At 39.6% G+C, this 69,999-nt stretch overlaps 3 protein-coding genes and 1 long non-coding RNA gene across 4 annotated transcripts; all 4 read left to right on the top strand.

Moving 5' to 3' along the window:
• The first annotated feature begins 11,315 nt into the window (after positions 1–11,315).
• LOC148152414 (uncharacterized) lies at positions 11,316–14,309 on the top strand. The gene is made up of 2 exons (XR_015762268.1): positions 11,316–12,125; positions 12,769–14,309. It is a non-coding gene; the product is annotated as an uncharacterized LOC148152414 (long non-coding RNA).
• Positions 14,310–14,801: 492 nt separating this feature from the next.
• LOC106911172 (uncharacterized) lies at positions 14,802–24,820 on the top strand. Its single transcript, XM_088003606.1, has 5 exons — positions 14,802–15,006; positions 15,275–15,367; positions 21,762–21,921; positions 22,070–22,193; positions 23,858–24,820. Exons 2-5 carry the CDS (start codon positions 15,275–15,277, stop codon positions 24,552–24,554), a joined length of 1,074 nt encoding a protein of 357 aa, XP_087859732.1. The 5' UTR covers positions 14,802–15,006; the 3' UTR covers positions 24,555–24,820.
• A 2,496-nt stretch (positions 24,821–27,316) lies between these two features.
• Positions 27,317–42,611, top strand: LOC148152413 (ras-related protein R-Ras2-like). Its single transcript, XM_088003607.1, has 6 exons — positions 27,317–27,968; positions 29,972–30,059; positions 31,675–31,777; positions 35,248–35,356; positions 37,624–37,742; positions 40,504–42,611. Exons 1-6 carry the CDS (start codon positions 27,882–27,884, stop codon positions 40,589–40,591), a joined length of 594 nt encoding a protein of 197 aa, XP_087859733.1. The 5' UTR covers positions 27,317–27,881; the 3' UTR covers positions 40,592–42,611.
• A 5,906-nt stretch (positions 42,612–48,517) lies between these two features.
• Positions 48,518–53,215, top strand: LOC148152412 (transmembrane gamma-carboxyglutamic acid protein 4-like). Its single transcript, XM_088003608.1, has 4 exons — positions 48,518–48,676; positions 48,772–48,862; positions 51,408–51,580; positions 53,110–53,215. Exons 1-4 carry the CDS (start codon positions 48,635–48,637, stop codon positions 53,146–53,148), a joined length of 345 nt encoding a protein of 114 aa, XP_087859734.1. The 5' UTR covers positions 48,518–48,634; the 3' UTR covers positions 53,149–53,215.
• The last annotated feature ends 16,784 nt before the right edge of the window (positions 53,216–69,999 follow it).

The following is a 69,999-nucleotide window of genomic DNA, read 5'->3' as shown; positions in this document are numbered from 1 at the left end:
GTGCAGTGTGAAGGCGAACAACAACAGGAACAGCTGAAAATGTAACAAATTGTTGCAATTTTGGTCCCCAATCGAACTGTCTAGCGGACTACATGGCGTGAAAACATCCTTAACTTCCTGAGTTTGGATTGAAATTCAGAACCAGATAAAACCAAATATGAAATAATTAAATAAGGTAAGTTGAAATAGTAAAACTGAAAAAGGATGGAGGAGAGTAGGAGGCATCCCCTACGTAGGTTGTAATCGGTCAGTGGGATTTTGTCACAATGAAAAACCTTCTTGTTTGAACAAGTCTTGCACTTCCTTTTAAATCTCGTCATAACCGGGAAGTTTGTAGTTGTAACAAGATATTGCTCTTGAATTTATCTATTTGATCTAGGAGTTAAAAACTTTTTTAAGGTTATTTATGTATTATTTAAGCTTGGCATTACAGGAGTTAATGTAGTGAGCCATATTTTTTTTGCTTTGTTTGATTGCAATGCAGCAGGAACCCCCAACCATCCCCTATATTAGTATTTTAGTCTTAAATTTTTTTTCATGGTGGCTTTGAAAATTCTTAAATTTGTCTTGCTGAAACCTGCAGATACCTGAGACAGTAGTACCAGAGGGATCCCAGATGGGATCATGTGACCTGTTCCATTTTCTTCAGCTTGGTCACTGTATTCACCTGTGTCTTTACAGATGTATCGCCTGACTCTGCGCTGCAGCAAAGACTCCGTGTCCAAGCGTCTCTGTGAACTGCTGGCCCAGCAGTTCTAGAGTCCAGGTCCTGACCAGTACTCCCACCATCCCCCACCCCACCAGCGACCTCTCTCTACAGCACCCCTCCCACACCTGTCCTCCTGCCTCCAGCAAAGAGTCTTTAAGTTGGGGGGATAAAAAAATGGTGTAACCTACATAAGGGAAAGTGCTGTCGCTGCCTGCAGCAATATTATTGTCATTATCCTTGTCCCAGATTCTGATTCCAGTTCATCTTTTACTTGTTTATTAACATGATGCTACCATCTAGTTTTTGTTGGTTTACCTGTGTAGCTGGTGTGTGTATGGCCAGGAGTGTGAAAGACAGTGTTTGTGTGTCCTGTGGCTGGGGTCTCATTCTGCTCATCCTGACCGCTTTGGAAAAGATATGTGCAACATTCCTTGAAGACAAGAAGGAGAAGCTATTAATGGCACACCCATACACTACTACTCCCAACCCGCACACACTATTCCCTGTGGTCAAAGCTGCGAAAGAAAAATCGAGCATTCCTGCCAAAAGAAAAAAATACACTTGACGTGTTGGGATCCTCCTGTTCATTCCTTTCACCCAGCCCTGCTTGGAGTTGACCCTTCATTTCTGTCAGCTTGTGCACTTGTTGTTATCGTGTATGTAAATATGTGCCAGTGAATCACTTTATTTTAAGACACATTCCCTTTGTTTGCTGAAGGTTAACAGAACGGACACTAGAGTGCAAAGATGAGACAGTCCTATTCACCGTACAGTTCAAGGAGGCAGAGAGGAAGTTTATTGCCCCCATCTCATCACTGCTGTCTTAAATCTTGTAGAAGTGGAAATTTATTTTAGAGAGAGAAATAAAATCTCCCGTTTGTATTTTTGCTTTTGCAGGAGAGATGTGTGCAGACGAGGGAGAGGTGAGGTCCCATTTTACTCCTCTGCTTGCAGATGTGACACCTTGTTGATGGAAATATGGATTACTACTCAAACATTTACATGGAGGATATGTTTTTGTTTTGAAACGAAGCCCTGTATCGGCAGCCCAGTGTAGTTAGAAAGATGGGGCTCATCTACATTTCCACAAGTCCATATTTCTGCTCATCAGCAAATCCTGCTCAGATGGATTTCTGCTGTTTAATGGGATGTGGATCCAACCACTACAATACATATTTGTGAAGTTTAGATTGCTTTATCAGCTCTGCTCCGGGATTCCTGTCACTTTGAAGCACTGATGGTTGTGGAGAGGACAGGATGTGAGACACCCCAAAGTCCTTTCCAGCTACAAGGGAGTTGGTGTGTGAGTGTGAATGATTGTATGTGATAGTAAACAGGTGGGGGGGGCTTGAAGACATTTCTAACACATGGTCACATTACATTCTGTGACTGCACAGCAGTTGCGGGACATTGAACTTTGTAGTGGAAAATTTAGTCATTTTTGTGAGTGTGTAAGTGAGTTTGTGTGTCTATGCAGTATCCACTAGCTAATGCAGCCTCATGTATCGATGTTAAGAAGCTGTCCAATACCTGTGTTTAGACTTAAGAGTTACTCTGTAATGGAAAAATGTGAAGTAAAACTATGCCATATATCCGACTACCTGTCTCCCGTCTTTCATTACAGTCATAACTACACTGTTTGACTTCAAAGTTTTCAAACTAATGTCTTTCAAAATAGTATAAACTGATACAAGAAGAAAATATGCAAGCAGTTTTAAGCCTATTCCACTTGTGTAAAAATGAATACTTCACCACCCTATCAAAAACTACAGTGTACAAAATATAAAGATTTTTTTTTTTTTTGCCAAAATATCTTGAAATTTTTAGGAGTTTGGACAAATGGCTCACTCTGCAAAATGAAGTGATAGTATTACTTGGACACTGTTCAAGCCAAATTAAAATGTAATCTAATGCAAACAAGGTGTCTCACAGCCTGTCACAAACTCCACATAATCTTCATATAGAGATTTATTCAACAGTTTTTGAAACAATGGCAGTTAATCTACCCTGTGATATTTCTACTGCTGTTCCAACAAAAGAACCAGCTCCCCTCTGAGGAAGATATCATTTCTTGTGGTGCTTCTGCCCATTTCTTAAATTTCTGCAAGTCTTACAGTTGGCTTCAAACGCCAACTGCAGCATTCACACTTGAATTTTCACAGGAAATGCAACATTTCTAGTTTCCTTTGTTTTTGATAGGTCTGCTTTTAAGCCATTAGTAAACACATGTCCAACTTGGTTCAGTCTGAACTTCAGGGTTGAGTCTTAGGTTTACCTCTCTGGCTCAGTTGAGTACTTTTCTTAGGTTGGCAATCATGATTCTCAATGTCCTTGCCACCAATGAGTATGTTGTCCACAATAATGGCACTGGGATATCCAGCAAAAATTTGTTCCATGATGTCCTGGAACACCTCACTCGCAGAGCTCATCCCAAATGGCATCCATAGAAACCTGTAACAACCAAAATGGATGCTTAAAGTGGTGAGCAGGGATGAATGGCGGTCCAGTGAAATCTGCCAGAAGAAGTTCTTGGCATCTAAAACTCAAAATACACCATTAGACATCCTACCCTACCCAATATAAACATATACTGTTTGCATTGGGTGATGTGGTCTTTTGAGAATAGTTGAGGTCTGAAACTCAACATATTCTGATGCATATTCTGATCTCTTGTCTTTTTCATTGGCGGCAACCATGGATGATTCTTGTATCCTATCTATGTGACACGGGGCAAAGAACCCAGATTGTGACTGAGGACGTGGCCATAAGCCAACTGAAATAATATCAATTGGCCCAGGGTCTCCCAATTAACAATACCCAGGTAGGTCTGGCTTAGAATGATGAAATGGAAATAGTATACAAAATAGAGATAGAAGTACTTTATTTATGTAGAAACACAAATTAATGATGCAAAATAATGTTAGACAAAAACAAATCCCACATTGCCTCAACCCAGTCCTATAAGGCTGTGCCCCATATGCTAATTCACAAAAAAGGAGATATAAACTGTTGTTCTGGTTCTGCATCGTCTGTGCTACAACTCCAGCTCTAGAAGATGACCTATTAATTGATTAGCTGAGAGCATCTAAACTACCAAACAAATACACTTTGGTGAGAGCATAACACAACAGCAGCAATCTTAATCAGCCACACAACAGGTACATTCAGACGCTGCAGTGAGAAGCCACTGAAATGCATCCAGCAGCACAAATAGCAACGATCCAGATCGTCTTGCAGCAACCTGATGAGCACGGCGCCAGCGCTCATCTGACCAAGATCCAACTGCACACAACGGATCTGACAGACACTCTTAGATTGGCGTGCACACCCGGTGCCTATATACACTAATGAGCCCGACAAGGCTGTGAAACGGAAGTGAAGGTGGGGAAACGGGGCCTAGATGTATTCAAGGGCTCAAAACGGGTGGGAATTTACAGTCACTTTATGTAAACCATGTTTTCCAAGTAAGCATCTTTTAAAGTCAACCAGTGGTTGCGGAGCTCTCAAATAGTCCGGGAGAGAGTTCCAGAGACGGGGGGCAGCCACAGCGAATTTTGTTTGCCAAGTGTCACAAGTCCCATTTCCAGTGAGGCACTTAGTCCAAGTAGTGGTAATGCAGTCTCATGGATAATGTAGAAAGGTACAGTACATTGTTTGGCCCATAGATATGGTAGCATAGGCTAACATATCCAGCAATTTCAATCTTACTACCACCACATCCTATAAGATTGGTGGGTTTGCTGCAGGACTTTAGTTCTTCGTTTTGTCTTACATGTTCAAAAGTCTCTGCTGAGAGAACATTGCATTTGGCACTTGTGTCTAACTTCATTTCAACTGCAGTGTCATTAATTCGTATCATAACAAGGACCTCATCTTTCCATGACTTTGTGTGATGGTTGAATCAACAGGTATATCCAGTGTAATACCATTGACAGAAAATCTCATTGTCACTTGCTTCTGTGTTTTCAGTGTCCACCTGGTGGACAGAGACTTCCTTTGTCTTTGCCTGTCAAGCTGTGGCGTGGACCTGCAACACTTTCTAAAGTGGTTCATCTTCCTACATCCATTACACTGTTGACCAAAAATAGGACTTTTGTGCTTTTTTTGTCACAAGACTACCACCACAATTACTGCAGTCAGTAATAAACTGTGTGGTTTTATTATTCAGTTTGCTGTCAAATCTGATCTTGTCAGCACCTCCTCTCATTCACTTGTGATTTTAACTGCCTCAACAGTTGTGATAGTAGGGTAGGTGGTGATGTTAATGTTCTATTATGCTCCTCATCTCATGGATCTGACATATTGAAATGACCTTGGTGAATGTCGGATCAAGGTCACGTAAAAGCACTTTCCTGAGATGGTCGTTATCAATGCCACAAACCAGTCTGTCTCTGATGAGTTCCTCACAAAGCCCTCCAAAATTACAACTCTTGGCTTTTATTCTCAAATCACTGAATAGTCTCACCACCCCTTTGGTTACGTGTGCTGAATTTGTGTCTCTCCATACTGATATTCGTCTGGGGGTTGCACATTTCCCAAAACTTTCTTTTAAGGGAAAAGGGGTCTTCCCTGGATTCCACGGGAACCAGGACACATACTTCTTCCCCGTCTCCACTGGGCTTCCATATCTCAGCTGCATACACAAATGATCGTTCGAGTTCAATAGCTTCAGGCCTGGCCAGATTCAGAAGAATGTAAGCTTGAGACTGAGCCAGCATGATCGAGTGCACTGCTGCGATGAAAATGTATTCCTGCTCAAATACGTGCCATTTCTCCACTATATTGCCATCTGTTACGACTGGCTCAAGGTCATAACAAAACAGGAGACCATGCAGGGGTTAAAGTGCATTTAAATTAATATTTATTAACAAAAACAACAATGGATTGTGGATATCAGTATCAGTGGTGTAATGCAAATGCTTGGATGTGTTGTATGAGTGCATATGGAAGTGTTGAAGTGCAAAAACAAAGACAAACTCAAATGTGCAAAAAGGAGGGGAGCTGAGGCCTGGCAACAAACACCACAAGTGTCAATCGGCAGAGTGGACGCTGAAGGCGACACAGAAGATGGAGACAGCCAGGCCCAAGTACTCTGCGCTCCCAATCAATGGACCAGAGACACCTGCAAAGGGGAGGAGTACAAAGACAGACAAAAGCAACACCTGCAGCCCGGCCTACAAGGCCCAGGGCCGTAACACCATCAAATACTAGATGATCAGGCTGGCTGAAGCCGTCCACCATGTTGCGAATAAGCACAATGGTTCTACACAAACATACTCACAACATCAGACAATCCACAAAACCACTGAAGTCCAAAGCTTCAGTGGTTGTATGTTGTGGTAATAAAGTGATTGCAGGTTTAATAATAATTGTTAGCTGTCAGCATACACAGCAGTAATCTGTGGAAGAAACCCAAGCACCAGAATGAATAACAAAACTTAATCTGCGCGCATGTGCAGAACCAGAACTAAGGCATCTGTAAAACCCCAATATGTGCACAGTCAATATTCTGCACCCATGAAGGAGGCCTCTAGGAGCATTTTTTTGTTCCACTTCGGGGCCCCTTAGTGACCCTTGGCCCTAAGCAGCTGCTTAGATGGCTTATGCCTTTGGCCAGCTGTGGTGACCCCTCACATAGAAAAAAATTCAAAATGGTATAAATTCTGTTGTGTTGAAAATGGACTATTGTAACTATGTGTATATCACCACGGCAATATGTAGACTCGCTTAATAACTCGACTGATGACATCACTCGAGGAAAATCTCTGGAGTCCCTTAACTCGAACAGGTGGAGTCAGGGCCCAGCTTTCCTCTTGCTTTCACCAGACCACTGGCCTAGTCCTCCTGAATTGAGGGATGTGGATGAGGGTGAACTGAAGGCTGCAGCCTTCTGTGGAGCCACAATGCAGATTGCAAATTCCATATCTGATGCAGATAAAGTATGTTCCTTTCAAGAACTCATCGAAGGCACAGTGTTATCTGCTCACGGGGCGGCTCCTTTCCAACATCACCTCTCAGTGGACGACTACAAGGATGCAGAGTTGACGATTTTACAGCAGACTCAAATGGACTGTTTTCCAGACGATTATCAGCTGCTGCAAGCAGGAAAAACTGTGCCACCTTCAAGCAGACTTGTTAAACTGGCTCCAGAGTATGACACAGAGATTAAACTAATCAGAGTTGGTGGACGTCTGCGACATAGTGAATACCTGGACACAGAAGAAAAGCATCCCATTTTGTTAGATGGCAACCATCCTGTCACTAAACTTATCATTAAACAGTTTGATGATAAGCTCTATCACCCAGGGCAGGAAAGAGTGTTTTCTGAACTACATTAACACCTCTGGGTCATCAAAGGAAGGGAAGCAGTCAAACGAATTCAACGAGAATGTCCACTCTGTCAAAGGTGGCGTGCAACACCAGTGCTGATCTCCCAGCAGCAAGGTTGCGCCTGTTAAAACCACCCTTTTACTCAGTGGAGTTGATTGCTTCCGACCATTCCTTGTGAAGATTGGCAGGAGAAACGAAAAGAGATGGAGTATTCTTTTTAAGTGTCTCACAACACGAGCAGTTCACATTGACATCCTCACAAACATGACCTCTGATTCATTCTTAATGGCTCTCAGGCGTTTTGTATCAAGGCGAGGAAAACCATCAGGATTGCTCTCCGATTATGGGACAAATTTCAAAGGAGGTGAGCGAGAGCTACATGAAGCCTTTCAGGAGATGTGTCCTACAATTCAAGACCATCTCTCCAAACAACAGATAAGGTTCAGCTTCAACCCACCTGGTGCGCCTCATTTTGGGGGAGTTTGGGAGCGTGAAGTACGATCAATTAAGTCAGCGCTAAGAGTATCCCTTGGAGCTCAGACTGTCACTGAAGAAGTTCTCAGAACTGTGCTCATTGAGGTCGAGGGGGTACTAAACTCCAAGCCACTGGGCTATGTGTCGTCAGATATCGCAGACTTGGATCCCATAACTCCAAATTACCTACTGATGGGGCGGCGAGATGCTTCATTACCACAGGTAATTTATCCTGAATCAGATCTGTTAACCAGGAAACACTGGAAGCGCAGTCAGATGATTGCAGAACAGTTTTGGCATCATTTCATAAGAAGTTACTTACCCACCTTACAGTCACATCAGAAATGGTCAACTAAGACAGAAAACCTTCAACTTGGAACAGTGGTAATGATACTTGACAAACAACTACCCAGAGCACTATGGCCTGTGGGAAAGGTGGTAAAAGTTCTACCAGGACCAGATGGAACTGTTCGAACAGCCGAAGTATAAATTAAAGACAAGACTTACATCAGACCAGTGGCACGACTTGTGCGTCTTCCAGCCATTCCAGATACTGACGATAAGAATGAGAAGTCATAACTTGGATTTCTCCATTTTCTGTTATTATTTGGAGGAGGCTGTTGAAAATGGACTATTGTAACTTTGTGTATATCACTTTAAGAGCTCAGCAAGCTGTCTGAGTAATGTCTGCTGTGATTGGCTCATTGGAATTTCAGGCTACCAATAGCTGTTACTGTTGTTAGAGCACATGTTCAGTGTTGGATAATTAGAACGTTCACGGGAGTAATCGACGGAGATCGTTAAAGCTGTTTGTTTAAGAGATTGTTCAAGAACCTGGAAGCGTGTCAATGAATAAAAGTAAGTTCCATTAGTATCCAGGTAGGATTTAAATGTCTGTACAACTTAAATATATATACATATGGCAATTTAAAGAGTTAATATTATGACAATGTGTTTTGTGAATTATTTGTAGTCTCTTGTTGCCATCTGCTGGACAAATTAGGAATAACCATTTAGAGCGAGTAAAATAATAGCTTCCCAGATAGCACATGATGTTAAATCAACGTTGAAAAATAGTTAGAATAGTTGATTTTTGGTTGAAGTCGACAAATGACGGTGGATCAACCATCAAACAACCATCCAATCAAACCGTTGAAACTGTGACATTGAATCAACGTTGTTTTGTGGTTGAAATCTGATCACTGAAATGCCGAAGTCTGATTAATGGTTGATTTTTGGTTGAAGACGACAAATGACGGTTGATCAACCATCAAACAACCATCCACCTCTAGCCAAGTAACCAATGTTGAAACTGTGTCATTGAATCAATGTTGTTTTGTGGTTGAAATCTAATGACTGAAATGCCGATGTCTGATTAACATCTGATCAATATTGAATCAATGTCAGATGTATTCCCTCACCCCTCCTCCTCCTCTCCTCCTCATCAGCGCTCTGGGTCAGAGTATTTTATTACTGAGCGGGGGTTATCACATTTAAATTAAGCACTGTAGAGGATAGTGGGTGCTGATTCCTTTCTGTACATTTTCTTACTTGTTCATAACAATTCTCACTGACTGTGTGAGTGTGATATATTGACACAAAAACATCTATAACTTACTACAAGGAGTGGAGGGGTCCACCCCCACCATTTACATGAGTGGGATGTCCCAAACACACAGCCACTTCGCTGTTGGCTTGTTGGAAAATATGTTAATTCAATGTTGAATTGCCATCACAAAGGTTGCATGTTTGGTTGAGGTCGACAACTGATGGTGGATCAACTATAAAACAACCATTCAATTCTAGCCAATTAACTAATGTTGAAACTGTGTCATTGAATCAATGTTGTTTTGTGGTTGACATCAAATAAATGAAATGCCAACGTCGAATCCAGTGTGTTTCAGCACTGGTCCTCCAGGCCCTACAAGTTTTAGGCATTTCCCTAATTCAACACACATGCTATTAATTGACGTCTGATTAACGGGGTTTTGCTGAACTGAAAAAACGCAGGTCAGTTTGATTGACGTCAAGGTTTGGGGAAGAACTACCCAGATAGCACACGATGTTAATTCAATGTTGAATTATGATCACAAAGGCTGCATGTATGGTTCAGGTCAACGAAAGAAGCTGGATCAACCATCAAACAACCATTCAATTCTAGCCAATTAACATTCATTGATTGAAATGCCACATCGAATCCAGTGTTTTTCAGCACCGGCACCAGGCACACTGCCCTGCAAGTTTTAGGCATTTCCCTAATTCAGCACACATGATTTTAATTAACATTTGATTAACAAGGTTTTGCTGAACTGAAAGCATGCAGGTCAGTTTGCCTTGAGGATAAGGTTTGGGGAAAAACTAGTAATCAAAGTGTTCAATCAATGTAAGGTGTTTTTTGCACCCCTCACCACCGCCTGCCATTCAAACGCCCAACCCCCTTCCCTCCACCCGCCAAAAACACACACACACCTCTTTTCCCCCCACCTGGGCCCATCTACCCCTCAATCGGGTGAAACTTTAATTTTAAGTGAGGGTTTTTCATTTTTCACATTTTATTTTTTAAAAGATTGTTTTGGCTAGTGGCCTTTATTTGTTAGTTAATTGACAGGAAAGTGGGTAATGAGAGAAGGGGGGTAATGCAGCAAGGGTTGCCAAGGTCAGGAATTGAACCTGTGACAGCTGTGTTGAGGACTGAGGCCTTGATTGTGGTTTGTGCTTAACCCCTGCGCCACCACAGCACAACCCCTTTTAGGTGAGGGTTAATCACGTTTTAACTTAAGCACTATGTGTTGACAACACAGTTGTGATTCCGTTCTGTACCCAGATTCACTAGCGGAACAAGTCAGCGTTGGGCCAGGGGGCGGCGCTAATTACCGGACCCCTAACGAATCACCAGGCCCCTGATGTTTATCGCCTGCGCTACCAGAAACTGTTGAGCGAGGGGCGGGGAGGTTGGTCTGCGTTTTTTGTTTGATCTTTACCCAGGAAACACATCGGCTAAACCGTGAGTGAAACGGTCACTGGAACTGACTAGTATATATTCCATTGAGGGAAAGTAACTTTAACATTAAATAGACCTTTCTCAACAGGCGGTAGACTTTCTCAGTCTATAATCAGATATTTAAGCCCCCCCACCCCCCATAGCTCTGCGCCTGCCCAGATTGCACATGATGGCAATTCAACATTGAATTAACATCTTTTGCCAACAAGCCAACAGCGAAGTGGCTGTGTGTTTGGGACATCCCACTCATGTAAATGGTGGGGGTGGACCGCTCCACTCCTTGTAGTAAGTTGTAGATGTTTTTGTGTCAATATATCACACACAAATGGTCAGTAGGACTTTTTTATGAAAAAGAAAGAAAATGTACAGAAATGAATCTTCACCCACTATCCTTTACAGAGGTTAATTTAGAATGTAATACCCCCCACTCACTAATAAAATGCTCTGACCCAGAGCTCTGATGAGGAGGAGAGGAGGGGAAGGGGTGTGGCAAAAGAGCTGACATTGATTCAACATTGATCAGTCGTTGATCAGACATTAGCATTTCATTCATTAGATTTCAACCACAAAACAACATTGATTCAATGACACAGTTTCAACATTGGTTACTTGGCTGGAGGTGGATGGTTGTTTGATGGTTGATCAACCGTCAGTTGTTGACCTCAACCAAAAATCAACCATTCTAACTATAATTCAACGTTTATTTACCATTGTGTGCAATCTGGGCAGTTTGTTGCAGCCCTCATCACCTCCTCATCTCCCCCTACTCCCTCCCAAACCTCCCCCACCCAGCCGCTCCTCCCAACCTTCTCCTCTTTACCCCCACTCATCCCTTCTTCCCTCCCCCTCCTTGAGCTCTGGGTCAGAACATTTTATTACTAGGTGGGGGTTAATCATGTTTCAAATTAAGCACTACATGTTGAGAACAGTGGGTTGTGATTCCTTTCTGTACATTTTCTTACTTGTCTGTAAATATTATTACTGACTGTGCATAATGTGTTGACACAAAAACATCTACAAGTCTGTACTAGGAGTTGTACAGTCCACCTCCCCAATTTTACACTTGTGTTTTGTCTCAACCAAAAAGCCACTTTGCTGCTGGCTTGTTTGCTACCGGCTTCTGAATTGAATTCTCCGCTGAGCACTTTTATGGTAAGTTTTTCAATATTACTTTGATCTTAAATGTGTTTATTGAAAAATAAGGGCATTGTTTTGTGCCCATAGTAATCCTGGTTATTTTGGGGCAAAACGGATATTTTTAATAATTGAGGTCATGTCTCCTTTTGTATTATTTTCATCCTACCCACCACTCCAGGCCTAAGTATGAAATCCTGCGAGATTTTGTGGGATTTGAGTTTTTAAAATAGGGCGGGGCCTATTGTTTGGTCTGGGAGAGCATGTGGTGGACAAGAAAGTGTAAGGCTGGCTGCTCCAGGTGGGCTTTAAATTGTTGTGATAGTAATCACTTGTTTTTAACTTTTTATTATGATGTGCTTAGGGATGTGCTTAAATGAGCCTCTGTTCCAGAACAGCTGAGTTAGATGATTACATGACCGTCTGCAGCCATCAAGAAGTGCAGAAGGTTGTTAATCATCCACAGATTCAATCCAGGTGTGGCAGAAAGGAAACACTTAACATGTAAGGCAGGTGAAACACTGAACTAAACCTGCTAATGACTGATTCAGTCTGTTGATCCTTGGATTGGTAACTGGTTAAACTGAACTGGACTATTGTTACTTGTGTGGGATCTTTATCATCATATAGACACTTTTTAAGGAATTTAATCAACTTATTTGGAAATATTTGGAGTTGATGGAAGATTGAACCAGCTATTTGATGGAAGTTTATTCTGTATAAATTATAAATAATTTTTCCAACTACAGTATAAATCACCTTTTGTTCGATTTATTTGTCTCTGGTGTGTTAAATAAACCTGATCCTCCCTGAGTTTTATCCTTAGGTTTTCTGATAAACAACCCTTTATTTTAAATATTGATTTAATATCAATATCATAAATCCTACACTATACTGCAGCTTGATGGGTAAATGCAGTTGTATATGTAAACATTAAGATAAATATTAATGAAAGATTAAGATATTAATTTAACAGTGAGTGTACATGGGGAACTATATGGTTTGTATTTGTTCTCAGACCTGTAACCAGTACAGTGTTTAATCTTTCATTGTGTTTCAGAACTTTTCAAATGTTTATCATATTTCTAACTGGCACCTTCCTCACTCTTATTTTTTTCAGCTGTTGCTCTGCAGTTTGACCGAAAGCTGACTCTTGAGGACTGCAGCAAAATTGTCAAGAAGTGGCTTCATTATGCGCCAGAACGAGAGGAAGACATCGCAAGGAATCAAAGTGACGCCAACCAGAGTCAAACTGGGGTTACCACAACTTGTACTGTTTCCCTACTTCATACAGTACAAAGCTTAACTTCATGGACTCTGTTCTTCTGTGGACAACATACTGTTGTTTTGACAGTAAAAAAGGAATCAAATATGTTTAAAGATCTGTCCCTCTTTTCTTAAATAAAATGTTAAATCAAACCCATGTTGTCATTTTTTAAACTTTTGTACACAGTTTACGCATCATCTGCCAATAATATAGTGTTTAACACCAGTGAAGAAACTTTTAGTGGCATGTTATGATGTAGACCTATCAGACGTAAAATGTACATAAATCCTTAGCTTTCATTCAATATAAAAACAACCCAAATCTGCATGTACATCCACAGTCAAATGAGTGTTGAATCAGCATTGATTCAATGTAGAATTAACACAAATCTGCATGCAGATCCACGTTCAGCTGATGGTTGAATGAACGTTGATTCCTAACTGATTCAATGTAGAATCAACACAAATATGCATACAAGTTGACATACAGATGATGGTTGAATCAACATTGATATAATGTCAGTAATGGTTGAAACCCTAACGTTGATTCAACATACAAGTCACCGACCACTTTCAACGTTGATTCAATGTCAGCGTTCAACGTTGATTCAATGTTTCTGGCTGACATTGATTCAATGTTGTTTCAATCATTCTGTGCTATCTGGGTTTAATTTTGACTTGTTTTCTGTATTTCTTGTAGACCACTCTCAGCTCTATTAAAGAAAGTTTGGACCTGCAACCTCTCCTCTGATCCTTTACCGGATGCTCGTGGTGGCTGTACCTTAAGAACTAACACTTTCATAAAGGGAGCACAACAGTTGTATTTGTCCAACTTGTAACAATAATTTCACAGTTAAGCTGAAACACAGGAGCGCACGTTTACATGAACCTCACTGACAGATAACTTATCAGGTCTGTTAGGTTTATGTAAAAATGGGCTGACTAGAGAAGAGTTACAAACCTATACATTCTCCAGCAGGGTCATCTTAGGTACACTTATTAATGCGAGCTGCCTTAATTATTTGTTGTAGATATTGAACACAATCCCCCAGATATTTGACAGTATAGCATCACACAGTTCACACAAAATTTTATTTATAGATACAATAAATTACAACTATCATGGTTACAGTTTCTGAAGAAGACTGTGATGTCAGGCATTAATCATTGCCTGACTGTAAAGATTAATAATTGTGAGGACTTTGATGAACAGGACTTTGAAATCAGACGTGCAGTAGCTCTCCAGTCTTATGTGGATGCCATTTTTAATAAATAACTTAAGAAAAGAAATAGCTTCAGTTAGTAAGAACAGCATTTTGTGTATTTATGTTTATGTAAATCTTTGACCATGTTGGGTCATTCAGTTTTATTAAAAAGTATTCTAAACCTTCTTTCTGCCTGATCTTTTATTTTGGTGACACTCCAAGATAATCACTGACCCCCATTTAACCCTCTTTCAAAACTTCCTGGATACACCCCTGCTCAGCAGGAGGCATTAATATGAAGGCGTGGGTACCTGTTCAGTATTTTTGAATATAGCGCACTAAATTAAACTAACTGAAGGCTTAAACACTGCAGGTAAATATTGTTATTTCAAACTCTTGTTTGCTCATTTTAATTACATTTGCAGGTTAGGAACTTCATCGAGAGAGATGAATGTATAGGACATCTATGCTCTCAGTTTCATGGCTTGTTTTTAACCACAAATGAGAATGGATGGTCAGATGAAGCGCATGCCACTGCGTGTGATGCATGAGGAGCTCCACAGCTCCATAAATCCGTGCGGGATGGAATGGATGACGAGAACTAAAACCAAATTCAATAAATTAGACTCTGGTGTTTGTCAGATTAACTCTTTCCTGCAAGAGTTTGAGGCGGTGCGCCTGCGCGTGTGGAAGCACGTTGATAGGCTAAAGATGACATCACCCATAGCTGCTCTATTTGTGGAAAGAGGATGAGCTCATCACTTAGAAGCAGAGCATAGTCAGAGGAGCCAGTTTCCAGGCAGCTGCTGCAGACTGTGAGTTTGTTCATCAGCCTGCAAACAGAGAGGAGGCTCCTGCTGCTTCAAGAGGAAGACGCTCCACACACAGTAAGCAATGTTTGTTTTAAAAATAATCTTTACGCATGCGGGAAATGACCAGCAGAACAGTGACTATTTATAATTTGCTTGCTGTTTAAGATAGCTACAGGAAAAGCTCAATAATCCTCATTCTGATCTAAGAAGGAAAAACGTGAATTGCGTCATTTATTCATGCTACTCATAATCCTAGCGACTAAGAAGATGATGCATGAATAATATTCTGCTTTTAAAAAAAGAATAAAAGCCATCATTTAACTTAGATGTTGTGACACTGCAGATGGTCTGGTCCCGAGACGCAGAGGCAGAGCGACCCCAGCTGTCCGTCATCCTGCCGTGGCTCTACCTCGGAGCTGAGCGCGACGTGACGCAAGTAAGAACCAAAACATCGATTCTGCACAGTGCCTGGTGCCGCTAAGAGCGGCGCATCCACAAAGTTCTTAGAGGGGCAGCCAGAAGTGGAGGGAGAGAAGAGTGAGGGTGGGGGGACACCTTGAATCATAGGCTATGGTCACACAGCAGGCTTTGATGTTCAATTCCGATTTTTTATTTGTTTGGTCACTAATGGAAGTACAATCAAACTTCTGTGTGTGGTTTAGCGACCCACACGTGCAGAAGAAGGTAGACATACAGCATGTCATTGTTTACGGCAGTAATAATGGATGCCTTCATCTGTGGATCAGTTTCAAAGTTTATTCAAAAATGGGAGCGGACAATATCATCACAAAATCATAAGATAAATAAAGATAAGAAAGCACAACTAATAGCAACCCAGATAGCACATGATGTTAAATCAACGTTGAAAAATAGTTAGAATCGTTGATTTTTGGTTGAAGTCGACAAATGACGGTGGATCAACCATCAAACAACCATCCAATCAAACCGTTGAAACTGTGACATTGAATCAACGTTGTTTTGTGGTTGAAATCTGATGTCTGAAATGCCGAAGTCTGATTAATGGTTGATTTTTGGTTGAAGACGACAAATGACGGTTGATCAACCATCAAACAACCATCCACCTCTAGCCAAGTAACCAATGTTGAAACTGTGTCATTGAATCAATGTTGTTTTGTCGTTGAAATCTAATGACTGAAATGCCGATGTCTGATCAACATCTGATCAATATTGAATCAATGTCAGATGTATTGCCGCACCCCTTCCCCTCCTCTCCTCCTCATCAGCGCTCTGGGTCAGAGTATTTTATTACTGAGCGGGGGTTATCACATTTAAATTAAGCACTGTAGAGGATAGTGGGTGCTGATTCCTTTCTGTGCATTTTCTTACTTGTTCATAACAATTCTCACTGACTGTGTGAGTGTGATATATTGACACAAAAACATCTATAACTTACTACAAGGAGTGGAGCGGTCCACCCCCACCATTTACATGAGTGGGATAGCCCAACCACACAGCTGCTTTGCTGTTGGCTTGTTGGAAAATATGTTAATTCAATGTTGAATTATCATCACAAAGGTTGCATGTTTGGTTGAGGTCGACAACTGATGGTGGATCAACTATAAAACAACCATTCAATTCTAGCCAATTAACTAATGTTGAAACTGTGTCATTGAATCAATGTTGTTTTGTGGTTGACATCAAATAAATGAAATGCCAACGTCGAATCCAGTGTGTTTCAGCACTGGTCCTCCAGGCCCTACAAGTTTTAGGCATTTCCCTAATTCAACACACATGCTATTAATTGACGTCTGATTAACGGGGTTTTGCTGAACTGAAAAAACGCAGGTCAGTTTGATTGACGTCAAGGTTTGGGGAAGAACTACCCAGATAGCACACAATGTTAATTCAATGTTGAATTATGATCACAAAGGCTGCATGTATGGTTCAGGTCAACGAAAGAAGCTGGATCAACCATCAAACAACCATTCAATTCTAGCCAATTAACATTCATTGATTGAAATGCCACATCGAATCCAGTGTTTTTCAGCACCGGCACCAGGCACACTGCCCTGCAAGTTTTAGGCATTTCCCTAATTCAGCACACATGATTTTAATTAACATTTGATTAACAAGGTTTTGCTGAACTGAAAGCATGCAGGTCAGTTTGCCTTGAGGATAAGGTTTGGGGAAAAACTAGTAATCAAAGTGTTCAGGTGTTTTTTGCACCCCTCACCACCGCCTGCCATTCAAACGCCCAACCCCCTTCCCTCCACCTGCCAAAAACACACACACACCTCTTTTCCCCCCACCTGGGCCCATCTACCCCTCAATCGGGTGAAACTTTAATTTTAAGTGAGGGTTTTTCATTTTTCACATTTTATTTTTTAAAAGATTGTTTTGGCTAGTGGCCTTTATTTGATAGTTAATTGACAGGAAGGTGGGTAATGCAGCAAAGGTTGCCAAGGTCAGGAATTGAACCTGTGACAGCTGCGTTGAGGACTGAGGCCTTGATTGTGGTTTGTGCTTAACCCCTGCGCCACCACAGCACAACCCCTTTTAGGTGAGGGTTAATCACGTTTTAACTTAAGCACTATGTGTTGACAACACTGAGTTGTGATTCCGTTCTGTACCCAGATTCATTAGCGGAACAAGTCAGCGTTGGGCCGGGGGGCGGGGCTAATTACCGGACCCCTAACGAATCACCAGGCCCCTGATGTTTATCGCCTGCGCTACCAGAAACTGTTGAGCGAGGGGCGGGGAGGTTGGTCTGTGTTTTTTGTTTGATCTTTACCCAGGAAACACATCGGCTAAACCGTGAGTGAAACGGTCACTGGAACTGACTAGTATATATTCCATTGAGGGAAAGTAACTTTAACATTAAATAGACCTTTCTCAACAGGCGGTAGACTTTCTCAGTCTATAATCAGATATTTAAGCGACTTGAAACCGCCCCCCCACCCCCCCCACCCCCCCATAGCTCTGCACCTGCCCAGATTGCACATGATGGCAATTCAACATTGAATTAACATCTTTTGCCAACAAGCCAACAGTGAAGTGGCTGTGTGTTTGGGACATCCCACTCATGTAAATGGTGGGGGTGGACCGCTCCACTCCTTGTAGTAAGTTGTAGATGTTTTTGTGTCAATATATCACACTCAAATGGTCAGTAGGACTTTTTTATGAAAAAGAAAGAAAATGTACAGAAATGAATCTTCACCCACTATCCTTTACAAATATCAAGCCAGAAAACCTAATATCGTAAGGGACTGAATGTTATGTTGCCATGGCAACCGGTGTGCTTAAATGACAAAGAGAGACGGAGAATAAAAAGGTGCTAGTGGTTTAGAGTTGATCACCTGTTCAGGTTGTTTTACCTTTGCTGTGGCTCTTTACAGCCGCTGTAGTTTCTGAACATTCAATAAACGACAAACTTGGACTAATTACCTCGTTCTTTGTGAGTATTCACAACAGACATCAAACACAGTAAATATGTTTCATTAAGTAGTTAACAAACAAATGACTTCTACCGCAATAATTATGTGAAATTAAATTAATTGTCTAATATTTTTAAAAAATACTTTGGGCATTTCGCTGGAGATGGGCACCAGCACCCTTCCGAACCCCACTAGGGACAAGGGTGTATAGAAAATGGATGGATGGATGCAGGGGCGCAACTACATATTATTCAGGTGGATGCGAACACATAAATCGCACCCCCCCAAGGAAGGTACGTAAGGGTGAAGGAGCGTAGAAAACATACGGTTGTTCTCTATCCGTATGAGCGACGTATGTTTACCGCTCCCCCGAGACGAAGACACGTGAAAGGTAAAACTCGCTACATTTACATGTGCGCGAGGTGAAGGAGCGTAAGGGCGCGGTGAAGTATATGCGAAGGCATCATCGGGGCGCCGCCCCCTCCAGATGGGGTTTTGACGCCCCCTCTGGTGCAGCGCTGCATACCCACTTTTTGCGGATGGATAGTTTGGGCATCTCGCTTTGAGCCCAGAGTCTGAGAGGCTTTTCCTGTATCAAACTACTTTTTTGCCTCTTATTTAGTGGAAATATTGATGTTGATGAGATTTTCTCCAAAATCATAACCTTTTTCAACCTTTATAGCTAAACTGTTGAAAATGAGGCTCTAACATTCACAAATGACATTGAAATAAAATCCAGTTCAACATCTGGTTTGAGGTGATTCCCAGGGATGAAAGTAGTTTTAAATTCTTGGGGGTACTATGACAAAATCTATCTATCTATTGTTTTATGAAATTTTAAATCAGGGTCGAAGGAGATCGGCGGCAATAACGAAACCAAACGCTGTTTCTGCTAGAATTAAATGTGCTCGATTTATTTCCCCACAGATTACAGCAAAATAACATGCATCAAACACTGTTACTGCTAGAACAAATATGCTCGATTTATTCCCCACAGAATACAGTACAAAACACTCTATGACTAAACACGTGATGCTCGATTCATTCAAGTTACCAGCGCTTACCTCGTGAAACTTGGCCGGAGAGCCTTCGGCCTAGAGACAAGCGGCAGCATCAACGTAGCTGGGCATTCGAACGCGACCCACAGCAGACTCTGACTAAAACCGCGGGCTTTTTCGTATTTTATCTCTTAAACAAAGGGATGCCTGCGTGCAAAGGGGGAGTGGCCATCTCCATCCTTGCAGGCGAGCCATCCAATCAGAGGTAGCCGCTCTCCGACCATGAGCCAATCATGGGCTGAGAGCGTGAACCAGCAGACCAATCAGAGCCCAACCCAAGTCAACCAGAGCCAAGCACGCCCTGTTCACGTGATCCGTATGAGCACAATAATCTGAGCAGAATAAGTTTTATATCAAATTATAAAGCAAAGAACAAGTTAAAAGATAATAAAAAGAATAATGATTATCAAAGAACATAAAAGATAATAAAAAGATAAAAATACAAAATACCAGATCATCTATCTATCTATCTATCTATCTATCTATCTATCTATCTATCTATCTATCTATCTATCTATCTATCTATCTATCTATCTATCTATCTATCTATCTATCTATCTATCTATCTATCTATCTATCTATCTATCTCTCTCTCTCTCTCTCTATATATATATATATATATATATATATATATATATATATATATATATATATATATTCCAACAGATCCATGTTTTGGTAGGATTTCCTGATATCAGGAAATCCTACCAATGGCTGGAGAAAGCTGGACTCAAGGACAGCACAGAGGCCCTCATCCTGGCTGCCCAGGAACAGGCCCTGAACACCAGAGCAATAGAGGCTCAGATCTACCACACCAGACAAGACCCAAGGTGTAGGTTGTGCAAGGAGGCCTCTGAGACAGTCCAGCACATAACAGCAGGGTGCAAGATGCTGGCAGGGAAAGCGTACATGGAACGACATAACCAAGTGGCGGGCATAGTGTACAGGAACATCTGTGCAGAATATGGACTGGAAGCCCCGAGGTCAAAATGGGGGACACCCCCAAAGGTGGTGGAGAATGACCGAGCTAAGATCCTGTGGGACTTCCAGATCCAGACAGACAAGATGGTAATGGCGAACCAACCGGACATTGTGGTGGTGGATAAAGAACAGAGGAAAGCCGTTGTGGTGGATGTAGCAATACCAAGTGACCACAACATCAGGAAAAAGGAGCATGAGAAACTGGAGAAATACCAGGGCCTCAGAGAGGAACTGGAGAAGGCCTGGAAGGTGAAGACCACAGTGGTGCCTGTGGTCATCGGGGCCCTCGGGGCAGTCACCCCCAAACTGGAGCAGTGGCTCAAACAGATCCCAGGAACAACATCAGACATCTCAGTCCAGAAATGTGCAGTTCTAGGCACAGCCAAGATACTGCGCAGAACCCTCAAGCTCCCAGGCCTCTGGTAGAGGACCCAAGCTCAGAGGATGAAAGAGACCACCCACGGAGGGTGAGAGGGGAATTTTTATATATATATATATATATATATATATATATATATATATATATATATATATATATATACTGCTCAAAAAAAATAAAGGGAACATTTCACTTTAATTTTGTGTGTGGCTCCAAATCCAGGCCTCCATTGGTTAATAAATTTGATTTCCATTGATGATTTTTGTGTGATTTTGTTGTCAGCACATTCAACTTTGTACAGAACAAAGTATTCAATGAGAATATTTCATTCATTCAGATCTAGGATGTGTTATTTGAGTGTTCCCTTTATTTTTTTGAGCAGTGTATATATATATACTTTTGTCATAGTACCTCCAAGAATTTAAAACTACTTTCTCCCCTGGTCACGCCTCCATGATCTCATTGTCCGATTAAATAATCAGACTAAATAATAATGATACATATCTGATTTCAATTTTTTAAAGCCAAAAATGTTATGGCTGAAAGTTGCTTGACTCCATCTTGTACTGATTGCTTTGCATGTGAAATTTTTTGCTGACCTACATGAAGTAAATAAAAATAAAAATCATATACATAATTGCAGTATATATAAAAGATGCTATACATGCCATGTCTAAAATAGTCTGATTCTAATCTGTTCCTTCTATGGGTTGTATTTACAGTAAGTCAGTAATCAGCTATATTAGACCAGGATTGTGTCTAAATCTTAATCTTCGCCACATATATTTTTAGCAATAAATAAATAAATAATCAACAAAAATAGAATTCCAGCCTCCCCACATTTTAAAACAAGTAAACAAAAACACACAGAGGAGACACCAAATCTACACTAACTTGGTGTCTTGGAATTTCTCATGTTTTCATGGAGAATGATGTGAATGTATTAAGAAAATGCACTGAAGCAGCTTTCTGAATTAAAGTTCAGAAAGAGTAATATTAGAAAATGTGTGTGTTCAGGATCGACTGGCCTCTCTGGGTATTTCCTACGTGTTGAGTGTGAGCCGCTGCAGCCCCCAGCCATCTTTTCTGCCTTGCTCCAGATTCCTGCGCATTCCCATCGATGACTCCCTGTGGGACGACCTGCTGCCCTGGATCCCCCAGGCTCTCAGCTTCATAGGTCAGGACCGCCTCCCCCCACCTTTCTCACCCTAAACATCTGCTTCATAGTTTTCTTTGTTGACTGGTTCTTCAGTCTTAACTGCGCTAGTTGGATTAGCCATGCTAATACAGTATGAGGGTTATGTGCCATGGTGTGGTGTGTGTAGATTCAGCCATGTCCTCTGGGGCCTCGGTGTTGGTGCACTGTGCTGCAGGAATCTCCCGCTCCCCGGCTCTGGCTGTGGCCTACATCATGTACAGCCTGGAAATGGACCTGGACCATGCCTACAGGTACAGCACGCAGGCCTTGAGCTTCAATTAAGTATCACTATCTTACTTTAGATGCCTGAACTATGGGTTTTGAAAAATGAGGAATATAGTGACAATCAAACATCTTACAGAAGTTCAATCCAGGAGCCACTGCTGTACTCTGGTGATGTTTCATTCGCAGGCAAAATAAGTCCAGTTTCCAAAAAAAACTTGGAGGTTGTTTTCACAGTTTATTTATCCCAGTTTAGCAAGCACACAAAGGTCTTTCCATTGTTTCCTAATGCTGCTCTTGTTCTGGTTTAAAAAAAGCTAACAAAATAATTAACATACAAATGAACTCTGCAAATAACCCCCCAAAAATAGAAAGTAAACTAATATGATCTTGGGTACAATACCCACTAATAGGGAGTTGGTAGGACCTCAAATCCTCATTTTTCCAGACCTTTACACAGTTAAGAATTAACACATTTTACCAAATAAAATGTGTACAAATTGCACACATTTTATTAGGCTCACAAATTCACAGCTGCCTTGGATTAAGGGCTGAAGTAAGCAGAGAATATTATTTTAGAAAAGGAAAAAAAATTCTATGCTGTTGGATGAAACTTTGGTGTGCTTTTTATTCATGTTCATGCAGTATAAACCTATCGCAATAAGCAATTTATTGCATCAAATTAAAATGATCTTAATAATGTCCATTTAGACTATTAATATTTTTTGAAGGGTAATCTTGTTTAGAGAAACTTCCTAATCCATTTTTTGCATTGCTTTGGTTGTGTGTAGATTTCATTTGCTTTTAATTTATTGTTGTTTGGTTGTTATGTTTTATTTTGGATATTTCAAATATCTTCCAGTTCCAGTGGAGTGTTTGTACAAAATTAAAGTTTATTGGTCTTTGAGAGGCAAACTTGCATTATTATACCTTTATCTATATATTACTTGAACATGGCCTGAAAACATTATTGTTTATAGCAATTGTTTCTGAGCCAATTTATTGTCCTGTAAAATATGTTGTCATGGAGTAACAGTGGATTTAAAAAGCTGTTTTTAATGTCAAGCATTTAGCCAGCATCTCCTGAACAGAATCAGAATTTGGACTAATCTCGGCCCACAACGTGCTGAGTGGAGCTCCATTCTCTCATGTAACACAAACTTTGTACAATAGTTGGCTTAAAAAATGTTGTAGGATTTATATAGAAACATAATTTTGTCCACATTTAATTTTTTTTTTTTTTTTGCAATATGTTCCACAATTTTTGTGGAAGAGTACCTTGAGTGGAGAGTTGGATCTTGAAGGAGGGAGACCCACTCCTCAGATATGGAGATCCTCTTCTCTGTCAGGGCATCGGTTGACTTAATCTTTTTCAAAATGTCTTTCTCTTTCTCACTGTTTAATGTTTTTATCTTTTCTCCTTATCAGTTTATTGATTTCTTTTTATTTCTCTTTCTCACCGTTTTACGTTTTAATACATGATAACAGAAATGTAAATGAATTTTAAAAGAGCTATATCTAGAGGTTAGAGTCCTTGTCAAACGGCGTTTTGACTAAAGTCCAAAGGGTTGGAGTTCCATTTGACGGCATCCCAACTAAAGTTTTACAGCTTTTTATTTCTCTTTCTTACAGGAGCTCACATGTAAAAAAGTAACAATCAGTCTAACCCAAATCTTTTCTGTCCCCTCATCAGATTTGTAAAAGAGCGTCGGCCCTCCATTTCCCCAAACTTCAACTTCCTGGGTCAGCTGCAGCACTTCCAAGGCATCCTGAACCAGAAGGCGTCCAGCTGTGATATGACCAGGCAGCAGCACGAGAATCAGCAACCGTCCACAAAGGACAGAGGGACCAGATTACTGTGCAGTCAGAACAGGAACCGCTGTGTCCACACCACCACAGAAGACTCAATAATTCAGATGAGAAAATCGCTCTTTCATAACAGTGGTAACAAGCAAGGACCTTGGACCTTTGACCTGACAGTGTGTCAAAACCAACAATGTAACCAAAAGCCATGCGACGCTTCAGCATCGAGCCTCTGTGAGTCCAGAGAACCTCTACCAAAACAACTACAATTCCCATCAGGTTGTACTTCTCTCCTGGAGAAGCGTAAAAGCCTCACGCTCTCGTTGACGCCCTTGGGATTCTGCCCGCCCTCTTTGGCGAGCAGCCACCCACAATCAGTGGTGAAAGCGTCCCCAGTCCACAGCGTCCCCCACCCAGAGCGGAGTCCCCGTCTCGGTGGGTCCAGCCGAGCTGAAGAGAAGGAACGACGCCTGTTATCACCATCCAGGATTACTCTGAACAAGCTGTTTGACTGGGGGGAAAGAGTGCTGCTGGGGTTGGTCCACCCGGTGAAGATGGGACAGCCGGCGCTGCCCTATAGGTGCTGAGGTTGCAGAGTGGAGCGACACCTAACCAGTTCTTGTGCATGTTCATCAGAACAAAAGTGACAACACAGGATTTACAGAAATACTGAAGGAAACCATTGTCTTCTATTTATATATTTATTGAAAAGTTGATTCTAAAAACTGTTCTTGTCAAGCGCTTCTTGGTACATACTAACAGTCGACAGCTCATGTTTTGCTTTGTAAGATGCTGCAGTTTTGAAATGTCTGTGGCGCAACATCTTGAAATAAACAAAAGATCACACTGAAAACCAATCTTGTTGCATGTTTCTATTAGTGTAAAAACTTAAGTTTGCATCATCAGCAGCTCAAATATCGTTTCAATCTGGGGGGTTTTCATGGTGTTTTTCGAGGTACAAATGCTAATTCAATTACTTCTAGGCAATAAAACAGAAACAGAAAATGTCAACCACCACAAAGATAGGCTTTGACATGTAATAAGACAAACACTAAATGTGGTATGAGGGGTCTGCTGGTATTCAATCTTCTTTACTACTGTATATGATAAAGAGTTTACAGTTCTCTGGACTTGACCTGCTGAATGTTCTGCTTGTTTTAAAACATATTGACATTTTTAAAGACTTGCTAATGGAATTTGTTCTTCAGTATCTTGCTAATTCAGAAAGTGTTAACTCAAAGTCCTGCCATTCTGAAGTGAATATAAATCTTGTTATATGCTTGGTACTTATTTTATTTATAAAAATAAAAGTTTATTTTTATTTTATTTATAAAATAAAAGTTTGCATTGTAATTACACCAGACTTTTATTCTGAAGCCAAATTATGAAAATTATTGAAATCACTCAAAACAGAAAACATATGTTAGAGCTCTAAACTTAATGCTGTTATGCCTGTTCAAAATGATACTAATATTTGGTGAAATGTGCTTTACCAAGCTGCAAAAGCAACAACAACAAAAAACAAGTTCCTGAAAGCTGTCTGCATTGATCACTCTTCTTTGAAACAGCAGTTCAATTCAGTGTATTTATATACCATTTCACAACAAATGCCATCACAGGGTACTTTACAAAAAATAAAAGTAAATACATACATACATGCATTACAATTCATCTTAGTCATTAATCAGTGCATTAAACTCAATTCATTACTCAAATTAATAAAAAAAAAAACTTTCTACGTAAGGAAACCCAGCAGGATTGCAGCATTCACTTCTCATGACATGAATAGAATAGAAATAGAAACAACCTTTATGTCCCTGTATTTAGACTATTTTAAATACATAAAAATGTATTACTAGCCATCACCTATAATTAAGCTCAGACAGTTGTTTAGCTTAGTTACTTATTGTGGATACATTAGCTTCGTTTTTACGCTAGGTGCTAGTCTTTTGTCTTCTTGAGAAAAAAAAAATCAGTGAGCTTTGCACATTTCACACCATTCTTCACTGCTGCCTTTATTTTCTTTAACGTGGCTTTGTCAGATCTTTCCATATTTACTGGTCAGCAGGTTTGCCAACTAGATAGAAGATGTGAGTTGTTGAAGTGATCTCCGTCAACTATAAGCTTTTCAAAGGTGTTTTGGTCAAATGGTAGCTCCCAAACTGCTAGTATCTTAGGTTGTGTACTCACAGTAAGCAAACGCAACACTAATCAGATTTTTTATTTTATTTTTTGGCCGTATAGACTTTTTTCACAGCAGTCTGAACAGCCCAATTTCGTTGTTTTCGCTGATAAAAAGCACATCACATGCACCTCACTCCTGCTCTGACCCATTGCTAAATAAAGTTTAAAATTGAAAATTACTTCATAAATTTGTTGCTGTACGATAACGTTCGTCTGCACGCAGGTGGGTGGCTTTGGGGTGGGAAATAGTTTACTAAATTGTCTCCTCCCTCTGCACAGTTGTTGTACTTCACCCATTTTCCCTTCTGTGCACCACCTGGGTCCGTTTACTAGTTTCAGGACCATACTGTCATTACCTTGAGAAATAATGAGATTTGGTTAAGTATAAAACAGCCTTTACTGCTGAAAATGATAAAATGTTGCAAACCATGCAACTCATACAAATGGAAGCCACAGAACGACGTTCACTGTCCAGCTGGGCTCCACTCAGCTCACCTTAAGGGCGACACCAAGTGAAGAAAAGATTGTTCGAATTCTGCTTTTACCTCATTCTGCTCCCTCTCTGAGGCTGTTGGTCTTAATCAGGTTTTGTTTATGTGTGACATGTAAGACTGTGCCTGCCTTAAATGTTATGGTTATGTAAGCATCCAGCCCTGTGTATGTGAGCAGATAAAAGAGACAGAGGAAGGACACAGAATCGTTTTATCCAACACAGTTGCACACCACTTAATGTTAAACTTTCACATTGAAGTCAATGGTTGGAACTGGGTGACACAAGGAAATGGTAAATGGGTACAAATAGTTTCTTCTTGGCTTTTCAACAGCTCAACAACGGCTTCAGTGTTGGAGTCTACATGGTGGCGCTGGACTGTGACGTTTTGGCAAATGTCCACGTAGTTTGTGTAGCCTGAGGCATACTCTTCTACGTAGGCTTTTTCTGCTCTTGAGTTATTCTTGAATGGAGCTTACATTATTTAACACGTCTTTTAAAATCTATATCCATTCTAACGTTTCCGCTCTTGACCAGCTGAGCTAAACTTAACCTGTTTAGCAGACAGAAAAGTTTATGAGCATGAAACTGCTCTCTGAAAAAGTTTTCCGAGCTTGCGCTGATTGTATATCCTGCGAGATACTTGAAATGATGTCACTGACATCCCGTATGACCAAATAAGGAAAGTGACACATGAAACTTGAGTTGATAGGAACAGTTTTCAGGATTAATGAACTGCAAATCAACAAGGCATTTCAAAGAGGAAAGTCAGACACAGACCACAGGCTGCTGCTCTGTGAAAGTTCGTCAGAAAGCGAGCTCAGCCCCGCTGCTTCAGGTTTCTCACAGGGTTAAAGAGGAAGCAGTTCCGCCCTCAGAAGCTGCTCAGGGCTGAGGTAGAAGACAAGCAGAAAGAATAGGGAAGAGCCCAGCACCCGAGCTGTTTCTGTCCTAACTCAATCAAGACGAAACTAGGTCCTAAACTACACCGCCGGACTTCGGAGGACTTTGGTACCCAGGTGTGGCTGTGTCCGCTAACACGTCGTCGGGGAGAGAAAAGACATGCGCATGATAAGTTTGAGTCTGAAACTGTGGCGGTAGAAGTGCCGTGTGTCCGTGTTTGAAGCTCCGGTAACGCTACAGGGACTGGGGGGATTTTGTTTTGGACTTTTTGGGCGAGACCTGGTGAATCAGACCTTGAAACGCTTTTTAATTTTCAAAGAAAGTTTCCCCATCAGGAATGAGTGGGGAAGAAGAGAGATTCAAACTGGTGGTTGTGGGAGGAGGTGGAGTGGGCAAGAGCGCCCTGACCATCCAGTTCATCCAGGTAGGTACATGAACTTTCTCTCTACAGAAACGGTCTGCTTGCTTGCTTTGTCATGAGGATTGTCCTGAAGTCAGGGTGAAATTCCTCGCTGGGAGTAAAAGACCAGTTCGCCCTGAAGTTCGGTTGTGATTCTTCAATGGAAGTAAAGGACCAGTTCGCCCCTTTTTCATGCGGGTTGTCCTGAAGCTAGGTTATGATTTGTCACCCCGAGTAAAGGACCAGTTTGCTGTTTTTAAGTGTTCTGGACATTCATCTCAAGGTTCTAAAACTCATACTTTTCACACCTGGACACAAAAGTCTGATTCTGTTCCTATTTTGAGCAATGTATTCTACATGCCCAGAAGGCATTAAAATCATCAGACAGAACAAAACTTTCATAATCTGGTGACCCTTCAAAATAAGTCATTTGAACTAAAAACAAAAAGTCATTGTTTTTAGTTCTAATGACTTTTTGAAGTCATTAAAAAGGTAATTTCTGTTACTTTCATTAACAGCAAGTAGGGTGGAGAGAGAGGGGAAGACAAATGGTCTGAGAATGAGAATCAAACCCAGGAGTTCTGCGTTGAGGTGCACATGCTCAACCACCTAACTCACCCATTGCCATTCAGTCCCAGTTTGACCAGGAGTCCAGCAGGACTCAATCCATAGTGGTGTAAATGCATTAAGATGTACTGAAATGGCTCCTTACATGTTTTTTCAGATTAAACTGAAGGTTTCACAGATCACAAACTATGTATGAAAGAATCCACTGCAATGGTTTGGTTCGATGAAGAGCAGCACAGACCAGTTAAAGCTAGTTGGCAGACTTTTCTTCATAGACATTTTTTTAGTCTGCACTGTGGCATCCAGAAGGTGAGAAGTTGGAGAACACTATGTGGGTTTTGGGACAATTTCCAACAGTAAAATACAATTAAGTGAGGATGAACTGGGCAAACAGTCAAAATCAGTCAGGAAGTTTCCACCACAATGTTTAGTAGTTCCAGCTGGTCAGCTTGATTGATGTGATGTCATTAACCCAAATCCACTAAAAGCAGAGTTGGCATCTTGTTTTTTCTTTCCCACTCTGCAAACATGTTGTATTTTGTGAAGTCCTATCCTCCATTTTCTAGCTGGGATTCTTCAGTAAAACGATACCAGGGGTACTGGAAGTTTAAAGGCAGGGAATAATCTAGGAGTTGAGACCTCCTTGGATGTGAATTTATTTGGATATCAGATCAACACTCAGACATGACTGGGTTCTTCAACTCCTCTTGAAATGTTTTTATTATTTTTCAGAGTGCATTTTTCTGCCAACAATGTTCACTTTCCTTAAGGAATTTAGTTTTCATAAAAGTGGTTGGTTAGACAGCATAATGTAAAATCTCCACATAACTGGCTGGTCCAAAGAACCACTGAAGGAAATGATACACAAACCTCTGAAGAAGACATAACATGCTTATATTTCACAAAATGTGAGCAAAAATGGAGTAGGGTCAAATTTGAGCAGTTGTAGGATTTCTCTTTTGTCTTCGGTTAAATAAAAACATGATAAATTTCTCCTGCTTGCTTTAGATTAGGGCATTTTGTTTTTGTAGTTTACCCATAATGCACTGCTTGGGAGCAGCCTCCGGTCAGCTTGGTGATTTAGTATGCACTTCACCAGTGCCAGTGTTCACTTCAATTTAACTGAGACCTAGGTTTTTTGGCAGGCTGTAGTTCACTTTTTTGGGTGAACTTTGACCCCAGCATTCAGTTCAATTGCACATTCACCAAACAAACTGGACTTTCTTGACAAGCAAACTAGAGTTCGATTAAAGCCGACTAAACAGGGCTGGAGTGAACGAGCCCCAGCATTCAGTGCTCTCCAACAAGTGGCTTATTTAAATGTTGGTCAGGTGAATAATGGGACCAAACAATGTCTTTGTTGCAGTTTAAGATGGAAGGATGTTTTTGTTTGGAGAAAGTAGAAGAAATCAGTACACTGTGTAAACTGCTCCACCACTAACGCTGAATGTGTCCTACAGTCCTACTTTGTGTCGGACTACGACCCCACCATTGAAGACTCCTATACCAAGGTGTGCACTGTGGATGGCAAGGAGACTCGGCTAGACAGTAAGGCTGCACCACATTCCACTGATTCACTCCAATTGTGTCACAGCCCACAATGTGAGAAGACTCAGGCAGTGTATGTTTGCTCCCTGCTGTGTGTGTGTGTGTGTATCTGGCCTGTTTGGACTTGAAGCAGGTCAGCTGAGGGAGTTGGGTCATGCTGCTTTTTCACCATTTCATGACATCATCAGATAAACCTCCATCCTAATTCTGGACATCTGCTAACTGTTAGAAATCTATGAAAATGACTCTACTGTGCCTAGGAAAAGTATTCACACCCCTTTCACTGTTTCACATTTTGCCACATCACAACCACGAGTGAAAGGTATTTCATGTAATAGACTAACAAAGTTTTGTAGCACCTGAGTCACTACTTTGTTGAATCACTTTTTGTTCAGATTGGTTGTAGCACAGCTGTGTACTTTCTCAGTTGAAATTATGTCTGAACTTTGACTATGCCATTCTAATTCATGAATGTCCTTTGATTTAAACCTTCTCCTTCTCTGATTCTCTCAAGTCAGTTTAGGTCCAGGGTTTGCAACCTGTGAGTCTTTGGAATAGAAATGAAAGAGAACTAACTAATGTTAATTATAACATTAGTTAGCTGTAACAACAAATAAAGCTTTTAGTTGTTTTTCATGGAATAATTACACTGAATTTAGAGAAAGGAATGACATTTAAAGTACTAAAGTACCAGTTCTATTTTTTTTAGATGTCCTTGTCTTTTTTTTTTTTTTTTTTTTTTTTTACATAGTTTTCCACAGATGTTAACATCCCACTGATGTATCCTTCTCCTGTCATAATGCCAGCAAACCTCTTAAGTTAATGGAGAAATCATGTTATTGGGAATATTACAGGAGACTATCACTACCACCAGGCCAGAGCGGCACTGAGCAGCGAAGGTCGCCAGCGCTGCTTGTAGCTTTTATTTAATTGCTTTTATTTCCTACGATTATTCAGCAGCAGCATCTGATTCTCTTTTTAGTGCAACTTGACACATTTTCAGATTTGTCAAGCTGCACTTACAGATCAGATTGAGATCTGTTGAATCTCTTGCTTCCAACCAGAAGATTTGTCATTTTGCAAACAAGAAGTTTGCAAAATGACAAACTTCTACCCTAAAATGTAGAAGGAAATCTCTGCTTTGTAAAAAAAAAACAAAAAAACCTACAACTAGTGGACAGCACCAAAAGCTCTGCCGGATGCTTTTGTTACACACACCCCTGACTTCTTCACATGCTATTGATCTGTTGCAGTGTTTTCAAGAATGATTTCTTTCTTGTGTGTTTAGTAGCTGCTTTTTAGATTGTTTTGCATGTTTGACTTTACATTTGGGAGAGAAATAATTTACTTTGTATTTATTTAGATTTTAAATTTACACCTGTGTTCTTGTTAGAGAACCACCATGACAAATGAACAAATGTCTGCAGCAGAAACTACTAATGGCAATGCTGACCCAATAAGTCCAAAGATTGAGTAATAAAGGACACACCCAGATTTAGAACTCCTGAAGGGCTAACAAGCTGACAGTGGTGACTGTATTTTATTTGTTTCACAAAACTGGACTCGCCGTCGCTAAAATATTCAGTGTCTAGTCTAATTTTTGTGTGTGTATCAGTTCTAGATACAGCAGGCCAGGAGGAGTTTGGTGCCATGAGGGAGCAGTACATGCGGTCTGGGGAAGGCTTCTTACTGGTGTTTGCTCTCAACGACCGGGGCAGGTAATGACCTGGTGTGTGTGCGTGTTGTCGTGGAAAGAGTTTGGATGAGAAGAAAATAAGAAATGTATTAAAACCTTGCGAGGTGAGAACAGAAAGATAGAGTCAAAGGAGTCTGTCAAGTCTGCTCTGACCAACAGTGGATCTGGCTTCCTTTTATAGGTTCTGGTCAGAGAAGAGAGACTTGATTGGACGAGAGGTGTGAATCCCTGAAAGTGATGTACCAGGGATTCTGTGGAACCCAACACAGATGGTCTGGTCATTTGTCTATTGTTAAGGAAAGGAGGATGTTCTCTGATGCTAAAAGAGCAGATAAGTTATATGTTGGGAAAGTAAACCTTAGTCTCCAGGATTAAGGATAGTATATGACACTGCAGAAGTCTTGAGAGCAGCTTGACCAATCTCATGATGACACTATGCAGAAATACCTAAAGCAGAAGAGGGGTGAGAACATAACATTTTCCATTACAGTCTGTGTGTTTCTAGCATCTGAATGACTAAAGTTAGGGTTGGGTTTACAAAGAGTTTTGGTAATGACAGCAATAGTGACCAAAAATTCTAGTAAAAAATAATAAGAAAACATTTTGCTTGAAATACAGCATCATTCAAAAATCACTTACAGTCTCAAGTTTGAAGCATGAAAACTGTTTTTAAGTGAAAAAGTATTCCACATTAACTTTTAAAAATTATATTATATACGTTACATATTATACACTGGATCAAATCTGTATAACCAAATCTGCATCTCAATATTTGGGTCTTTAGCACATCATAAAATCAAAACAGTTCTGGGAAACCCTGACCATCCTCTTCATGAGAATGCCTGGAGAAAACAGAGTGCCTTCAGTCAGAGGCTTTTTCAGATTCGCTGTAATACAGGATATTACAAGAGGTTTTTCCTGCCAACATCCATCACCAGCTACAATCACCCTTTTAATAATCTCAATTTATTCACTTGCTATATTTAATTTTCCTTTGGGACCAATAAAGTATTTCTGAATGTGAATTTGAACTTTATTTGGAAACTTTAGGCTTGCTCTTCATCTCCCCAACTTGTAGTTGTATTGAAGCTCCACAACTTTCAAGAGAAAGCTTGGATTATGCAGATAGCAAGAAGGACAAAAGATGGCCGGATCATGATCTTTGAGGATTTTTCCGCAGCAGGAGTTTTACTCGGTGAAGGAGCAGCTAGAGAGGGATCATGGTGTCAATGCTGTAACCGGCTGTGCTTCAGGATCGATCATAACAGGCGGGAAAAAGTCTCTAAACATCCCAAAGATGTAGCTACCTTTTTATGAGGACCTTCCCTCAATATACCAGGTCTGAATAGTGTGAGAGATATAGATTTACGGGCCGCATGTTATTCAAGGTGTTGTGTATAGGTCCACTTAGTGAACTATGCACACTAGACTTCAACATTCATTTGCTCACAAGCTTGTTGCCAAGTTTATAATCTTTTTTGTTGCTAGTTGTGGCCCAGAAGCTGAAATGTGTTTGCACATTTAAAGCTTTCTTGGTTTAAAAAAATAACTGGTTTTTCATTAGTCCCTATACTTGTGTGGGGAGGTTAGCTTTCACCCCTTGATGGGTTTAGTGTGATCCCAATGTTTATCAGTCTTGATTTTTGTCCCTTGTACATAGTGCTGTGTTGGGTTTCAGCAAAGCAGTGTTTTTATTTTTAATTTCTATTTTATAAATTCTGTGTCAGTCTGGTAAGCACTGACACAGTTCTTTGTTTTTTAAAATAATTATTATAATAAGAGGTTCGTTCATATTAACTAATGGATAAATTGTTGTCACTTCTTTCTTAGATTTTTTTATATTGTTCATTTCCTTTTAACTCTTCTTCCAGTTTCTTTTTAAAGTCTGGCTGTGAACACAACAGTTTGACCTCAGTCAAAGTGAAATAAGTCTAGATTTTGCTATAATTTTTATTTTCTTGGGATTTTTCCAGGTCTCATCTATATTTAAGCATGTAAGCTTTCGTGACAAAAGATGACCAGTGACTTGGCTTCATTAAAAATTTGCAGTTGGAATGTGGAGAGTGTACTTAGTCCTATTAAGTATACTAAGTGGAAGAAATTTTGTAGCTTTTTGAAAACAAAACACTGGTGCAAGAAACACACTTGACAACTAATGAACACCTGAAGTGGAGACACGATGGGGTTGGGGAAGTATTTAGCAAATCTTTTACCAGAAAAAGCAGAGGTGTTTCTGTAGGAGCTGATTATCTTTTCCCGTGTTTATCACCACCAGGGGGCGTATTTAATTTTGTGTTCTGAGTAGTGCAACAGGTATATCATGTTAAAGGGCCATATAAATAGTCAGTTGGTGTCCCTCCTTAACATTTATTTCACCCTGTGCGATCTAATGACTTCATACCTCAGGTTTTCGCCTCCTTCGCAGATTGGATTTATGATATTACAGTCGTGGCTAGTGATTTCAACTGCTATTTTGCCTCCATGTTGGATAAATCACCTGAGCTGAGGCTCCAGAAGAGTTTCTGGACATTTGATACCAAATGTGCAGAAGAGCTAAGGCTGTACTTGACACCTGTAGTGAACTTGATCAGGTGATCAGGTGGCTTATTGCCATTTACATTTTATTCCAGTGTACATAAAACTTGCAGTATAAAGTTTGTTTTCACTCCTAAAACTTCATTAAGTAATGTTAAAAGTTATAGTACTGGTGACATTACCTATTTGTTTTTCTAATTAAAGTACTTCCTAGATGTCATGAGATGGTGATGGTGACTGTGGAGATGGTGTATTTTTGAACCAAGACCCAACATTTTTATTTCTTTAAGAAGAATAAGACTCCTGATTTATCTCCTGATTTATTGTGGGATACCATAAAAGCTTATGATCTAGGGCTGATTCTCTGTAGCTGATTCTCCTAGACTTAAAACGAATAGCAGGGAGGAATAAATAAAACTTCTATTGGAACTGCATGAAGTTCAGACCAAACACAAATGATGTCCATCAGAAGAACTTAACAAAATACAAATAGTTAAGACTGCTTTGGAGTCTTTGCTAACAAAGAAAGCTGAAAAATGTATAATTTTTCATGAGGCAAAAGATGTATGGGTTTGCTAATAAGCTTAATTGGTACGTAGTCAACTTTCTTAGAAACAGGGCCTCAACTCAGAATATTGCATATATTAAAGATTCAACTGGTGCTCATAACAAAAATAATCAATGATGCTTTAAAATAATTTTATGTACAATACACTGTGACCCATCCTCAGATTAAGCTATGAGTGATTTTTTTCCCCCATCCATCATTCATGCTTCCCTCTAATGGGGTCAGGAGGGGTGCTTGTGTCTGTCTCCAGCTGTCAACAGGCGAGAGGTAGGGTCACTGTGGACAGGTCACCAGTCCATCACAGGGCATGTCTATCATTTCTTTTTTTGTAAGTCAGTGCTTATATACATACTGGGAGTGCTCACTGTTTGTTGTTGTGATCCATACAGTTTTCATGAGGTCCAGAAGTTCCACACCCAGATCCTGAGGGTAAAAGACCGAGACGACTTTCCCATGGTGCTGATTGGAAACAAGGCTGACCTGGAGCAGCATAGAGTGGTACGCAGAGGCAGTCCTAGCCCGCTGGGTGCCCTGGGCGAACCACCTTCATCAATCAACCCACCACCATCTGGGGGGAAGGGGGATTGATTGATGAAGGTTTGTATTAGGCGCTGTTGACATTCAGATCAACTGTTGTAACATCAGTGGGGGGGTCAAAAGCCAAGAATAATAATAGCCAAGACTTTAAATCAGGAATTTAGGTAACACTTTATTTGAAGGGGGTGAATAAGGCTGACAAGACATAACACCTGTCATGAACATGACTAAGTCTTCATGAATATTTATGACTGTTGTCATAAAGCGTCATTCGGTAAATTATGACACTTTTAATACAAAGTTGACATTATTCAAAATGTCTTTGTCATGACATCTTGACATTAACCAAGAAATCATTACTGATATAAATTTGTTATAAAATTATTACTGATTGCACTTTAAAAATCAGGTAACTTTATGTTATTAAAGGTAAAGTTTAAACAGTAATGATTTCTTGGTTAATGTCAAGATGTCATGACAAAGACATTTTGAATAATGTCAACTTTGTATTAAAAGTGTCATAATTTACCGAGTGACGCTTTATGACAACAGTCATAAATATTCATGAAGGCTTATTGATGTTCATGACATGTGATATGTCATGTTTATGAAAGTGTCATGTCACTCTTATTCACCCCCCTTCAAATAAAGTGTTACCGGAATTTACTGTGATTAACCACATTATTTTAGTTCAGTTTCACAAGCCACACTCAGAGCCTATTAGTGCATGACAAGTAGAATCAAGAAATCATAATACAACCTGCTTGACAACATGACGTGGGCTAAAAGATCTCAAAAAGCAACTCATCATGCACTGATCTAAAGAAATGAGAAAGTCATTGAAATTTTGCAAAATTGGCCTCCATGTCGTCAAAACCACTGCTGACCCTAAAAAACAAAGGCCCCAAAATATTTTCAAGACCTCTGGGAAAATATTATGAGAGTGCAGTTGAACTGTAGTTAGTAATTGTTTTCGTAATTGATTATTCTGATGATTAAGCAGATAATAGGCATATTCTGCAAATATGCCTATTTAAGCCTTAATAATATAACATAATAGAAATATGGTAAAATATGCAAACAAACAAATTCCTGTTAAGATAAGAAAATAAAAATATTACCTAAAATAATTTTGTGGTTGATCATTTATAGAAAAGGATTCCTCTGCAGCTAAAAAAATCCTATCAACATATGAAAACCCTTTCTGTTTGTCAAGTGTTCTATAATTTCATGGCTTCCCACACTTGAAAAAGAGGACTTGAAGTTAGTAATTTATCTTAATGACCAATTCCACTTTTTAACCTTAGACATATATTTTTCACAATTATAACCATAAATTCAAGTATTAAATTATTAAATTACATGTTTGGTTGAATCAAACAAATCCAAACATTTTAGAATTACATTTTTTTTCTTTTTCTTAGAACATAAGTTTTTACATTAAATATTAAATTTAATGCAACCAAACTGTAAAAACTAGCAGTGCAATCTGTTCAATAAATTCTGTATTTCTTTTCTCAAATGCAAAACAAAATCAAATTACATTTCAATTGAGTTCAGTTAATGGCTTACCGGTAGTCCTTGTTTAATTTAAGTCCTTTCCCATGAAATGCTACTTTGGAGGCTGTGTTTGCCTTTCTCAGCTCTGTTGCAAAACCAACTAAGTGTTTGGTGGATTCTTTTACCTGAGTTGAGGGTGCTGCTGATTGGGCCAGATTTCTTTCACCTGCTGAGAAGTGCTGCAGAGTGGCACACTAATGTATGTGCGTGCGTGTGTGTGTGCGCACAAATGTGTCTATTCATGCACCCACATCTGAACTAATGAGCAGATCTCCGCAACACTGTTTGACTTAACAAATCAGATCTGTGTAGGGCTGATTTGTTGACCATTTTCTGGATTAACTGGTTAATAACTGGATAGCAAAATGTGAATAATAGATAATGTGTTAATGACACCAGAGAAGTTCTGGATAGAACATTACAGACAAAGGGTTTTCTTTTGTTAAATGCAAAATGTATGATTGTTTTTTTTAATACATTTTTGGCATAATTACTGATCTGAGTGTATTGTTCTTTTAACAATTCATCTTTTTATAGCTTGTGTACTATAATGATTAGAATCATTCACACAACTACATAGGGACTTATCAGAGATTTGACGGTGTTAGTTGGCCTTTTCGTTCTGTGAGTCCTTACTTGATTTCACATGAAGCTGGGTGTGTTTGCAGATCTCCAGGGAGGACGCTCAGGCGTTTGCCAGAGAGAACAAGATCCACTACATGGAAGCTTCTGCCAAGAATCGCTACAATGTGGATGAAGCTTTCATGGAGCTGGTGCAGATCATCAGGTAGAGGCTTTCTTCATTTCTGTCTGTCTGTCCGTCCCTTCCTTCTTTCATTCCTCTCACATACTCATCCCTAGTGGGGTCATGAGGGGTGCCTCCCTCCAGCTCGGTCACCCTGGACAGGCCAGTACATCGCAGCATTTGGGATGCTTACATGTTTAACTTGGAAATCCATCCATCCATCCATCCATCCATCCATTCTCTTCTGCTTCATCCGGGGTCGGGTCGCGGGGGCAGCAGCTTCAGAAGGGAGGCCCAGACTTCCCTCTTCCGAGCCACTTCTTCCAGCTCCTCCAGGGGAACCCCAAGGCGTTCCCAGGCCAGCTGAGAGACATAGTCCCTCCAGCGTGTCCTGGGTCTTCCCTGGGGCCTCCTCCCGGTGGGATGTGCCTGGAACACCTCACCGGTGAGGCGTCCAGGAGGCATCCTTATTAGATTCCTGAGCCACCTCAACTGGCTCCTCTCGACGTGAAGGAGCAGCGACTCCACTCTGAGTCCCTCCCGGATGACTGAACTTCTCACTTTCTCTAAGGGAGAGCCTAGCCACCCTGCGGAGGAAACCCATTTCGGCCGCTTGTATCTGGGACCTCATTCTTTCGGTCATGACTCAAAGCTCATGACCACATATGAGGGTGGGAATCGACCGGTAAATCGAGAGCTTCGCTTTTTGACTAAGCTCTCTCTTCACCATGATGGACCGGCACAGCGCTCACTTCACGGCAGACGCTGCACCAATCCGCCTGTCGATCTCCCGCTCACTTCTTCCCTCATTTTTGAACAAGATCCCCAGATACTTAAACTCCTCCACTTGGGGCAGGACGACCCCCCTGACCCGGAGAAGGCACTCTACCCTTTTCCGGCTCAAGATCATGGCCTCGGATTTGGAGACACTGATCCTCATCTCGGCCGCTTCACACTCAGCTGTGTACCACTCCAGTGACAGCTGCAGATCACAGTTGATGAAGCCAACAGGACCACATCATCCGCAAAAAGCAGAGATGCGATCCTAAGGCCACCAAAATGGATCCCCTCAACACCTCGGCTGCACCTAGAAATTCTGTCCATAAAAGTAATGAACAGAATCGGTGACAAAGGGCAGCCTTGGCGGAGTCCAGTTTTCACCGGAAACGACTTACTGCCAGCAATGCGGACCAGACTCTGACACCGGTCATACAGGGACCTGACAGCCTGTATCAAAGGGCCTCATACTCCCGGGGAAGCCCCCAGGTTCGACTATCCGACGGACCCTCCTCTCCAGGACCCCTGAATAGACCTTACCAGGGAGGCTTAAGAGTGTGACCCCTCTGTAATTGGAGCACATCCTCCGTTCCCCCTTTTTGAACCACCACCCCAGTCTGCCAATCCAAGGGAACTGCCCCCAATGTTTATGCAATATTGTAGAGTTGCGTCAAACAAAACAAACCTGCAACATCCAGAGCCTTATGGAACTCCTGCCACCAAGGAGCTTTTTAGCCACCTCGGCAACCTCATCCCCAGAGATTGGAGAGCCCAACCCAGAGTCCCCAGGCTCAGCTTCCTCAATGGAAGGCATGTTGGTGGGATTGAGGAGGTCTTCGAAGTATTCTGCCCAACGGCCCACAACATCCCGAGTTGAGGTCAGCAGCACACCATCCCCACTATAAACAGTGTTGGTGCTGCACTGCTTTCCCCCTCCTGAGACGCCGGATGATGGACCAGAATCGCCTCGAAGCCATGCGGAAGTCTTTCTCCATGGCCTCTCCAAACTCCTCCCACGCCTGAGTTTTTGCCTCTGCGACCACCCGAGCTGCATGCCGCTTCGCCCGCTGGTACCCATCAGCTGCTTCTGGAGTCCCACAGGCCAAAAAGGCCCGATAGGACTCCTTCTTCAGCTTGACAGCATCCCTCACCGAAGGTGTCCACCAACGGGTTCGAAGGTTGCCACCGCAACAGGCACCAACAACCTTGTGGCCACAGCTCCGATAAGCCGCCTCGGCAATGGAGACACGGAACATGGTCCACTCAGACTCAATGTCCCCCACCTCCCCCAGAACATGGTCGAAGTTCTGCCGGAGATGGGAGTTAAAGCTCCGTCTCACAGGGGACTCCGCCAGACATTCCCAGCAGACCCTCACTACACGTTTGGGCCTGCCAGGTCTGACCAGCACCCTCCCCAACACCGGAGATAACTCACCACCAGGTAGTGGTCAGTGGACAGCTCCGCACCTCTCTTCACCCGAGTGTCCAAGACATACGGCCGCAGATCTGATGAAACTTGGAAGTCAAACATGTAAATGTTTACTTGCATAAATGGAACCTATTGTGCAAAATATACTTCCTGCACATTTTTGCTCTTCCATTAAGAGAAAACTAAAGTAAAGAAAAAATATTCTGTTTTGTTTCCAGCAAGACATTGATGTTTAATGGTGTCTGGAAAACGAGCCATTTTAAAAACATTATTATTATTATTATTATTATTATTATTAATTTGTATATAATTAACATCTAATGAGTTAAAACAGCTCATTCAAAAAAGCAAAACTGAGGAGATGAAATCTCATAATCTGAGAATTATTTTGTGCAAAAATTAACATGTTTTGTAGCCCATAAACATATCCTAACTTGTTCAAGTTAGTATAGTATGTCACCTTTAAGATATCTTGGATGTAAATAATTAGACTCCAAGTACACTCACACACCAGTCATAATGCAGTGTTAACAGTTTGTGTATTAATATGAATCTGATCCCATTTTTATTTTGTCTGTTTCCATCTTCCTCATTCAGACGGTTTCAGGAGATGGAGAGTCCTCCTCCTCCAACTCAACAAACTGGGAAACAGAACAGTCGTGGCTGTCCCTGTGTCATCCTGTAGGCATTGTTACTATGGACACCAAACCCCCATCCCACTTGAGCTTGTACAAAGAAGTGTGTGTGTGTGTGTGTGTGTGTGTGTGTGTGTGTGTGCGCGTGTGTGCGTGTGTGTGTGTGTGTGTGTGTGTCAGAGTGAGTGACAGATAAGGTCTATCAACCAACCTTCCAGAACATTTTTTTTTTTGCCATTTACCAAAAACTATTTTTTGTTCAGCCTATAATTTTTTTGTATTATTTTCATGAGAAGAATGTAAAGACAAGGTTGTCTATAGCAGCAGATAGAGAAACAGGAAGTGAAACTTCTCACACCAGAGCCTGAAATACAGAAGAAGAGCTGCCTCATCATTCTATGACAGACTGCATTCTGAAAGCAGACCCTGGGTGTAGATTTGGGTCAGAAAGCATTTCACATTCTTGTGCAATATGGCACGCCCTAGACTAGTCATGGGCTGTTCTGTCATCTCCCAGGACTTCCTGAGGGGGGCAGCAGAGCCTGAGGCAGAAACAACATACCTGATTCGTAGCGTGCTTATGCTTTGGATTCTGTCTACAGTTTGGGTGGGGTTATCACTGGTAGCCATAGCAACTATAAATACTGTGGCTTCTCTGCTCTGATCTTATCTAAAGTATTTCACCTGGTGCTTTTGCAATGCATGGCCCACATACGTTTAGTGCTTTAGTGGGGGAAATCATGTTTTTATGAAATATTACATAAACTTCAGCTGGATGCAGTATTTCTTAACAGAACTCATTCCTTTATTTGCACACCCAGGGCACTTATTCATCGACTACAGCACCTATACTAGGATAAGAGCAGATTATCAGGGTAGTAATTTGCCACAGAAGCAGCAGTGAAGACAGTATTTTAAGAATGACCCTGAACTTTTGGGGTAGATTGTGCTTCAGTAAGTCCCCTAGTGTTCATGTTTTCTGTTAACTTTAAAAGTAATAGTTTTAAATCACACATTTCTGCATTTGGCTGAAGAAGAGGAAGTTAATAGTTCAGTGCTTTTCTACGTTCCAAGAAGCAAATAAGAAAATAACCACAATTAATGAAGAATGATGATTTCTCACAGAATTAAAGGACAAAATAAATTAGACATCAGTTACATGTGTAATCAGCAGTGCTGGATTTGGGTCTAGAGCAAGGTTTGGTTTCCTAACCACTAAGGAAAAAAGCTTTTACTAATGCAAATTACAGTACATTAATAGGTAATCCTTTACATCAGGAAATGATTACGTTTGCTGCTTTAATTCATTCATTCATGAATCAATTCAAATATGAATTGATTCATGTTAAGTTCAATAGCTCCATGCCGTTTCCAAAGAAATGTACTATAATCTTTTGAAATACTTGAATATTGTCTATATTCATAAAAATCCAAAAATATTCAGACAACTCAACTTATTGAAGCTTATACATTTTATATTAAGTACAAAGTTTGCAAAATATGCATTCATTAAAATAATAAAAACTTTTGTGGCCACCCCCAAAAATCAGAGCTCTGGGCTACTGCCCTGTAAACCCATCCCAAAGTTTTCCCAGGTAACCAAAGTCCTGATGGAGGATTGTTTGATTGGTTGTGAAATCCTGATCAGTCCATTCACAATGCTGTGCCTCTGCAAAGGAGGAATAATATATGTTAATAATAATCTGCTGTAATTTTCATTTTAAAAATCATGTTTATTATTGTTTTCCCAAACGCAGCTTTGTTTCATTTCTTGTTGACAGTATTACTCCCCAGCAGCAGCAGTGGCCCGGGGCATGGAGCGTTCAGGGCCATTTGGCTGCTGTTCATAAAGGTTCAGGGTAAATAAAAAAAGAACACACCTGGACATTTTAACTCGTAGATTAATTAATGGACATGCAGATATACTTCCTACATGATGCTTTTATTGGGGACAGGTGAGGTGGTATTTGTGGTTTTATCACAATGCTAGATTAAGATACAGACAGCCACCTTTGTATTCTGATAAGTAAATGGCTTAAAGTTGTAATAAGCTTTGTGAGATACAAACTACACTGTGGTCCTGGTGTTCATTTCACATTGGATGGGGTTGGTTCACCTCTTAACTGTTTTCCAAATCCACACTATTACAGCAAAGCCTCCCTTCTTATGGTTTCCAACATAAGAAGGGACGTGTCGTTTAAAGCTTTACCTGAAACTGTAGCAAACATTACTTTGTCCTGGAGTGTAAAACAATCAGTTTTCGTATATGACAGTGTTGTCACCACATTATCACCACTGTCAGGAGATCACAAGGAATTAATGTATATACTCAAATCTTACAATAGACAATCAAATTAGGCTCTTTCGCAGCTTTTTATTTTAGAACAAGATGGAGTTTTGTGAGATATAATTCACATATCCAATTTTCATTTTTTTTTACATGTTTAAACATCAATAAAATATTTCTAGAAAAAATTGTCTTGTGACTTTTTTGAGAACCAGATCTAATTTGAAAAAGTCAAATTGGTAAAATGTCATTTAAGTAAACCATTGATTTAATCAAGTTATTAACTTTGCTGAGGATGAGAAATTGCTGTAAATAACAGCAGAAAATACCAAAATGTATAGTAGTATGAGAAAGTAGCAAAGTGAAGAAAAATGATTTTGTCCTCCAGAAGTCTAAATCTATTGCAACAATATTGGAGAGATACAATAACCTAAACCAATCCTGGTATAAACTTTGTAAATGATTAAGCCTCGTCTTAAAGGTAGACGGGGTGTTTGCCTCACACACTGAAACTGGGAGCTGGTTCACTGGAGAGGAGCCTGAACAGATTTTGATTTGTAAGAATGTTTAAAAACATGAATAAAACATGGCCTTATCAGAATTTCTTAGTCTTCTATCTAAAGTCCCATTAGGCTACACTAACATTTGTGGCTGTAACATGACAAAAAAATAAATAAATCAAGAATGAAGAATAAGCTTGGAATAAGCTTCTCTCTGAAGCCAAGATGGTAAGAGGATCACCAATTCCACCATTGTTGCGCATAAAGATAGTGCAGCAATACCAGAACGGTGTTACCCAGCATAAAATAGCAAAGACTTTTAAGTTATCAACTATGCATAATATCATCAAAAGATTCAGAGAATTTGGCACAATCACTGTGCGTAAGGGTCAAGGCCGTAAAACTCTACTGGATGCTCGTGATCTCCGGGCCCTTAAACGTCACTGCACCTCCAACGGGAATGCCACTGTCAAGGAAATAACAGCATGGGCTCAGGAATACTTCCAGAAAGCATCGTCAGTGAACACAATCCACCGTGCCATCCGCCGCTGCCAGCTGAAACTCTACAGTGCAAAGAGGAAGCCATTTCTAAGCTCCACAAGCTCAGCTGTTTGGACTGGGCCAGGGGTAATTTAAAATGGAGTGAGGCAAAATGGAGGACTGTTCTGTGGTCAGATGAGTCACGATTTGAAGTTCTTTATGGAACACTGGGACGCCATGTCATCCAGACCAGAGAGGACAAGGATAACCCAAGTTGTTATCAACGCTCCGTTCAGAAGCTGCATCACTGATGGTATGTGGTTGCATGAGTGCTTGTGGCCTGGGCAGCTTGCATGTCTGGAAAGGCCCCATTAACGCAGAGAACTATGTTCAGGTTCTAGAACAACATATGCTCCCATGGCCTTCTTCTCTTTACTGCCATTGCACTACTCCCATTCCATTTAAGCTTATTTATAAAGCACTTTAAAAAAAACAACACAGTTCATCAAAATCCTGTACACCACAACCAGAATCAATAACAAATAATACAATAACAACTGCAAAAAAAAATTCTTCAAGCTGAGTTAAAAGCCAGTGAGAAAACAGAAGCTTTAAAATGAGAATGGGCTGTAAAACTCCCAACTTCCTCATCAATTTCAGGACAACTAACAAAATCTGATTTGCTGACCTGGGAGAGAGTGAAGGAACATATGGCTGAAACAGATCAGACAGATACAGTTGGGCAAGGCCACTAGTTATATATAAACTTCTAGTCTGCAGTTTAACTTACTTAAGTATACAGAGAAACTTTATTCAACAGATTCGTGGTCCACAAAGAACACAATAACGCATACAAAAAAAAAAAAAAAATCTTATAAGAGACTTGCATACCAATGATTCCATAGAGCTGACTCCTCTGTCTTAGCTCACTGACAGAGGGATGTGAAAACATTACAATGAGACTGTTCAATGAGCTGCACAAACAATGCATAAACTTGTAAATCAAATTCCTCATGAGTGCCTGAAATGTTCTGACATGTGCATTACAAAACATCTCACTTGCATTGCTGAACCTACGTTTCTTGAGCAGAATTCTCAGGGAGTCATTATAAGCAACCTTAAGCTTCTGCATGCTAGCTTTTTTAAATGTACACCACAAAGGAGCTGCATACAAGGATGTACTATAAGCCTTAAACAGGCTTATTTTTACCTCATCAGTACACATGTGAAACTTCCTCCCCAGAATGTTTGCCTGGGCGTACAACATGCGACACTGCTGATAAATGTCATCATATAGTTGGTCTGTGATGTAGTGACCCAGATAATTAGTTTTGGAACAAACATTTAACTTTTGTCCCAACAGAAAAAAATCAGGGAAACAGAGTTGTTTGTCTGCTCTAGTCCTACAGATTAGTACAACAGTTTTCTTAGCATTATACTGTACATCAAATCTTAACCCATAATCAGAGCATAATCAGAGAATATTCAGTAACTGCTGAAAACCAGCACTGCTGGGTGAGAGGACAGCCAGGTCATCAGCATACATAAAGTGATTGACCAGGGTATCACCAATCATACATTCAGTTTTACAGAGGTTCATTTCTTTTGACAGGTCATCCATGTACAAGTTAAACAGTGCAGATGAAAGAAGCCCACCCTGACACACACCGTTACTCACACCAAAGGAAGCAGAGCTGTTATTACCCCATTTTACATGCCTTTTCTAGTTTGAATACCAGTAAGCTAAAATTTGTATAATAATATCTGGAACATCTCTCTGTTGTAATTTGTCAAATAACTTGTAGTGACTGCAGGGGCGCGGTAAAGGGGTGAAAAGTGATGATAATTCTAGGGGCCGGGGCCCTCCACAATTTAATTATTTATATTTTGTTCATAGAAATAAAATTAAAAAAATCGGGGTCCTGTCAAATACAAAATTAATCATGTTGTATTTTCAAAGATTGTTTTTAGCAGTAAAAATTGTATGCTACCTCTCCCAGACCAAAAAACAAACATCCGTTTTTGCCCTGAACCCCCCTGGATCTGCATGAAATGGTTCGTTCCTGCTTGGAGCGCTTGAGAGTGAAGCTGTATGCAGCTGCAGTCAGTAGAAGCTGCGGTTACGAACGACTGTACCCAGTTACTATGCTGCTAAGAAAAGTTATAAAATCAGGTTTTCAAGAACAAAATAGAGAGAGAGAGAGAAAAAAAAGGCAAGAGTGTTATAACCCAGTTTTTCTCCAAGAGAGGTGGGTAGACTGTGTGAGATTATCAACCATTTAGCTGAGTTAGCTTAGCTACAAACTACTGTTTGCCTCCATTTCACTAGCATTTAATGAATTAAGGGGAAAAAATTACCAGCATATTCATATATTTAACTTGTCCCTGTACCTTTTGTAGGTACAGGGACAACAGATGAGTCAGTTAGCAGCAGTTATAACACACGTCCCTCCTGACCCGTCCTCTTCTGAGTGAAATTAAAGCTGCAGTATGTAACTTTTATATAAATTTTTTTTCACATATTTTTTAAAACTGTCATTATGTTGTGACAGTATGGTATGAGAGGTAATGTGAAAAATGTATTTCCTCTGCCTCTTCCATGGTTCTCTAGAAACAACCAGTCAGTGGCAGGAGAGCTTTAGTGCTGTCAATCACAATCTCATTTGGTGCTGCTCATCCTTCCTTCCCCTTGATTTGTGCCGTGCTGCAGCTAGCATAGCACAGAGTTGTGCAGATTCAAAGTGTGAATGCTCAGTTTAGTTAGTATAGCTACCAATGATGGCAGATAAACGGTTTCTTGTAAATGATAATTTGTTTCTCCCCCATTAGCACATTTAGCAGTGAGTGAATGAGGATAATTGACAGCACTAAGACCCTCCTACTAGTTCTGATTGGTTGTTTTGGTCAGAACGGTGCATTACTTTAACCAGTAATAGTAATTCAGGAAGGAGATGGAGGAGATTGATTGTTTTCACAGATTATCTGTCTCATAACAAACTGCTATGATATCATGACAGCTTTAACAAATATGGAGAAAACATATTTTTTATTAAAGTTATGTACTGAAGCTTGAATAAAATACAACTACATAGGATTTTTGAGAAGTCTGGATTGCTTTATGTGTATTTTGCACGTTGCTTTTGACTGTTGCTCATGGAAAGAGACATTTCATTATCTAAAACTAATAGAAAAAAATTTAACCTGTCATTCACAATGTCACAGGGGTGTCAAACTCCAGTCCTCAAGGGCCGCTGTCCTGCAGTGTTTAGATGTGCCACAGGTAAAAAACAGTGGAATGAAATGGCTTAATTACCTCCTCCCTGTGTAGATCGGTTCTCCTGAGCCTTGCTAATGACCTAATTATTCTTTTAAGGTGTGGTGCAGCAGAGGCACATCTAAAAGTTGCAGGACAGAGGCCCTTGAGGACTGGAGTTTGACACTCCTGTCACGAGAGGACCCAAATTTGGGTCCTCTCGTGAATGACAGGTTAAGCAACCTACTTGCATACTGGATGTGGACTGTTGGATGTTAAATTCATGAGCAGTAAATATTGTTCTTATTCAGTAAATAACCAAAAAAAGCAAGGCAGATGCAGGCCTTTAAAATTGTGATGCTTTTTATGGGTCAAATAGACTCAAAAAATTGTAACAACAGCTGTGCAGGGGGCCCAAACAAATGTTTTGTCAGGGGGCCCACGATTTCTGGCAGTTCCCCTAAGTGATTGACACGATCAAAGGCCTTAGGGGTGTCAATAAACCCAATTAACACAGATTAATTTTTTCTTAGATATGCTCTTGCTGTCTCTTTCAGGCCATACATACAGAAATCAGTTCCCAACTTGGCTTTAAAACCAAATTGATTATCTGTTGTACTAATTAACTGATTGAGCCGACCAAGCAAGATTTTTTCTAAAAATTTAGATATCACACTAGCTAAAACTATTGGTCTGTAGTTATTAAGGCTACCAACCTTGCTAGTTTTGTCCTTAATTACTGGCACAAGGGTGACAGATAATGAGGAATCAGGCAACTGTCCATGGGTCATAAACCCAGAGAAAAACATTGCTAGCAACACAGCCACCTTTTGGCTAGCATATTTCAGATGTTCTGCTGTAATGCTATCAGAACCTGTTGCCTTATTCTCACACAAGTACACTATAGCCTGTTGGACTTCACTAAGGGTTATTATAGCCACATCACTCTTACCAATTTTTCCCAATCCATAGAGTTCACTTTTTACACAATTAAATAAGCAGAGTAGTGCTGTCTCCACAGCCCTGCTATATTATGAGCCCCAGATATGCCCTCTGTAGTGCTGGGGAGTGATGCAGCAGACCTGTTTAAAGCTCTGACATCATTCCAAAAGCCAATGGCATTACTACAAAGCAGTTTTTCAGCCATGGAGTCTGCTCTCATGTTCTGCTTAGATTTGGAAATGTATCGAATGGCAATGTTTAAACTTTGCACTGGTGAGTTTTTTATAATCTATCGTGCAGTATTACTACATAATAAATCTGATGATTTATTGTGTCATGCTGACTCAGTTTGAGCAGTACTCACCAGAAGAACTGATACTGTTTCTTCTGGTCCCTGTTTTGTTTGTTGGTCTCAGTTCCCTACGCAGCCAGTGAGTAAACAGAGAAACAGGCAGGCACTCAGACTGGTTTTGAGAGTTTCCTGCCTTCAGTTGACATGTTGCAGAACAGGTTTGTGGTCATCCCAACCCGCAGTATCGAGCCAGCTCAGTGTCAGGCTTCATAGCTTCTCCCATTTTGCTGAAAGTCTGAAGTGTTTAATGGATTCTTTTATCATTTAAGGGTTTGAAGAATGGGTCACTCTGCTGGTTGGAGGTGCAGTCCTGTTGGGCAGGTGAGTGCTCCTTTCATTTGTGCCATACTCTGCTGATTTCAGATCTTATGAGTTCACCCTAAAGACTTGTCCATGTTTTCCTGTTTCTCTTCTAGGCGTTTTTCTTGATGGCAGTATTGCATTGGATCGTGTTGCTGTCCCTGCTGCAGACAGGCCAATGTTATGTTCGTAACCAACAAGCACCAGGTAAAGAATTCTTCCTCTGACAGCAAACAAACACCATAGACTATAAAAGGAAAACTTTTTGAGTGAAGAATCAGAACTATAATACTTCTCATGTCTGTGTGAGATTATGATCTTACTATGCAAAGTGGGATGACTGTTGAAACTGAGTTAAGATTAGCTGATGACATCAGATAGAACCTGTCTGCTCTGTGCATTCCCTTGTGAAAAATAAATATACATTAAATTTTGAGAATACTTGAAGGCAATCATGACTTCCTTAATCTTTACACTTCAAGTTTAAGGATTATTTAACTTCAAGTATGTTATTTTGGAACAACTAATTTCGTAATTTTGTGTATTTTAATTGTAATTAAATTATAGAAAAACACAATTTAAAGTGTACTAAGTGTACTATCACATGCTTTTTGGATCTTTTAGTTGCATACCTTTAGTATGCAACTAAAGTGTGTTGCAGAAGGATGAACTGCAACACACTTTCAATTGAAAAAAACAACAAAACTTTGTACATTCAATATATTCACATTTTTCAAGAGTACATTGCCAATATACTATCAAAGAATTGTACAAATTGTCAATATATTAAAAGTTTACAGACAACATGCTTGTGAAAATTAGTACCACAATAAAATAAGTAGAGTTTAGAGAAATGTGAAAAATATTTCACCAAGGACAGAGTATTGTTTTAATACAATGTCACAATATTACTGCAGACAAACTGACATTTCTCCTTCCTAAGAACAGTGAGGATCAACGACAGAACATTCCCATTCACTGGACCATTGCACTTTACAGAGGGGTGGAAAAACATTTCTAGGTGACTTCTTTGCCTGTATATGTTAAAAGTAGAAAAAATAATCAGCAATACCATAAAATCAGTTGATGCTGGCATTAGCTATAAAGTGTGGCTTAAGTGTGGACTTAAGGGAGACGATGTGGAGGTTCATCCTCAGAACTGGTTGGTGATCTGGTGGAACCAGAGCCTCTTCTGAGTCAGGAAAGTTTTTAAGTTTTATAATACCTGATCTCTTGCTTCCTCTTTCATCTTCATTTGCTTAGACTGCAAAAATATGTTGAAGATAAAAACAATGATGAGCGAGTTAGAACAGCAGCCTCACAATATCAAAGTCTCTTTGGCATACTGAGCTTAATTAAACCTAGTTAAGTTTATGAAAAAAACTATATTAAGCAGCAACAAACAGAGCCTTTATGCAGTTATAACACGAGGAATGGTTGTTATAATAATCATAGAAATTACAATTCAACTAATAAAATAACTATTTCTGAAACCAATGTAAGTTTATTTATATATGTACTGCAGTGTTTTTAATTAAAAGAAGATAATTAGCATTTTGAAGCAAACTTACCACCAGCTAGCAACACTTTAGCAGCCTTCGTCCTTTCAGGCTCCTTTCATGACCCACATTTGATTTCCATCCAGTTCTTGTCCTGTTGTCTTATCGTCTAACACCGACTAGAAGGTCACCAGCTTGAATTTACTTCCTGTATTAACCAAGATAATTAAAACTATAAATAAATTAAATGTTATTTTAATTTGGAGGAATAAAAATCATTATATATGAAAAGATTACCTGATTAACCCATAAAACTCATGAAGTAGGTGGAGGAAATGCAGTGTACTTTAAATTATGAACGGTATTTTTAAATAAAATCGGCAACAGCACATATTTCTTTTGAGTACCATTCTTCAATACAAATAGATTTTCTATCAATCAGAATGTACCTGTTAATCCACACTGGAATATTATGTGGCAAAAATTATGAATAAAAATGAGTTTCCATTAAAGAAGAACCTGTTTATGAAAATCTGCTGTTTCTCTGCCAATCTGCTCAGCTCAAAATTGCACCAGAAGAGAAGGGGAAATCCTCCTATCTCATTAAAACACCAAAATGGGTGATTTTGAGTTCCAGAAAGATTTTTGTCAGCTCCTTGAATAAATAATAATAGTTTATTTGGTTCTGCTAAAATTGCATCTCTGATCACTGATGACAGTGTGTAAAGCATTAATTTATTACAGAGATTATCTGGATATTTCAGATTTGTTTGTCTAAATAGCCTCTGCCAGAAACTTCTATTTCTGTGTCGGGAAATTTCAATTCCATCATATGTGCCAGCATGAACTCTGTTATTTGGATTGATACGCTCTGACCTATTTCTTTTTATATATAATTTTATGACTATAAAATCAGAACAACCTCAAGTTCTCTGTGTATTTTTATTTCCAAATGAGTGAAACCACCACTATTTTCCTGTTGATAAACTCTTGATTCTGCTTAAGCACATTCGGAATCGGAGTCCTTCAATCCTACATTCAGAATCCTTCAGAAAGTTATGTGGACTTTTTTCTGCCACATGCCAAAAGTTTACTCTTAAAACACCCCAAGGTCTCTGTTTGACGATGAAAGTTCCCCAACATTGTTCAGTTAAAACCTCTCAAGAATTGGACCTCCACTCGTGAACACAACACTGCAGCCTGTTACAGTCTGGTTTCTTTCACTGATCTGCAAAATGACTTGATTCCTGCAGGAGATCCAGTGTTTTTGGATGCAGAGTCAGCAACATCCTTCATGTCTCGCTCCTTGCTTGCTAACTACTGGGACTTTGAGCTGGTGATGCAGGGTGACCTGAAGAGGGAATGCATAGAGGAAACGTGCAACTATGAAGAGGCCAGAGAAGTTTTTGAAGATGACGAAAAGACAGTAAGGATGCTGAGAGTTCATTCAGATGTTATGCCTGAAACAAATCAGTTATGTACTGAAAATACTACCTGTCTTAACAAAAGCATTCATACACCATAAACATTTTTGCATTTTACCATGTTACAGCCACAAATCTCATTCCATCATCTCAACATGGAGAGATGGTGGACCCCCATCTCTCCATGATGGCAGTCCTGTTCTGCTTAGATTAGACCAGGGGTGGGCAACTCCAGGCCTCGAGGGCCGGTCTCCTGAAACTTTTAGATGTGTCTCAACTTCAACACACCTGAGTCAAATAATGAGGTCATTAGCAGAACTCTGGAGAACTTGACTGCACTGAGGAGGTGATTCAGTTATAGGATCCAGGTGTGTTGGACCAAGGAGACATCTAAGAGTTGCAGGACACCGGCCCTCAAGGACCAGGGTTGCCCACCCCTGGATTAGACCATTCCAGAACTTATTGGCTTATATAGAAACATAAATATTTTAAACACAACAGGGTGAATGGTGGCATCATGCTCTGGAGTTTCCTTTGTTCAGCAGCAACAAGAAAGCAGGTCAGAATTGATGAGAAGATGGATGGAGCTAATGATGAGGTGAAGAAAACCTGTTGAGGCCTGAATACAAAGTGCAATACAACAGTGCATGTTACTGCAAATGGTGGTAACAGCATCATGCTGTGGGATTTCTTTTAGTAGCCATTTTTTTTTGCTGCTCTGTGACCCTAAACATAAAGTCACAATTTAAGTCTTCTAGATGGTAAATATTGCAAAGATATGCTGCTATGACGATAGTAAAAGATGAATTTAAAGACTTTTATATGATTAAGTAGCTGTTGTCATTCTCGAAGCACTCTTGGAAAAGTAAAGGGCGCATGCAAAACCGTGAATTTAACAAAAAGATCTTTATCGAAGAAGAAAAAGCGAATGCAAAACATAAAGATCCAAAATCTTATTACAATTTCTTTTCCTTCTTTCCCAAAAAAACATGGCACACACAGTCAAAAATTGTATTGTATTGTATTGTGAAATCATTACTGTTTAAACTTTACCTTTAATAACATAAAGTTACCTAATTTTTAAAGTGCAATCAGTAATACTTTTATAACAAATTTATGTCAGTAATGATTTCTTGGTTAATGTCAAGTTGTCATAACAATGACATTTTGAATAATGTCAACTTTGTATTAAAAGTGTCATAATTTACCGAATGTCGCTTTATGACAACAGTCATAAATATTCATGAAGGCTTATTGATGTTCATGACAGGTGTTTATGACGGTGTCATGTCAGTCTTATTCACCCCCCTTAAAATAAAGTGATACCACACCTTGAAATGTGGAAGCCATGTTCACATTGATTCAATCCTCTAAAACCCCCAAAAACCCTGTAGAGGGACTAAAGACCACTGGAAAAAGGAAAGTGTGGCAGCTTGGAAAGTAAATATGAAAAATAAGTGAATGGAAAATGTTATAAAGAGAACACAATAAGAGGCCACTTTATTGACCGGTTGTTTTCTTCTTTTTTCAGAGAGAGTTTTGGAGTAAATATGAGAAGAAACCAGGTTAGAAAAATCTTCCTCTTCATTCTTTCATGCATAGCTTTAGGTTGAGCTCACCCAAAGTGAATTTAAGTGTGGGGGGGGTTAGAGGGAGAAGGGGATGGATATGTTTTTAGTGTACTGAAGGCAACAACACACTTCTGGAAGAGTTTACAATCTACAAGTTCAGTTTAATTCAGAATAAAACAGGTCCAGTTCACTTCATATACATTGATTATTGTGTACTGACACAATAATCAAAAAACTGATTTGATGTCATAACTTGAGAACTTCTGACAGGTTAACTGTAACCTGTCAGAAGTTCTCAAGTTATGACATCAAATCAGTTTTTTCCTCATTGTTTGGTGAGATTGCAATTACTATGTACACAGACTTCTGATTCTTAAATCTTCTTGCTAGGTTTTCTGGCTTTTAGCAAATAGAATTAATTTAGGCAATTCCCAATTGACCTAAAATAAGAGACATTTGGTCTAATTTAACTTCTGCCTATAAAAAAGTGTCTTTTTGTTCGGTGTATGTAAACTAGAGATGTGCCGATCAGGTTTTTTCCTCCCGATACCGATACCGATCACCCATGAAGGCTGATCACCGATACCGATCACCGATACCGATCACCGATACCGATCACCGATACCGATCACATAATTATTATTATTTTTATTTTTATCATAAACACTACCAGTTACATTATGTGGAAAAAGGAACCATGAATTCACCTTAATTTAGACAAAAACTTGTTTTTAATAACTTTTTTCAAGAAGAAAACTAAACAAAACAGGCATTGTGCAAATTGTACTGCTATTGATAATACTATCTTTAACAGACTGATAACATATGAAGGCTCTGAAGAGGCTAAATAATGCAAAGAGCCAAAATAAAACCTCTCAACACTGCCAAAAAAATTCAAGTATAAAACTTAACATTCAAAGGCAAAAACAGTTTCCATTACAATAAACAATCCAGAGTTACTGAATGAAAACTTCCTGTTAGCATGGCGGCTAGCTGATTAGTTCTGAGTGGCTGTTTCTGACTGAGCGGAGTAATTATGCAGATCAGGGAGATCGATTATTTTTTTTAGAGATTATCTGTCTCATGTTAGGACAGCGAAAGTTTTAATACGTATGTAAAATTTATTTTTTTAAGTTAGACGCTGCAGCTTTTAGCAGGTTCGGTGTGAGAGTCACTACCAGGTGGAGCAGAAGCGAAGCTCCGTCTGTCAAATATTACTACCTGTAGCGTAGCAGCGGTTCAACAGCGAGAGCAGAACCAGCGTCTTACATCGCAGCTCGAAGACTTAAATAATTTTGCGGGTTATTTGTTTAGCTTTCTGACCGTCATGCTAATCCGGGTGAGTGTTTGTAGCTGTGCGCTGCTTTACCTGCTATCTGATCGCTCCGTATGTCTTTTTTACTGCAGTGAGCCTCGATGTAGCCAATCTCCGTCAAGTATGGCACTGTTTTTATGTCGTATTAGCTTCGTTGTGTTGATGCATTTTGACCTGCTTCAACTTTCTGCCGCAACACGCAAACTTCCCCATTAACTCAGTGCGTTATAGTTCCACATCGCTTAGGATTTGTTGCTGCGCGTTTGCGCAGTGTGAAGGAAAGAGGAGACCAGCTGCACAGGCAGGCTGCGAAATGAGATGATCGGTATCGGCAACAAGAGCAATGATCGCCGATCACCGATCATGCACTTTTTCACGAAAATCGGCCCGATTATGGGTGACCGATCGATCGGCACACCTCTAATGTAAACTTCTAGCTTCAACTTTATATGTAAGACATTGATGACAAATTCAGTGCAGATTAGAAGCTAAGACTTGGAATAATAAAGCAACATTGGGTAAAAAGTATTGCTGGGTTTCAGTCACGTGACCTGGATGACCGCAAAAATCAGATGGAGATCCAGAAGGGGATTTCTTCGGTTCAAAACAAAGCAAAGTTGATCACAACGAGTATGTGATCAATACTCGTTATTACGAGTATTGATTGTGATCAATACTCGGATCACAAGTATCCGAGTATTGAAATAGGCTGGAACAGCCGAGGTATTTCAAAAAATACTCGTATATTTAGGATAGTGATCCGTATTATCTCGGTAAAAAAAGACTTCTCTTATAATCTTGAGGATTTACCCGGTGTCGAGGCGATCCACATAACCAACTACCTATAGCTGCAGACCTCATATTATACAATGAGCCAGAACAAAGCTTTCAAAAGCCTGGAGAATACAATCATTTAATTTCAAGTTGGAATTATGATCCTAAATTTCATTTAGGATCAAAAGCAGCAATAGATGGCTGTCGACTTGTTTCTGCCGGGTGAGTAGTGAATAGTGCTATTTTAAGTAATTTTAGTCTATGACAAGGATGCTATTGTGGAAGTCAGCAGAAAAATACGAAAAAGTAATATGAGTCTTGATTTATTCTCAATGTCTTCCAACCAAAACCAAAAATCGAATGAATGACAACTGTTGGTGTCTTCACACCTCACCTTCTCCCCTTCACAATTAAAGCATACATTCAGGCGTGAAATATATACATTGTATCCGCCACACATGCCCCCCTGAACATATTTGTCACAAATCCAAAAACACATAACACGTGAAATAACATCACAAGTATATAAAAGAAAACAGACACACAAAGGAAAAACTAAGCAGCAGCGACAAAACAATTAAAATACCTAACGGCAAGGGCGTAGGAACGAGTCTGTCATTGGGGGGGACGCATATCGGAAACCTGACAGATCAGTAAATATCTTAAGCAGAAATGTCAAACAATTTATGCCATCAACACATCAGTAACGCGTTACTCTAATCTGACCCTTGTTTCAGTAACAAGTATTCTAACACATTACTATTTACAATCCAATAATCAGATTAAAGTTATGCAGTATAATGACTGTCATTCCAGGATGAACACTCACTTTAGCATTTGCCTCTCACAACTAGCAAGCTAAATACTCTGGTAGCACAGACAGGCTAACAGATTTGATATAAATTGACTGGTAATTGAATTGGTTCTACCTCTTTCTAAAACCAAAGTAGAAAACAGCTCATAAAATAAGACTCAGCAGTTTTAAACTCAATACAGCAGTTTGACCAACAAAAATAAAATCTAAAGAAACAAGTTTTGTTCTTCTTGAACATCTCTCTACATCAGTGCAACAGTTTGATCTACAAAATAAACTAAAAATTATACTTTTCACGTCTAACAGACACCTTAGCTCCTCACTGTTAACTCAGTCTCAACTTCCAGCACTGCATTCAGTAACTTACCAAAGATCCATGAAAAACACTGAGGCAAAAAGCCTAAATGTTTTTTTCCTCCTGTCATTTTCAGCCCGCAAACATTTAACTAAAATATCTACGCATATGTGTTTCTGTCTCTGCCTCCCTCTGACTCTCTGGAGCCTGATGTTCCTGCATGGATTCATGGATTTACAACAGACACTACAGTAATGTACAGTGTCAGAATGAGAACTAAATATAAAAAGTATGTTTTTATCATACAGAATGAGAATTTACAACTTAATTTTCAGATGTATACATTATTATACATCTCAACTCTATTTACTGTGTAGCAAATTATTTTCATTAATTTATTTTTAAACCTCTCCTCAAGCACTTTTCTTATTGTCTTCCTAACCATTAACCTTATGGTGTGGAAATAATGAAAAAAATATTGAAACGTTGAAAGAAATCAACCTGACATCAGTCTCCTCCTGTCTCCTTTCTGGTTTAATTATAATTAATATAATTTTTATATCTTCACACTCTGAAACGTCCACCTGGCTCTCTTATGTCTTCCCTGACCTGCTCCTCTCATAATAAATAGTTTAGTTTATTTAAAAATTAAAAACAGTTAATACATATTTCAATAAACTAAATGAAGACCTCACCAGAGCTTCTTCACCTTTCTTCAACATCATTCTAGCACTGCTGTTCTCCTAAATATATAATATAATATAATATAATATATAAACACATGTTAAGTGGTCGAGTATGATCAGGTGTTGCTCAGTTTGCTGCTGTTTCAGTTCTAAATCATTGTGACTAGACTAGCTAACTGTTAAAGTTAGTGGTAAAATTTTGGACATGTGACTATTCCAGAATTTAAACAGCTAAACCAAAAAGATTTAGTTCTATATATGAAAGTAAACTGACAACAAGATGTTATAAACGAGCGACATTCATGGCAACATTCCTGACAGACAGTTTACCTCCTTCTAACGGAGTTTCTCTGCTGCTGCCTTTACTCTGAGCCGTTCAGAGGGGGGAGGGGCAGGAAGCGCTCTGCTGAATGCGCTGTTATGCGCCTTCAAAATAAAAGCAGGCGAGTGGAAGATTTTAAAATTCTTCGCAACTGCAGTGAAATTATTAGGGGGGACGAATGTGGCTCTCTCCAATATTGGGGGGGACATGTCCCCCACGTACCCCCCGCTTCCTACGCCCATGGGAGGAAGGATGAGCAGCACCACATGAGATTGTGATTGACAGCACTAAACCTCTCCTGCCACTGACTGGTTGTGTCTAGAGAGCACTGGGAGAAAGCAGAGGAAATAGATTTTCACAGATTACCTCTCATACCATGCTGTCACAACATAATGACAGTTTTAAAAAATATGTGTAAAAAATATTTATATAAAAGTTACACACTGCAGCTTTAATTTCACTCAGAAGACAACAGGTCAGGAGGGACGTGGGTTAGAGCTGCTGCTGACTGACTCACCTGTTAAGTGGTAAAAGGCACAGGGAACAAGTTAAATATATGAATATGACGGTAATTTTTTTCCTTAGTTCATTAAATGCTAGTGAAATGGAGACAAACAGTAGTTTGTAGCTAAGCTAATTATGCTAAATGGTTGATAATCCCACACAGTCTACTCAACTCTCTTGGAGAAAACATGGGTTATAAATTAACACTCTTGCCTTTTTCTCTCTCCCTCTATTTTGTTTTTGAAAACCTGATTCTATAACTTTTCTTAGCAGCATAGTAACTGCTACAGTCGCCGTTGCATTCAGCTGCAGCTTCTACCAACTGTAGCTGCATACATCACTGTTAAGCTCCAAGCAGGAACGAACCATTTAACGCAGACATGAGGGTTCAGGGCAAATATGGATGTGTGTTTTTTGATCTGGGAGGGGTAACATTAAACTTTTACTGCTAAAAACAATCTTTGAAAATACAATATGGTTAATTTTGTATTTGACAGGACCCCAATTTTTTTATTTATTTTATGTCTATGTACAAAATATAAATAATGAAATTGTGGAGGGCCCAGCTGGTCAGGGCCCCTAGAATCGTCATCACTTTTCACCCTTTACCGCGCCCCTGCATACAACCCTGATAGCACAGAATGTTTGAAACATTTAATCAGTGTCAGCAGAGACTTTGACATCCCGTACGGTTTCAACCATAACTGACATATCAACGGTGTATTCAACCGTCATCTGAATGTGGATCTACATGCAGATCTGGTTGATTTTATATTGAATGAAAGCTGGGGAGTTATGATTAGACCTATCAGGCCAAAAAATGTACATACTAACAGTTTCTTCACTGGTGATAAACACTATATTATTGGCAGATGATGGGTAAACTGTGTACAAAAGGTTAAAAATGACAACATGGGATTGATATAACATTTTATTTAAGAAAAGAGGGACAGGATCTTTAAACATATTTGATTCCTTTTTGACTATCAGAACAATAGTCTATGGTCCACAGAAAACCGGCATCCATGACGTTAAGCTTCGTACTGTATGAATCTGGAAACAGGACAAGTTGTGGTAACCCCAGTTTGACTCTGGTTGGCGTCACTTTGATTCCTTGCGATGTCTTCCTCTCGTTCTGGCACGTAATGAAGCCACTTCTTGACAGTTTGCCTGCAGTCCTCAAGAGTCAGCTTTCGGTCAAACTGCAGAGCAACAGCTGAAAAACACAAAAATAAAAGTGAGGAAGGTGCCGGTTAGAAAGATGATAAACATTTGAAAAGTTCTGAAAGACACTGAAAGATTAAACAGTGAACTGGTTACAGGTCAGAGAACAAACACAAACCATATAGTTCCTCATGTACACTCAGTGTTAAGTTAATATTTATCTTAATGTTTATGTATACAACTACATTTGCCTATCAAGCTGCAGCATTTATGATGCTGCACTCGTTAAAATGAGGGAATCAATATTTAAAATACAGGCTGTTTATCAGAAAACCTAAAGATAAAACTCAGAGGATCAGGGTTTATTTAACACACCAGAGACAAATAAATAGAGCAAAAAGTGATTTGTACTGTATTTGGAAAAATTATTTACAATTTATACAGAATAAACTTCCATCAAATAGCTGGTTCAATCTTCCATTAACTACACATATTTCCAAATAAGTTGCTTAAATTCCTTAAAAAATGTCCATATGCTGATAAAGATCCAGCACAAGTAACAATAGTCCAGTTCAGTTTAGCCAGTTACCAATCCAAGGATCAACAGACTGAATCAGTCATTAGCAGGTTTAGTTCAGTGTTTCACCTGCCTTACATGTTAAGTGTTTCCCTTCTGCCTCACCTGGATTGAATCTGTGGATGATTAACAACCTTCTGCACTTCTTGATGGCTGCAGACGGTCATGTAATCATCCAACTCAGCTGTTCTGGTACAGAGGCTCATTTAAGCACGACCATAAGCATATCATAATAAAAAGTTAAAAACAAGTGATTACTATCACAACAATTTAAAGCCCACCTGGACCAGCCAGCCTTACACTTCCTTGTCCACCACATGCTCTCCCAGACCAAACAATAGGCCCCGCCCTATTTTAAAAACTCAAATCCCACAAAATCTCGCAGGATTTCATACTTAGGCCTGGAGTGGTGGGTAGGATGAAAATAATACAAAAGGAGACATGACCTCAATTATTAAAAATATCCGTTTTGCCCCAAAATAACCAGGATTACTATGGGCACAAAACAATGCCCTTATTTTTCAATAATCACATTTAAGATCAAAGTAATATTGAAAAACTTACCATAAAAGTGCTCAGCGGAGAATTCAATTCAGAAGCCGGTAGCAAACAAGCCAGCAGCAAAGTGGCTGTTTGGTTGGGACAAACCACAAGTGTAAAATTGGGGAGGTGGACTGTACAACTCCTAGTACAGACTTGTAGATGTTTTTGTGTCAACACATTATGCACAGTCAGTAATAATATTTACAGACAAGTAAGAAAATGTACAGAAAGGAATCACAACCCACTGTTCTCAACATGTAGTGCTTAATTTGAAACATGATTAACCCCCACCTAGTAATAAAATGTTCTGACCCAGAGCTCAAGGAGGGGGAGGGAAGAAGGGATGAGAGGGGGTAAAGAGGAGAAGGTTGGGAGGAGCGGCTGGGTGGGGGAGGTTTGGGAGGGAGTAGGGGGAGATGAGAAGGTGATGAGGGCTGCAACAAACTGCCCAGATTGCACACAATGGTAAATCAATGTTGAATTATAGTTAGAATGGTTGATTTTTGGTTGAGGTCAACAACTGACGGTTGATCAACCATCAAACAACCATCCACCTCTGTGTCTTTGGCGGGTGGAGGGAAGGGGGTTGGGCGTTTGAATGGCGGGTGGTGGTGGAGGGGTGCGAAAAACAGCTTACATTGATTGAACATTTAGATTACTAGTTCTCCAAACCTTATCCTCAAGGCAAACTGACCTGCATGTTTTCAGTTCAGCAAAACCCCGTTAATCAGACGTCAATTAATATCATGTGTGCTGAATTAGGGAAATGCCTAAAACTTGTAGGGGCTGGAGGACCAGTGCTGAAACACACTGGATTCGACTTTGACATTTCATTTATTTGATGTCAACCACACAACAACATTGATTCAATGACACAGTTTCAACATTAGTTAATTGGCTAGAGGTGGATGGTTTTATAGTTGATCCACCATCAGTTGTCGACCTCAACCAAACATGCAACCTTTGTGATGATAATTCAACATTGAATTAACATCTTTTGCCAACAAACCAACAGCGAATCAGCTGTGTGTTTAGGACATCCCACTCATGTAAATGGCGGGGGTGGACCGCTCCACTCCTTTTAGTACGTTGTAGATGTTTTTGTGTCAATATATCACACACACACAGTCAGTGAGAATTGTTATGAACAAGTAAGAAAATGTACAGAAAGGAATCACCACCGACTATCCTCTGCAGTGCTTATGTAACACTCGCTATGTGTTTACAGTTAATAAATTTGTAATAAGACCAGAGCTAGGTTCGGCTACTGGAGTAGTGAGAAGTGTAGTTTGAATTAATGACCACAGACCAAAGAAAATTAAGTTAAAACAGCCGGCTTATTATTAATTTAAAGGACAATAAAGAATAAACAACAACAATGTTACACAATTAACACACAATGACACAAATTCAAAAAAAGAAAAATAGTTTCCAGTTCCTTTCAGAGTATTTTATAAATCTAAATTAAGGATACTATTTATTTTACCTAGGTTATAGTTCTATTTAGGTTCTAGTTAATACTATTTAGTTCTATTTAAGTTCTAGTTAATACTATTTATCTATTTTGATTTACAGTTTGTTTAAATCTGTTTAATCTATTTTTAATTCTTTGGTGTTTCCCTTAAGGAGTTAAAAAAAACAATAACAGCAAAACAACAACACAGCAGAACAATTCGGAAAGGACAGATCAAACTGTGCTTCAGATTGATGTCTTGTTTCTTCCGATGATCCAACAGTTAATTCTGTTTCAGTGACCCACTGCTAATACGCATGACAACATGGGCAGGTCATACCAAGTTGCAGGGTTGGCAATGTCCAGCAGAAGGCGTAGCTCCTACTTGATGGTCTTTAGCTCCAGGGTTGGCTCGCCATCTCGTTCTCCTTAGGAAGATCCAGTTCAGTGATGATCCGAGACTCTTTAGGAGGGTTCAGTTCAGTGACGATCCGAGACTCCTTAGTCCAGATCCCAGCCGAACGAAAACGACAAACAAAACAAAACAAAACAAACAAAAAAAAAAAAAAGCCTGTTGCCAACAAAGAGCGACAGTTAGCAACAGTTAGCTCCTCTGCTGATAAGCCGTTGAATTTCTGTTGACAAGAGCAGCTGTTAGCTTCAGCGGATCAGCTGTTACTCCTGTTGACTTTCAGTTGGCTTGCTGTTAGCACCAAGAGCAACAGCCAACACCTCCGCTGATCAGCCTTCGCTTCAGCTTTCCATTTAAGTTAAATAAATGTTTAACAAATACATTATCTTTAAAAAAAAGAAAACAAAAGAAACAAAATACACTTTCAACTCACCAAGTCCAGTTCCACAACACAAAAAATGATCCCGAACGCAGTCAGGGTGAGAGAAAAATATGGGAAAAGCTCCTTCTCCAGAAATAAAAAGAACAAACTCGTCTTAGACAGCAAATCAGCTACGAGTGCTCAATTTCTCTTATCTGTCTTTTCTTTTCAGCACAATCCCGTTTGCTTCTGCGCTCTCTGCTTGCTTTCTCTCACGTCAGAGAACGTAGTAACCCGATTGGCTGAAGCTAGTCACGTGGGTTACACATAAATGCGACCCTTCAGATTAAGAGAATAACAATTTTAAGATCGATTAATTCCCTATTTATTTATTTCATATTTATCTAATTTACTATTATTTTTATGAAGAGGCTATTTTAACCTGGGTTACACCTAATTTAAATGTGATAACCCCCGCTCAGTAATAAAATACTCTGACCCAGAGCGCTGATGAGGAGGAGAGGAGGGGAAGGGGTGCGGCAATACATCTGACATTGATTCAATATTGATCAGATGTTGATCAGACATCAGCATTTCAGTCATTCGATTTCAACCACAAAACAACATTGATTCAATGACACAGTTTCAACGTTAGTTACTTGGCTAGAGGTGGATGGTTGATGGTTGATTCACCGTCATTTGTTGACTTCAACCAAAAATCAACCATTAATCAGACTTCGGCATTTCAGTCAACGTCGTGTGCTAACTGGGAACCCTTTGACAAAAGCTTAAAAAATCTGAGGTAAGCAAAAAGCTGCAGCATGAAGAGTTTTTGAAGGATGTTTTGCAAGGACTCATTCTGTATTTTTATTTAATTGTCATTTTGGAGAATTTTTGACAATTTCTTTGTAACTTTTTCATTCATCATGATTGATTAACTGTATGAGTAATAAAGAGGGTAAAACATCCAAGAGGATGAATTTGTTTTCGAGTCATTGCAGTAGTGGCAGCATGTTTTGCCATGGTCTTGAATTGGCTGTGTGTTTCTAGTGTTTTCCTTTTTCTTTACCTGCCATGTCATCTCTACAAAGAGTTGGGCTGAATGGGTCCATCAGCCTATCACTGCATAGAATAGCAGCAAGGCTGTGACAGATTGTTCTTCTCCCTTTGCACTAATCAGGCTCACTTCTGCTACGATATGTGTTTTCACATATTATACCTTGAAATCCTACTTCCCCTTTTACAGAATTTTTTTTTCATTTTTTGTGGCAGTTATATGCCAGAGATGATAAAAATATAACAAAACAATAATGTCTCATTGTTTTGGTGGAAAATAACTAAACACATCTGGTTACATTGAATATTCTGCACCTCAACAACCCATCAAAGCAGTTTAGTGTAAAAATATTTGGCCAATGAATTTGATTCTGATTCTATTTGAATATGATTATTTTATTTCTTATATCTAGGATTTTTTTCCCCTTACAGATTAAAACAATTGTCTGAACAAGGGCAGAATTATTTTTATGATAGCCAGTGGAGGAAAAATGTAAAATAGCGCATTTGCTCTTATAACCGCTTCTCCGTGGAGTTGCAAGAAAATAAACGGTGCACAAAACATGTGCAACAGTTTGAAAATGCATTACCTTGAGATTTAATAGAGTAACCGTCAAATTTAATGAGAATGGTCAGCTGAAAGTCCTCGCTTATCAAACGGCGTCGTCAGTGTGATGCGGAAGGTTAAAAAAAAGACAGTTTAGCTCATAAGCTGTAGATTATTTTCTTGTTTCCCTTTAGTTGAATCTTAAAAAACAAAAAACAAAAAAACAACAACTTTAAAAGCAGATTCCACAGTCAGATCGAACTCTGATCTTTTCTCATTACCAGTTCAGGAGAGAAACAGAGAATTAGGTCTGGAGAGACAAGACGTCTGTCTAAAGACTGAAGAAAAACAGACTTCAGACCAGAAAGGGTTGCAAGCATCTGAATGTTTGTCTGTTTTTTGTTATGTTCACCTCCTCTGGGATCCTTTGTGCTTTTGTCATCATTCAAAGTTAAAAGGAAAAAAAAGTCATTCAAAAATGTTTCTAAATTTCAACAAGAAATGTGTTAAAATTCTCAGTTTAAATATGAATATACAAATTGAACACTTGTTCGTGATACAGCAAATTACAGTACATGACAAAAGGATGTATTTCAAATTTTCATGTTCTATCACATGGGAACTTCAGACATTAATATATTGTATTATAATAATGGTCCAAGTAATTTTGCATATTTGGATGATTAATTATGGATTCTGTGCATCTCAAAGACTTTCTGTTCTTATTTTTTTTAACTTTTGGACAACTGCTATGACACCATGCAAACAGGATCTTGTTTTGCTGGTTAGCATCTCAGAGCTCTGATAAAACCTGAAGAATGACCCAAAGTTTTCAGTCAGAGACACCCAGATGAAATGTGTTATGAAATTATATAATTTCACTTTGGGATATTTTTTTCTTAATTGATTTGAACTTCCAGTCTTAGTCTTGCAGGCTTTTTTCCAGTTTTTTCAAGTTCAAATAGTGAGTCCTTAACTGAACAGCTGAATATATATATATATATATATATATATATATATATATATATATATATATATATATATATATATATATATATATATATATATATATATATATATATATATATATATATGTTCCTGCCAGGCTCTGTGAACGGCTCTCCTCTTTATCTTGTCAGCCGACCTAAAATAAACCTCCATAGTCTCAGTTTGAGTTTATTTGTTTAATCATATCAGCTTTTGACTTTTTTGTTACATTGCAAATACTCACTGCTTGTGGCAAAATGCCATTGAATATAAAATAAAGATTAAAATTGAGTGTCTGACCTTTTAGGTTTCTGTGGCTCTGAAAGGCAGCGGACAGCAATAAAAAAGAATGTTAGACGTTATGTTGGCAAAGAGCGTGTTCTACTTGGAAGCTTCCCTTTAACATTTCAACACAGAGTCAACATTAGATTGAAACAGTCTGTGACGGTCCGACAGCCCAATTCGTCAAAGTAAACATGTCCATGCTTTCTTTTCTCTCCGCTTTTACTTTTTTTTCTTCTGCTTTTTCCTTTTTTGTTGTCTACATTTGGATTTGGGTAAGACAGCTCCCCCCTCATGGAAGATTCCAAACGAACCATGAAGTAGGGCCAGACACTTTAAAAAAGAAAAGCAAAATGTATTATCATTTTCTTTTTCCCCCACTGATTCTTTACATAGAACTTGATGTTTCCAGCTCATCCTTATCACAAACACTGATATCTTCCCACCATCAGCTCTTTGCAACTCCAACATTTTTCTCTGATACTCCCTAACTCACTTTCCCTCCCCAAACATTTGACCTTTAACCCTGACTTGAAAACATATAATTCATTTACTCTCTGAATTCCTAACAGATTACGATGGTGTTCTTTGTCTAGACATGAATATTATGGTAAAGAGGCAAAATTATGTCATTTTAAGTACATAGTATCATTTTATAACACAATAAAGCAACTATGCTAACTTAAATTGCTATAAAAATTATCAGTAACACTTTATTTGAAGGGGGTTGAATAAGACTGTCATGACACTGTCATAAACATGACATAACACCTGTCATGAACATGAATAAGTCTTCATGAATATTTATGACTGTTGTCATAAAGTGTCATTCGGTAAATTATGACACTTTTAATACAAAGTTGACATTATTCAAAATGTCTTTGTTATGACAACTTGACATTAACCAGGAAATCATTACTGATATAAATTTGTTATAAAAGTATTACTGACTGCACTTTAAAAATTAGGTAACTTTATGTTATTAAAGGTAAAGTTTAAACAGTAATGTAACAGTAACCAAATTATCCATATATAAAATACATTTTAAAAGAAATTTCACTTCCTAATTTAACACCTTGGAATTGGGCCTCAGTCTCTTTAAGAATTCATGCCAATAATAAGTATCTGTTCTTAACACTGGCGGTCAATATAAACAACTGGGACCCAATAGAACCCTCACACACGGAGCTTAATATTCTACCCTGAGGCGCTCCATTATGGGCAAGAACAGAGTTCGAACATCTGCTTCCCACAGTTTGGCCCACTGTTCCTGGACTCTTCTTTAGCTTTGCTTCCAATGAAAATGTGTTTTCCATTACATAGAAAATGCAATTAAAATCAATGTGAATAACTTTGTTCATGCAAGAAGTCATTAAAAAACATGACCACTTCCTGTCTTCTTCATTGTTTCTGCCAGTAGTAAAAACTAGTTGTCGGTCACACTGGTGTGATGCAATGAAAGTGGTTCCACTGGAGTTTTGCGAAATAAGTAAATGACACGACTAAAAAATTACCTTCCATTCCATCAACGTTCTTTTTTTTTTAATGCATGTTTCCATTAAGCAAATTTATTTTTGTAATTCTAATTTCCGCAATTTCATGGTCAGTGGAAGCTACGGACATTAAGTTTCAGTCTGAGGTTGAACAGTTTTAGTAGTAAGGTTTAATGAGTTTCTATATTCAAAGCCAACTATAGTTAAGCATGTGGGATTCTAACTTCACTCAGTTCTACCTGCAGTCCATCTATATTCTAACTCTTGGAGCCAAACTTGTATGTTTTTATGTGTTTGGTCTCTGTAGACTGTAGACCTTTGAAGACCTTCACCCTTAGGCAATAAGCCATCATGCTTCTGCAAACGGTAAATTTACCAAACCACACTGTGTGCTCAGTTACAAACATTCTTAAGACATACAAAAACTCTTTTGACACATCAATAGACAGTCGGTGGGTAATTTTACAAAACTCTTTCTGTGGTAGACAACAATGCAGCGGGGCGGATGTGAGAGGGAGAGGCAGGTAGACACAGACACCGAGAACTGAGGGTGATGAGTAAAGGCAAAGACAGCTGGGGAATTGCAACATGAAAATGTGATAAAAAAAACAAAAAAAACAGAAAACCGTCAATCATTCTGTGTCTGCAGAGAAGGATTGAAATTCTAATGATATTACCAGACACTCAACCAGAATAGAGAACAGCACACAGTCTGAATGAACATTTGTGCAGTTTGTTTGTGCAAACAAATCTGTCTCATAAATATGTGTTTAATGTGCTTCAATGGTTTTATTTTTAGCGTCTGTGCTGAAAAGACATTAAAGAAATTTGAATGTTTCCAGCAGTTATCAGCCAGAAATGTTGTAACTCTGTTGTTTTTAAAGGTATAGACCAGGCTTTTGAAGCGGGGTTCTGTTACCTGTCTATAGGCAGCCAATATGTTACTTCACTTTTAGTGTATTTGTTTCGTGAAGATGCAAATGAGTTGGTTCCAAAGGTTGCAGGTCACAGAGGCCAAAATCAAAGCAGACGTTACCATTTTATTTGATGAATTTGAGAGTGCATTGCATTAGGTTTGACGCATATTTATGTATTTTGAAAATTGAATACTGACTTAAAAACATCTTTAGCAATATGATGCAAATAACATCATATTGCTAAAGATGTTATTTACAAAGTGCTTGCATAGTAATTTTACAGAACAATGAATGAACATTGTTTTGTAAATGGAGCTATAGCAGAAGTTCAAGCTGGAAGACTCCGCCCCCTCCGTTCACCCATCGACGTCATGCTCATCCCCGTCCTCAGCCTGGACCTCACCCTGCACGTTCAATCAGCAATCAGGCTCTGCATAAAAGGATCCACACCCAAACCGTCAGACGCTTCCCAGCTGCGTTCAACCCACCACCTCCCCATCTCCACCCTCATCCTTCGGTTCTCCAGGATGGCACCCTTTCCAGACCTCCACCAGTGTCGGGCCCCGGGGGAGAGCATCCCTAATCAGTTATCGGGATGTTCATCGAGTTCACATCAAATCTCAGCTCAAATCAGCTGCCGGGGCCCGAGCGCCAAAGAACTGTTATTCAGTCCTGTCATTAAATCTTTTAATTGTTCCCTTTTCTCCGTCTGAGTCTTTCCAGATTGAAATATATATATCCTCTACGAATTACTCCCTTACTTGGCTGAAAATGTCAATTCTTATTTCTGACACAAAATAGTAAACCATCCTGCAATAAACCAGAGGGGAGTGGAGGTCAGTGCTGAAATTATAATGCTGGCATTTGTAGATGGCATTTCCGTCACATAGAAGAGATAAAAAAAGACCGTATGAGGGGAGGATAGACGGGGCAGGGTAGCGAGATGCTACAAGGACTTTGTCTTGCCTTGTTGCTGAAATTGTGCTAAATAAATACAATTTAGCACAATTTACATATTGTGCTAAATTTTAACACATTATGTATACATGTTTACCTATACATGTTTAATCGAGTTAAATAAATACATAGTATGATGAGGTAACAGACAAAAAATACTACATTCACTTAAGAGTCAGGTAATTACCATAAATACCTAATTTTTTGTCCAATAAAAACACAAATTTTCATAAAAAGTGCCCACTTTGGTTGTAATACAGTTCTTGTTAGAAGGGGCTTTAGGAGGACAGGGTTCCTCACATATCAGTGGATGATGTGAGAGCAGACAGTGGGAGACCCCTACAGTTATCCAAATGAACATGAATTTTACATGAGTCACTTCAAACGCTTGTCTCTCTGAATAAACACAGAAATAAGTTTGTGGAACATTCATTTTAGCCAGAGGCGTTAGGAGTCTCATGAGGGCCACAGGAGTCATATTTGCAAGGAGCTCACCTGAGTAAAACGAGTTGGAATTTTCTCCTAATGGAATCTTGCATTTTGTTACAACATTTTCTGAAATGTAGAAAATAGGGTGAAATTTTATTTTTTCAAAGTATGAGCACACTTCTATCTAAAAAGCTGTAAGTATAAAAATAATATGAAGTCTGGAGGAATTTCAACCTTACCTGCAGTAATTACAGCACTGATCTGGTCTGCTTTGGTAAAGAAAGAGTTGATTCAAACAGGAATGGTCATGAGATCTTGGCCATGACAGGGACAAGAGGTTTTGTTCATGAATGAGGGACTATTGGACTAGGGGACCAATAGGCAGACAGGTGTGGTGCCTGCATTAACGCAAGCAGCATATGGGTCTGTCGTGGTGAAGAGAGATGAACCAGTCGGTCAAGGTTCCACAGGCTCTGGATATCGGCCAGAGAATGAGGTTCTAGATACCAATGAATTTCCTCAACCATAACATTTTTGTTGTGGTTCCAGTTTCCACGTCTCCAGATCTCAGAGTGAAATTTTTCCATAACTCCCTGCATGTAAGTGTGAAGTACTCCGGATCTGTGAAAGCACACATGCACAGAACCCCGCCTGTAAGGTTTATTCTATGCATGAACCGCTAACTAGCAAAAGCAATGGCAGGTAGCATTGTACCTTGTTGTGCTACTTAACTGTTTCAGTTTAGCACAAATCCTGACATGGAATATATGGGTTACATGAGAACTTTGCTCATGGGAGACGGAGATGAGTTTCTGTTTACAATGAGATGGAAGCTAAGGGTCAGAAGCTACTAGGTCATCTTGTTTCCTGACGTGACAACTACAGCCGACTCGAGATGTGTTGGCAGTGCCGCCTAAATGTGAAACTATTTTCCAATCAACATCAGAAAATGTCTGTACCTC

The sequence above is a fragment of the Poecilia mexicana genome, unplaced genomic scaffold, assembly GCF_051168715.1.
Source record: "Poecilia mexicana isolate PSO_F unplaced genomic scaffold, ASM5116871v1 ptg000071l_RagTag, whole genome shotgun sequence".
Classification (NCBI taxonomy): domain Eukaryota; kingdom Metazoa; phylum Chordata; class Actinopteri; order Cyprinodontiformes; family Poeciliidae; genus Poecilia; species Poecilia mexicana.
This window is presented reverse-complemented; position numbering and strand designations above follow the sequence as displayed.

Coding starts and splice junctions, on each gene's coding strand:
- LOC106911172 (XM_088003606.1), top strand. CDS start 15,275: ATGGTCTGGTCCCGAGACGCAGAGGCAGAGCGACCCCAGCTGTCCGTC. Junction 15,368..21,761: donor CTGAGCGCGACGTGACGCAA/GTAAGAACCAAA, acceptor GTGTGTGTTCAG/GATCGACTGGCCTCTCTGGG. Junction 21,922..22,069: donor CCAGGCTCTCAGCTTCATAG/GTCAGGACCGCC, acceptor TGGTGTGTGTAG/ATTCAGCCATGTCCTCTGGG.
- LOC148152413 (XM_088003607.1), top strand. CDS start 27,882: ATGAGTGGGGAAGAAGAGAGATTCAAACTGGTGGTTGTGGGAGGAGGT. Junction 27,969..29,971: donor TGACCATCCAGTTCATCCAG/GTAGGTACATGA, acceptor TGTGTCCTACAG/TCCTACTTTGTGTCGGACTA. Junction 35,357..37,623: donor ACCTGGAGCAGCATAGAGTG/GTACGCAGAGGC, acceptor GTGTGTTTGCAG/ATCTCCAGGGAGGACGCTCA.
- LOC148152412 (XM_088003608.1), top strand. CDS start 48,635: ATGGGTCACTCTGCTGGTTGGAGGTGCAGTCCTGTTGGGCAG. Junction 48,677..48,771: donor GGTGCAGTCCTGTTGGGCAG/GTGAGTGCTCCT, acceptor TTTCTCTTCTAG/GCGTTTTTCTTGATGGCAGT. Junction 51,581..53,109: donor TTGAAGATGACGAAAAGACA/GTAAGGATGCTG, acceptor TTCTTTTTTCAG/AGAGAGTTTTGGAGTAAATA.